General features: G+C 39.9%; 4 protein-coding genes across 5 annotated transcripts in view; 1 reads left to right on the top strand and 3 right to left on the bottom strand.

Moving 5' to 3' along the window:
• Positions 1-4,608: 4,608 nt before the first annotated feature.
• LOC146313461 (cytochrome c oxidase subunit 6B1-like) lies at positions 4,609-9,038 on the bottom strand. Its single transcript, XM_084738699.1, has 4 exons — positions 8,959-9,038; positions 7,527-7,649; positions 5,008-5,108; positions 4,609-4,777 (listed from the first exon to the last, which is right to left on the bottom strand). The coding sequence occupies exons 2-4, from the start codon at positions 7,630-7,632 to the stop codon at positions 4,724-4,726; spliced, it is 261 nt and encodes an 86-aa protein (XP_084594825.1). The 5' UTR covers positions 7,633-7,649; positions 8,959-9,038; the 3' UTR covers positions 4,609-4,723.
• Positions 9,039-9,895: 857 nt separating this feature from the next.
• On the bottom strand, positions 9,896-16,964 carry LOC146313462 (C-type lectin domain family 4 member C-like). Its single transcript, XM_084739349.1, has 6 exons — positions 16,748-16,964; positions 15,616-15,705; positions 14,247-14,411; positions 12,037-12,188; positions 11,358-11,479; positions 9,896-10,089 (listed from the first exon to the last, which is right to left on the bottom strand). Exons 1-6 carry the CDS (start codon positions 16,821-16,823, stop codon positions 9,939-9,941), a joined length of 756 nt encoding a protein of 251 aa, XP_084595475.1. The 5' UTR covers positions 16,824-16,964; the 3' UTR covers positions 9,896-9,938.
• Positions 16,965-20,729: 3,765 nt separating this feature from the next.
• LOC146313463 (uncharacterized) lies at positions 20,730-47,095 on the bottom strand. The gene is made up of 6 exons (XM_084739791.1): positions 47,052-47,095; positions 32,216-33,441; positions 26,545-27,394; positions 25,464-25,714; positions 22,606-22,785; positions 20,730-21,554 (listed from the first exon to the last, which is right to left on the bottom strand). Exons 2-6 carry the CDS (start codon positions 32,957-32,959, stop codon positions 21,345-21,347), a joined length of 2,235 nt encoding a protein of 744 aa, XP_084595917.1. The 5' UTR covers positions 32,960-33,441; positions 47,052-47,095; the 3' UTR covers positions 20,730-21,344.
• Positions 47,096-61,217: 14,122 nt separating this feature from the next.
• LOC146313464 (voltage-dependent calcium channel gamma-6 subunit-like) overlaps positions 61,218-72,089 on the top strand; it is an 18,162-nt gene continuing 7,290 nt past the window's right edge. The window contains exons 1-4 of one of the 2 annotated variants that reach the window (XM_084739858.1): positions 61,218-61,343; positions 66,937-67,686; positions 71,571-71,681; positions 71,938-72,046. In XM_084739858.1, the coding sequence (XP_084595984.1) occupies positions 67,477-67,686; positions 71,571-71,681; positions 71,938-72,046 (430 nt within the window). In that variant the 5' untranslated portion in view covers positions 61,218-61,343; positions 66,937-67,476. Of the gene's footprint in view, positions 61,344-61,567; positions 61,855-66,936; positions 67,687-71,570; positions 71,682-71,937; positions 72,047-72,089 lie in introns of those variants that run through there. The other variant, XM_084739859.1, reaches the window with a different exon arrangement.

Here is a 72,089-nt window from a genome sequence, read left to right on the forward strand (position 1 = left end):
GTCTCTCTCACACAGACTGAACACACATCTGCAGAGCTGCTGGGTGACTCACAGACTTATTATAGCATACATACAGAATCACATCGCCCACACAGACTTTATATAGAAACACATGCATGGATTATTCACAAATCACAACTCTCCTCTGAACTCCAGAGTTGTAAAAACACACTGAAGTAGCAACAATCACTCAGCTGTTTGTAATACATTTCCTTTTTCAACTTTGTAAATCAGTTTGTTCCTAATTACTTCATATGATTGTTTTCTGCTTCTGTTTTAATTTGTGCATTGAGCAGTTTTAATATATGGGACAATATATTGATTGAGCTCATGTTTGCCATGGGGTCCTAAGGGACCCTCTGTCAGTCATTCTGAAAGGGACAGAAACAGATTTCCTTGAATGCTCTGTCTAGTTTCATTTTACATAACATGCAAATTAACATTTTTCCTCTGATGGTTGTTTCTTACAGTAGTTTACTGTAGGTGGTTGTCCTTATATGTTGAATCTTTTTGGTAGGACGAAGGTAAAAAAAAAATTCAAACATGAACAAAACCAATACTTTAGTGACCAATATTATCCGCCTAATATTGGCCTACAAAGGTCGATATCGGTATCGGTGTATATGTTGTGTCCAATATGTGCCGATATGAAAACAGAGCGTTTTCAGTTGTTAGGTTTATAGGCAGCATGCATATCATAAATTCATGTTGAAAACAGAATATATTCTGCTCTATTTGTGTATTTTTAAATTTATAGCTACTCATAATTTCTGAACTACCAATAAACCACATACAAACCAAATCTGACAAATTGACTGCACTATTAATGTATACTGACTGTGCAAAATCAACATTTCAGTTATATTATCATTTCAACTGTGCAATATTTACACTTCCTGTGTACAAACTGTAAATTTAACAGTTGAGTTTGTTTATTGTTTATACTGTGTTTCTGATTATATTACATATATTCTCTTGTTTATATTGCTTATTTACTTGCTGCCCACTTTGCTGATGCAACACTGCAAATCTTTCCTTAGTAATATAGGAGCAATAAAGGATTATTTTATCTTAAAGTTTACAGTTTTTGTCCCCTGATGTCATTTTGGACAATAAAGTTTATTGTCCCTCCATTATTTAACCTGTCTTTGTCACAAGGGTTCTATAACCACATTTTAGGGATCATTGCAAAATGTTATATGTAGATTCTGTATAAAGAATTGATTTGTGATTTAATTCGTGCCCTTGTCACAACAGAAACTGTGAATAAAGACAATCACTTGCCTGTCCTTCCATCTTCTGAAATCAAGCTGGATTATGATCACCGGGTAATTTTTTACTCCAACTGCTGGATGCGGCGAAGAGGAGATCTTCAGGTGGTGGCTAAAAGCTTCGCAGACCCCGCCCGCCGGCGCTGACAGCTGCAGGAAAAGAAGCACACCTCGTTAGGCGCTGTCCGTGGTACCAGCCGGCTGTGCCAGGAAGGACACGACCGCTTTCCTCTCATTCCCATCAGGGAACCAGTCACTAATAATCGATACCATGCAGTTTAAAGAGCACATTTAAAGTTATAGAGTACAGAAAATAAACAGAGATGATTTTTTTGTCGGTTAACCTTTTTCTGTGTCTGAAATGTCGGTCAAACTGGAGCGAGCTGCAGATTTTCACACCCCGACTGGTCCCCCCTAAAACCCCCAAATCCCGTGTAAAAGCAGCACAGACAGGACACTGACCCCCCCTCACCTGTCGTGACTCCGGGCCGGACAAAGAGACCCTCTGTGGGCTGCAGCAGTCGGTCCTCCCTCCTTTCCTCTTCCAGTTCGTCTCAAACACGAGCTGCGAGGAGAAGCGCACGTAAAAGCACGCACTTGTTTTTATTATTTATTTAATTTATTTTTTTTCTCCACCGTCTCCATCAGCCTATGAAAAACTGGGATGCTGGGATGCCGTGACGTCGCTCCGCCCCGCCGCGCGTACGTGCAGAAATGCGTGACTCCTGTGCATCATCACCGCATCCCGTCAGCCGAGGCGGCGCCCAGCTCCTATTATGGCTGCAGCCGTTATTCGGTTAGTTGGTCAGAGCGGTGACGAAAAAGAAGAGGCGCGTGCGCAGAGGGGTTGTTCCCGAGGGTCGTGAGGGGATGTGAGACCACCCCCCCCCCCACGCCCTTCCTCCCTGCAACCCATCCTCTCCCTCTGGTGTCCTCCTCGCCTTCCCATGATGCCTCTCGCTGGCGACCTTGACAGTAGCGGCTGGGTGACTGATGCTGCAGATGCGGATGCTGATGCAACGCGCTCCGTTACTGAGGCAACGGGTCACGCGCTGCAGCTCAGATTATGCTCTAGTTGTAAAAGTGACTTTTCAGACTTTTTTTTTCCTGTATTTACAGACAAAGACAGTTTGTGGACAGACACCACTCGAGGAAACTGTCCATTTAATGTGAAATAAAGCCTCATGTACGAGGTATCATATAATGCTCACACTGCAGTTCATTCAGTCTTATGATCAGCTTGTGACTCAGACAATAACAAAAGTCAGCTGACTGTGTAGCATAGTTTGCGTAAAATGATTACGTAATAACTTTATCACAGTTCAGTTCTGCCAGAATGAGTCCAGTAAAACTCAGTTTCATCTAAAGCACCTGATCAGAGATGTTTCCCAGCAGCATCACAGACATTTTTTTTTTTATCATAATGGCTGCTATTTTTCATTAGTTTTTATTTTCATTTTGTTTGTTTTCAGTTCAGTTTAGTCTCTGGAGTGGGTTTGCTAATTTCAGTTTAGTCTTTATTGTTTTGTTTTTTTTTGTTTTTATTCATTTTAAGTAGTTTCTTTTATAATATAGGAGGTATTTGTTAGGAAGAATTAAGAAATTCAGAATAGGTATTACAACACAAACACAACCTTTTTGTTGTGAAGGGAACTGAGTCACAGTTATGTAGACATCTCACTCGGTATAAATATATGCCTCGTCATGCTTGTTGAGTTGATAAATACGACCAAATTAGCAAAAACTACACATATTAGTTTTGTAAAGACATGATCACACATCATTTCAGTTAGTTTTCCTTTTTTCTTAAGTCTAGTTTTTATTTCTATTTCTGCTGACTGAAATGCTTCTTCATACCTTTTAGTTTTTAGTTTATATCTGAAATATAAAACATTTTTTACTAGTACTAGCTACTTTTTAGTAGTTTCACTATTTCTTTTGTATTATAAGATGGTAGATATTTGTCAGGATCAAGACTGAAGAAGTTCACAGTAAGTATTACAATAGAAACACAACACTTGAAATCAGCTGACTCACAGTGATGTGGACATAAACACATGCATCAGTGCCTCCTCATGCTTGTGTTGAAAACCACATAGACTAAGTGCACGATAATGTTTCAACTGGTTTGTTTCTTAAGTCCAATAAAATTTTTATTTCAGTTAACTAAAATGTGTTTTCATGCCGTCATTTTAATTTAGTTTACTTAACTATATTAACCTTGGTTCCAAAGTCAAGAATAAATGTTCAGTTCCCGAAGTTCTTTGTAAAAACAGAAAAAAAATTAACATCTTAAATTTCATGAAAACTGATGAAAACCAATCTGCTGATGGGAATCATGTGACTTGATCAAAAGCTCCAGAACAGACACTACATGAAATCTTTGGAGTTTGTTTTTCCAGCTTCAACTTTCTACGTCCTCTTTCAAGGTCAAGTTTTTTCTTACTTAACATTTTTTCTCTTTATTTATGTAATATTGCTGATTCTATTTCTCCTCATTTTGAATAGTGTTCCTTCTGGGGGAGAAATATGGGAGGTCCTTGTTATCCGTGACTTTTATTTGATGTAAAGTTGGTGTATCTTTAAGGAGGGCGGGGTTTCCCAGTCATTCTTAACACTCAGTCTGTTCTGTTGGTCTTAGAACAGAATGAAATAAGAATAAATCCTTCAAACAAGATAAATACACAGTATTTTTCACATTTTTTAGTGGGATTTCTTAGAGAAAAAGTCAATTGATCCATGGTATACATTTAGTTTTGATAAAAATCTGTCCTGCCAGTTCCCACCTTTAATCTTTTATTTCTCTCATATGCTTGCTAACTTGCATCTTGTATTTTTGGTATATAAGCAAAAGCAAAATGTGTCAAAACTCCACCCTCAGTTTCTCCTCGCCTCCAAAAAAGCTGAATCAAGAAACAAAAAAGAAAAAAGTTGTTTCTTATTACACGTCAGCCCTGGTTTTACCCTGAAACTTTTTTTTACGACCCGATCTCACAAATCTCCATCAGGATGTTTTGCAGCTTGTGAGACTGTCAATTTAAATAAAGTGATCTTGGCATCCTAATAATTACAGACATCAAATTAATATTTAACATCCGACCACTTAACTGCACTGGAAACTCAGGGCCTTAATAAGTGGTACAATGCTTTCACTTTTCAAAATAAAAGCTCCTGTAGATCTATCTCATATTAGTAACAGATTTTATGCACAAGTTAAAGGATCTAATCTTCTTATTTTCTGATCATATCCAAGACTGACGTCCAGGGTAGTTAGTTATCCACATTAGTGTGAGTAGTGAATCTTTATCAAGTATAATTCAGGACAAATACAAACGACTTCACAGGAACATTATATAATTTATGTATGTGCTTCTGTACAGAAAGTGCAGATGCTTCACATTAAAACGCTAGGATGAAGACAGGTGTAGAGAGGTGGAGAGGAAGGTTTTAGCTCAGATCTTTCCGGGGAAAGATCCCGACTCCAGCTGATCGTTCCATTTCTGAACCTGCAGGAGAGACAAAGAGAAACTCTGAGAATTAGAATTAATACCTGACACAATGTGATCTACACAGACGGATGATAAAATGTGCTCAGGTACAGTTAAGATTCTGGGATAGAGAGACATTTGTGTAGTTGTGGTTGATCACTGCAGTATTTAAATGATGGACAAGCAAGTCTGGTGTCAAGTGGATCTCTATGGGTTCCTGATATGTCTGTGTCTTTAGTGTAACTGACCCAGCTGATGGGGCAGAGGCTCTTGTAGACCCTCTGGTACCAGATGCAGGGAGACGTGTCCTGGTCTTTGGCGGACAGAGCTTTGTTACATCTGTGGAAATCTGCAGAGCGCACGGAAAAACGAGACATCAGAGCAGGAAACAAACAGCTGGCAGTGAGCCCCGACATGGCTGCTAATCAGACTGAGCAAGTAGTCTGCAGCAGCCTGAAGATGAAACACTTTCTAAAATTGAAATATGATCACTATGATAATTACATTTCATGCAATTATTGCAAACATGACTTTGCAGTCTTGTTCATTTGGAATTCAACTGAGCCTCCATGTCTATGACTGTTACATATTAGTGTCCATAAAAGTATGTCAATATTTTTCCAGCTTCTATAATGTGAAGATTTGATGCATTTCTTTGTCATTTATGACAGCAAATGAAGAGTTTTTTTGCACTGCTGTTTTGAACAAAAGCAACAATTTGAGGACGTAACGTTTGGTTCTGGGAAGTTGTGATGAACATTTTCCACAACTTTTTTTTTTCATTTTATAGACTAAACAATTAATTGTGAAAATAAACGTCAGATAAATACAGCGTCAAAATAATCATTAGTTGTAGCCGTAGTAAAGAGTAGTTTAACAAAAACAATTTTTTAAAATTCAAAGCTCCTACTGAGGTTTTTTGAATGAAGCTTCAAATGTCTGTCATCATATTTTATGACACCATCGCCTTTAAAAAATAAAAAAACTAAACAAAATCCTCAAATTATATAAATTTGAGCTGTTTTGTAGTGACTGGGACTCGTTCTACCGCTGTTATTTTATTTCTTACAGTTTCTTCTGAAGCTGTTGGTGATCAATCTGTTTCATTAGTTTGATTGTTTCAAACACTTTTAAATCTCTGTGATGTTTTTCTGTGAAGCATCAGACTGCAGCACCGTGCCCGAGACACATTTCCCCTCAGGACCAATTAAGTTTACTCTACTCGACCCTGAAGTGACTCATCAGATTAAATAAGTAAAGGTCTTGTGTCCACTTAGCGTTTTGGTCTGGCAGAAAAGTGCTGGCAGGGCACTGGGGAGCGCTGGGCACAGTGCAAGTGGGTTTTGTTTCTATGACAACAATATCTTGTGGGTGGAAATATCACTTTTCTTTTTTTTAATTCCCTGCCTCTCTGCTCTCCTGTCTGCTCTGTTTGTGTGACAAAATGTGACATCTTAGTTTATTTTCTTTTTTGTTTTTCTGACTGCTAAATATCTATCTGCAAAGGGTTTAAACAGAACGAACAGCCATGCAAAATACAAAACAAAAAAACTCTCTGCAATCAAATGTTAATTTAGCATCTGATTGTCCATGTTATGAATGAAACTTCAAACTACTCTGTATGTTGCTGCTTTTACTTTGGAAATCAGCAGGGAAGCAGAAGTGATCAATACTGGTGATTTACTTTTAAAAAAAGTGTTTATCCACACGAACAGTACAGCCAATTGTCATGTTTGAAATGAAGCCACTAACAGATCTTAAAAACTGAGCTGTGAAAAAACTGTTCTGACTAAAATAAACAATAACAACTTGGAGGAAGGATGAGACTGAAATATGATTCCAACACCTCCTCAGTTGTTGCTTCTACGCTAACAGACAGGGCCCCGTTTCCCAGAGCCTCCTTTAAGGTTCCCAGAGTTGGGACAACCTTAAGGGAGACCTTAAAATACAACTCACGACACACGTAGTGCTACGAAGGCTCTGGGAAACGGGGCCCGGTGCAGTTAGTCTTCAGCAAATTAAACATCATACTGACCTTTCATATAGCAGGAAATGTGCAATTTATTCACTTTTACTCTTTGAGTTAAAGTTGAAATAATGAAGAGTTACTACAGCAGCAGTTCTTGAACAAATTTGAAATTCTTTTTAGATGTTCAGCAGAGTTTGTGCCTATTATTAAGTTTAAAAGCCTCACCTTATTACTTTTTAAACTGACATATAAAAATATTTAATCAAATACATGCGACCAAGATAAAATATCTGGGTCTGACCATAGTTTCAGCCCTTCTCATTTCTTTAGAAAACAATAAGTCCAGCAGGACAACACTGGCACATTAAAGTCTTTGTGAGATCAGATGATGAAGGAATCAAGATGGAAAAAGAAGCAAGCGAGTGAGAGTGTAAGCTGAAGGTTCGGTTTGACCTTACAGCTGCAGTTAAAGCTCAGCTCTTCCATTCACGTGAAGCCAGACGGTATGATTACGTGAAGGAAAAGGTTAAGACATGCAGTTAGAAGCTTTAGAGCAAAGCAAAGAGACTCGGAGGCAGACATGACCTGCGTCCATCTTTACCTGCTTTGGTTTAAAAGTTCAGTCTGGATTCAGCGGACGAACTGCCCTGTATTGGTCTGACACAAGGAAACACGCAGACATGTTCTACATCAGTGGCATGATAAGGTATAAAGACACCGGGAATCACATCACTCTGTAACAGCCCTGACAGGGTCTAAATATTAAGTGAACTGTGTGAAGCAGGGTGTCTCGTTTACCCAGGTAGTTCTGGAAACAGTTGCGGGTCTGGTTGGTGTTGGGGAAGCGGGCGTCAAACGGAGCCGTCCTGTAGTTCTTGATCTTTTCTTCCATCTGGTCAGACATCTTCGGCTGCTGGAGGCCTGCAGAGGACCAACAGCATGTGAGCAAACTGAACCAGTCAATCTAAACTACACTTAAACAAAGAAAAAAAATTACATGCAATTATTTTGACTGATATTGCAATTGCAGTTTAAGATGAAATGATCATTTTTACATCATAACTCTCATTTTTATCAGGAAACATTAAAATGATTATATAGTTTGGTTTAATGCTCAGATCAGTACTAAACAAAGATGTTTTCTTAGGTCTGTAGACTATGATGTTTAGGCCAGGACATTTCTGCAACACAATAATATTTTACTTTTAACAAATACTGTAATTTCTGCAACATGAAAAATGCAGTGGGCTATATTAAGATTTTGATAAACTTTGGATTCATTGTTCAGCCCTAATGTCAAAACAGAATACTGATATTATAATTTTCAATTATTTTAAATAATATACAATACAAAATATATAAGAAATATATACATATAACTTAAAAAAACATACAACAAAAAACAAAACAAACAAACACAAAAACATATAAACAGAAATAACATGCCTGACCGGGGACTTAAATATGAAAGACCTAGAAAATTGTTCGTGGAAAATAAATAGTTTAAATAGGTAATGATTAGCTAAAGTCCAATCATAAAATAAATGCAGGCTATAAATGAATAAATCTGAAAACACCTTTAGTGCAGTGGATCCCTATTTGAGAACCACTGTACTAGTCACATTTAAAAGACTATGAATCTGCATTACAAAAGAGGTCAATTTTATCCCCAAAACACAATGTGCAGGACAGAGGACAGCAGTGAGCATCAACCGATAAACACGATTATTTTTTCGGTTTAGGCCCGATTTGATACGTGTGTTGAAAGCCGAATTTACCAGATGTCTTTACTGACTAGTAAGAGACCTTCGAATCTTCTATAAGACATATATATTGATCAGTAACACAGAATAAGTTTAAAATCACCGACTTTCCCAGAGGAGTTCGGCAAATCACAGCTGCATCAAGCAGGTTTGGCTAACGTTAGCTCTAAGAGTCAATAAACATTCAGTATCAACGGCTACTCAGCTGCTTGTGAAGAAAAAAAAAATCAAAGCTGGTTCAAATAAACCTTTGATTAAAGATATTTCAAATTATAAAACAGTTCGTTGACGTTGAAATAGGTTAAACTGATGTTAAGCCGGGTCACTGAAGGTCTGCTAATTGTAGGTGGACGGTTTGCTAAAGATAAAAATATAAAATGACAAAAACGACAAATAACTACGCAATTATTAACCGAACATTAATGAAGCAGAAATCACTGTATTCTTCAGAGGAAAAAAATGTTTACCTTTCACAGAAAAATCCCGCTATAATCTCCTCCCTCGGTCTTTAAGCCTGAGAGGATGTTCACTCGCAGAGCATGTCGGGAAAGAGAGAGGACACTTCAGGAGGCGTTTGAAAAGGCAGCACCGCCCCCTGCTGGACACACCGAGGAGGTACAACAACAGCTGAAGAGGATGAGGTATGTAACTAATAAATATATAAGTATATAATACAATGCTTAAATAAATGAATGAATAATTAATGACATGGGATAATTTTATGCTAACTGAAACCATAAATAGAAAAATCCACAAATTAAATGAAACATATTTCTGTAGCCTATTTACACATTTATATATGTATTTGTTTGTATGTTTATTTATTTACTTACTCATTCATTCATTCATTCTGATTTTATTCATGTTCATGCATTAGAATAAAGAAACTAAAAATAAAAAATATTATAAATCACCTCATCTGCTTAGATATTGAGTATTAAAGTTTATTCTTGAGATTGGAAATGGTAAAAGACTTCACAAAAAGGTAATGGACCAAACATGGACATTTTGTGTGCTTAGTATCATTACTTTTTGTGTTATCAAGACAAATAAATTCCAATTTGAAGACTTTTTGAAACTCAGTTTTGCAGTTTAGCTGTATCTAATAATATAATAGTGTCCTTTTTAAATGCAGAATGGTAAATATTTAGTATCTGAGTCGTAGAAAGCCAAATTTCCTGAAGGACTAGTTAAATATTGATGATCTCTGTTAAAGTTTGAATAAGAAACAGTGAAGCTGGATTCCTGCAACAACAAAAGTAGAATAAATAAAAATGTGGACAAACACCAAAATATTTTAGACAGTTAAATATATTTTATTATTTTTATTATCATCATTATAAGAGCTTATACATGTAAATCAACAGTTGCATGCTTTCCTTTCCTTTCCTTTCCTCTCCTCTCCTCTCCTCTCCTCTCCTCTCCTCTCCTCTCCTCTCCTCTCCTCTCACTGTAGGGAGGCCTGTCTCCTCTCACAGATGCTCCTCAGCTGGTTGGAACATCTGGAGGTGAACCAGCTCGCCCTGTAGTCGTCTCCTGGCGTGAGTCGACCACACAGCTCCTTTCTGTCTTCATTATCAGGCTCACGCTGCCAGAACCTGCAGAGATGCAGTGGGGAAAAAAGAGAAAAAAAAGAAAAACAGTCTTTAATCTGTTACCATGGCAACCACGACTACTCCTCCATATGAAAATACATCACCAAATTAAAACATCCTCCTACTGTCTTTCAATCCCCTCCCATTAAGGCAAATGGAAACACAGAATATCCAAAAAGGAGATCGAACATAGTCGAACTCTAAATGTTCAATAATATGATCTATGATAAAAAAAAATCTTACCTGCCTTTTACATTTCACTTTATTAATAACAGTTAGTATTACTGTTTTTCTTGTGGAATTTGTATGATTTTGTTTTTATTTGTGAAAATAATATTATTATAATATTTTGCATATTTCCTAGACATAGATTATTAATTTAAAAAAGAAACAGCATGATGACGATGATGGGTGATGATTATTTATTATTCTGATAATTAAATTATATCCAATAATTATTATACTAAAATAATATCTGCCTTGACAGATTATGTCCGAGCATTTAATCTGAATTCTGAGGCAAAATGATCTAGAAAAGCCAAAGTATATTTTTATATGTGTGAAGCAGTAGAAAAATAAAAGAACACACTAATGCTAGATTTGGTTCAGTCGGAGTTTGGGAATATTAAATCATCCACCTTTGATCACTATATCATCAGGTAATTATTGGTTATTGGTATCAGCTGAGAAGAAAAGTCCACATCATGCTTCTCTAGTTTTCATGCATTTACACACTTATTAACATGAACACAATCACTACTAATGATGATTTTCCAGAAAAGAAAAAAACTTTAATATTTCATTCTGTAGATTTTAAACAAACACTGGACAAAAATCCTATAAAATCGTTTAATACAGCACACTTCTTTTAACAGATTATACACGTTTCTTATTCTGAGATATTTTCCTTGCTACCCTTTATTGTGTATTTTATTGTGTTATTTACTTATTTTTAGATTTAAATCCTCAGGAAAGTTTGTCTGAACCTGAACAGACTCAGTAGATTTAACTTGGTAACCTCTGTTTGAATATTGAGTATATTCTTTCTATAGAATACAAGTATTTCAATCACCTATAGGATCATCTCACTCATCTCAGGTTTCCATACTTGTGTGTCCTCACCGGTGAACCTGCAACATGTGACCAAATTCTCACGCTGCAGGAATAGAGCTCAGTGTTTTGTCACTCATCACCTCAGAAGCTCAGTTTGTCCCTGATCAACCCTCCTCCTCCTCATCATCATCATCATCATCCTCCCTGTCATTACTCACTCTGGCCCCTTCTCCACCAGGGAGCCGTCGCTCCACCTCCAGCCCCTGTCGCCGCCGCTCCTCAGGCCGAGCCAGTACGAGTCTCCCTGGCTCAGACTCTGGGCCTCTTTCCACAGAAACACCTGAGAAAACATGTCAGGAAAGTTTCAATGCCTCCCTCTCTTCTCCAGAAATCATTTGACCTGTGATCTTAGGACATAATTTAAGGACACACCGTGTGCTTGAACGGACGCTGTGCACTGGAACTGTTACACGTACAGTAAAACAGTGAAAGACAAAACCTCAGATGACCTCAAGCAGTGACCGCTCCTGCAGACGTCTCAATATATATCTTAAATCTATTCTTAACCTCTCTCTGATGGTGTGTGTGTGTGTGTGTGTGTGTGTTTGTGCACTTTGAAATGTGTGATCTTACAGCTGATATTTCAGGGAAAGCATCTCAAATGTTTACAACTGGACAGATGCAGAATATATCATTAATGAAGTTCCATATTTGACACATAAATGCTGAGAAAAGAAGGCAGAGATTTCGGTTTCCACTGATGTTCTGTGCATCATAATGTAATTTAAACAGTTATAATAACCCGATGTTCAAAATATATAAAGAAAATGAATCGGAATGTCATTAATTAGCACATAACAGTAGAAAATGACAGGATCGAAGTGAGTCTGGGTTCACCTGCTCCTCCTCTGTCCTGACGATGGCCACAGCGCCCCCCAGTGCCATGCAGCGGTACTGGCTGCTGATCCAGTCGGCCCTGTCCTGACTGAACAGGAAACATTTCTCCCCCTGAGGCGTCCACCCGGCTGGACATGGACTGCACACTCTCTCTGTGTGGACAAAAAAAAACAGAAGATGGATGAAATCACTTAACCTCAGTGTTTTAATCTGCTTCAATCTCCAAATGACCTTTTCACAAGCTGTGAAAACTTCCTTATCCAACTATTTCATGACCTTTTATGCATGAATTACACAATGATAAAGTACTTTATTGTAAAAACTATCGTAATACATCAAAATAATCATTTTTGTTTTGCACAAGTTACTTAATAAGTGTGTTTAACTAAAATAAACTACTGTGCATTATGCATAATTAGAATAATCATGCAAAAAGGTGTTTAATGTACACATACAAGTTCAAATTCAATTGTATTTAAAGGAGCAGGGAGTAAAATTTAATGGCATCTAGTCGTGACATTGTAGATTACAACCAAATGAATACCGCTTGCCTCACCCTCCCCTTCCAAACATGTAGGACACAGGTGTCAAACTCAACTTCAGGCCAGTTCTCATTGTAAATCTAAGACTATATAAATGTATCTACTTATTAAAATATTGCATATTTGCCTCTGCATTTGATTCTTCTTATAGTTTTTAATAATAACATAAAACCTTTATTATATAAAGTAAATACATGGTCCAATGCTATGAATGCTTGATGTCCACTGTGGTGGGAAAAGCAGAAAAAAACTCCTGTTATTTGAATAAAAAAAAAATGCACAGCTGAGGCAGTCACACTTGTTTGTGGTTTGTGTACTTGTGCAAATCACTATGCAAATCAGAGCTGCTCGGTCAAACGGTTTTTGCAAATAATTCCTCGTGTTTAGTCTGCAAATGCATGCAGGGTTATACAGAATGACAGAACGTCAAATCAAATACCTAGGATTTTCAGTCTCCTGTGGTCATCCTTGTACTTTTATGGATTTCTTTCTTTCTTTCTTTCGTTCTGTCTCACCCCAAAAGTCATTTCTCATCTTATCACTTTGCTTTTTGTGTGTCATTTCACACCATTCAGTCTGTGCAGGCTCATATTGTGCAGAGACGGCATGTAATATTTACACCCAAATGTAACAGAGAAAAAAAATATCAGGTGATGTACTATAAAGAGCAAGAAATGTCACATATGGATGAGGTTGGGCTGGATGGTTCAAACAAAGACAGAACTTTGACCCAGGAGGCCACAGTTTGTGTCACGGGTGAAACCAATTATAGTCAACTTGACTTATTTTAACTTGAGAAGATCAGTACCCTAAGTGATCAGCTGTAACTGTAGTTCGAAGGACCACATAAGACCACCTCAGACTTACTGTCATTTAGTTTAAGATGTTTTTTAGCCATCTAATATTTCACGTCCTGGAGACAGGGGGGACCTTGTTGTGCTATTACTGTTATGACCAGGTTCTAATGGGAGGTCCCTACCTGTCATCTGTGTAGCAGTAGTAGGAGATATTGTATTTTTGGAAATATGGAACCTAACTAAAGCAAATATAAGGTGAATAACATGGGACCTAAAGTCTCAACCCCCAAAACATCCCTTTGAAGAAATGAGGACTGGACAAAATATCTTTACTTTCCAAAAATATCCCCATTTCCAAGGTCTAAAGCTCGGGTCCAAAGGGCAGATATTTCATGCCATGGTTGGTGGGGACAATGAACATCTCCCAAACATCTGTCCTTCTGTGTTGTCCTCCTGTTCTTCTGTTGCCTGTTGTCGCAAAGTTTTAGAAGCTCACTCTCCTGGCACACAGCACGAGGAGAAATCAAGAGATGCTGTGCTGCTGCCAGAGGAGCACTGACTAAGATTACAGCATACATGGGATTAAATGACAAAATAGTAGATTTGAGTATATTTGTCACTGTTCCTCTCACTCTCTTGTATATGCTGGCAGTAAAAAAGACTATGGATGGGCCATGGACCAAACCACTACGAAGCATAAAGAAGGAGGTGTTTGCAATCTTTCAAAACTTAAACAACTAAAACACTTGTTTTATAGGACAATTCAGTAATCTCTGGATATTGGTTGGAACATGTCCCTACTGTCCCTATCCAATTCTACGCCCCTGCTGGGTTCTGCTCAAACCTGACCCTGGGAACACAGAGCGCTTACCGCCAGTGGTGGTGTTGCTGATCCTGCAGTACTGGTTGAGAGCTGGATACTGGGAGAACAGGAGCTGATATGATTGGTTGAGCTTCTCCAGTCTGTCCATCAGGTCTCTCACTTTGGTTTTCTGCAGGGTCGACTGTGACCGGAACAACAAGGTGATCTGAACCACTGTGATATCAAACACACACACAGAGACACACCAGAAAGACGGAAAATTACATACACAATGTCCCATCACCCGTTTCCATGGATACAGGATAATAAAGGATGTGTCGGGAGAAAACAAAGCAGACTGACAGAGGTAAAAAAAAAAAAAACTGAAAAGATGAGGCCATTCAGTGGAAACATAAAGAGTTAATCCTCTCTGTAAACCCTCAAATGAAGACAGTCTGTCTAAAATAAGACGTGAAAAGACTGATGTCTCCATTCCTGATAAAGTGACAGCTGCTGGCAGGACAGCAAAGAATATTCTGGATTTTTTAGGCCACAATGGAGACGTTATCAGTTCATGGCTACTATAAAATCTCATCACCTCATTTTCAAGATTCTTTTTTGTCACAAACCACATGAAAAACCAAAAGTAACAAGGATGTGATCCTACTAAGCCTAATATCTTCCTCCTCTGTGCCATAGAGCTCCACTGTTGTCCAAAAACCTATAAAATGAGTCAGCCAGACATGTTTGAGCCACCAGAGGATGGAGACAGGATGGTATTTTTTTCCCTTCCGTGTCAGGTTGTTGGAAGTGAAGTGAGCTGAAGTGAACTGCTGGGCTGATTTGGACTGAGAGAGTCACTGAAGCTACGTTCATAACTGACCGTTAGGGAGGGTGAGAGGAGGAGGAGGTGTTGGGGAACCATGGCTCCGGCACGTCACTGAGCCACATTTCAAGTCCGACTAAAAGATCCTGAACACAGAAAACACTAAAAAACAGCTCAAAGGTCCAACCCCACAACTCAGTACGACATAGTTCTCAGTGTTTTAACATGTTTTCAGCAGCTATCTAAACTTCATCAGCTATGTAAACTGCCCCTCTGCCCCAAATGTGGATTACTTCACCGCTAAAAATAGTCCCCTGAAAATGCATCATGTTCTCCTTTTTGAGTTACTAAAACTACAAGCTACTGTGATCAACTGTTTTAAGAAATTACTGAGCCTTTAAAAGAATTAAACTACATTTTTAGGAATGCTGAAGTGTTGTAAGCCGGATGATGGTTGCTATAGTAACATATGCATTTTAAAGTATGGCTCATTCAGTTTAACTGTCATGAAACGGACCATCGTCTATTATAGCTGTCTCAAAAATGGACATAAAATAACCAGTTTCCATTGACGGGTCGGTCTTAAAAGTCAAAGCATCATGAAATACTCACAGCAGAAACTCAGGAGCAGAGTGATGATGATGAGCAGGAAGCAGAGCAGAGAGAAGTAGTGAGCCACCTGTCTGTAGTGACTGAACCAACCTGAGAAACAAAACACAAAGACTAAAGAAAAACAACTCTTCAGCTTTACATGGACTGTTATTCCAGCAGCCCGCTGGAGATATAAAGGACTCATTCTGTAATGAAAACACAATGATTCTTATTTCAGGTGATTACACACTAATGAAAGCACACTCATGAATATTATATGCTATTCTGCCAATAGATCAGTCTCACACACCAGGCCTTTAAGTAACTCAGGACACTCCCACACATATAAATCTCCTGTGACCCACCTGTGGACCCTGTCCCAGTCTTTGGGAATGACTGGTATATAGTGTTCCTACTTTTATATTTCCTTTATTTAAATTTTTGGTATTTCCTCTGGCTTATATTTTTCTGTTTCATTTTTTATATTTTTTATTGATGCTTCTTTATATTTTCAACTTCAAACCAGGGGTGTCCAAACTTAGTTGCCTGGAAGGCCTAAAGTGAAACTTGTTGGTGGGCCATGAGCCAAAAAACATGTATTGTTAGGAAGCTAAATGGTACTATGATACAAGCTGCCTTAATTGACTGACTCCTGCACAAAGTTTAGTTTAAAGAAAGTTTTAAAAAGTCTGAACAGTAATTTATATATTTTTTAAAAAAAGTATTACGGTTTTGCTAGAAACATCTGGCGGGCTAACTTTGGTCCACAGGCCCCACTTTGGGCAGCCCTGCTTTAAACTGTTCGCTGCATCCTCAAAGCAGAAAGAGAGCAGCTCATTAATATCATCATCAGTCATTGTAATAATGAGTTAAACTCAACAATATTCTTCTAAAACCCACTTGACTCAGTCCACACGGATAACTGATTTTAAAGTGAATTGGTGAAACATCAAATTAGGCAAGCACTCCAAAAATCCACTTAATGCACTTGATCTCTGTGTAAAGGGGAAAAGCTTTTCATTTGCTGTGAGGCTAATACTTTTACAAAGAAAAAACAGCTCAGGTGTATATTAAAATTCTTAACGTTTTTAAGTTTAAATGCATATATGTGGCTGTAGCATTAAACATTTTGCAAAAAGGAAAAAGAAAATACTTTTGTCTGTGGAGGTTTCCAGTTTTTCTTCCTTCAGCAGAGCCGATCCATTCTTCGCTGCATTGTTCCCTCCCATGGTTTCATCAGGTTCAACAGTCCTGAAGGTTTTGTTTCAGTTAAAGCTGCATTAACGCATCACGTCTCTGTGTTAGCTCTTTCTCATATGTTGTTTTAACACCTCAGGCACAAAAGAGGAGCTCAGTGTCGTCCTGGTTAGTGTTTAATGTGGAATAATCTCACAGTCACTCCTCTCCTGTCATATGCAAAGCAGAACTCAGTGTGATAACCAAACAAGCTGAAGAGCTGTGCAGCTGATGTAAACTTTTAGCCACCGTGAGAGTCTCCATCATCATCCATCCTTCATTTCTAGAACATTTTATTGACAGATATACTGTATGAATTCATTGCATTACAGAGAGATTCACGCCTCTGCACACCTGGCACTCACACCTGAGCTGGTCTTTATTTGCTATTTTAATCATGGCCGGATCAGGGACAGTAATAGCTGCTGGGTCCCCAGCATGGGACGGATGACCGCTTCCCGGAATTCGTAATCCGGCGCATACTATATTTGACATGCGGCTTGCTTCGCTACTTTTGTCCAGGATGATAAAAGTGTCCGTAGCTTTGGCATGATCTGCTGTTTTTATAATTTTTGATAACATTTCTGGTATTTATACTGTGTATCTGTGCACAAAGTCGTCACAGGCAACGTTTCTGCATTTTGCATGATGTGTAATACGGCATTTCATGGTGAGTTCGGTATTAATGTATGAGATAACACAGTTGATTATCCTCTTTAGTCTTACATATTCAAACAGTTTGAGGCGGCGAATCCTCTCAGCCTACTCTTTGTTTAACACCGTCCTGCCAAGAATAACATCAGCATCATTTCAGGAACTGTCCCCGGATGACATGTTTACGTTCATGTGACAAAGCCCTCTACTGGCCATAGCAAATATAACGAGAGGAAGGAAGGAGGAACTCAGGTGACATGAGGGCTTTTCACACTGCATATTCTTAGTCCAGGGTTATCTTTAGCCAAGGAGGGTTAACCCTGGGATAACTTTGCCCCCTTTTCACACACACACACACACACACACACACACACACACACACACACACACACACACACACACGCACACACACACACACACACACACATACATTGTTAGCACAGGGTTAAGCTGAGCCCAGGGCTATATGAGTCACACTGCACTCCTACCAGCTCTGGGTCTGTTGCTGATGAGAACATTTTAAAACATAAAACATTTTCTGTGACTGTTCCTTTAATCTTCTAGCAGCGTTTCACACTGGCACTTTTTAGCCCTGGGTTTAGCTCATTTTCAGGGGATAACCCTGCAAACTCAGGGCTAACCCTGCTCCAGAACAGCCCAAAGCAAAAGTTGGAGTTAGTCCACTTTGGGATTGTGTCGGTGTGAAAGCTTTCTTAGCATCAGCTAAGAAACAGCTATCTTAGCCTAAAGAGCTACATACAGTGTGAACAGTCTGTGTAGGGAATGTGAGGGGGCATAGGTCAACAAAATACTCAACGTTAACACTTCTTTAAAGCGTGACCACTATCGTTCCCTGTCCTTAAAATTCCCCTCCAGGCACATTTTAAAGCATTAGCATTTTGTTTAACATGGTTTCCCCAAATAAAAAGTGAAACAAACAAACAAAAACACTGAAACCATATCTAATCTTTCTCCCTCATTGGGAAATCCTGGATCTGGTCTGCGACCAGCCCACCACCACTGAGCTTGTTCGCGGTAGACCAATGAAAGAGCAGTGCACATCAAGATAGTTAGCATTAGCATTAGAGGAAGCGTCAGAGAGATTCAGCCATACATGTTTGAGCCTCTGTCAGACCCAGACTCAAATGGTGAGTCTGTTGTGCACCAACTAGCAGGTGTATTAGAATGGTAAGTGCAGTTAGCATCTTTTATTTGTTTATGTTGTTTGTTAGCTTGTTAGCTTGTATCTGGCAGTGGCTGACACAGCTAATGCTAACATTTTCTCTCTGTACTGGTCCACTCTGCACTGGAGGTTTCAGGTTTGTTTGGCTGCATTTACATATGAGAAAACAATTGGCTTTCAAAATTGCTATGTAGCAAATGTAGCTGCCCAGGGGACAGTCAAATCTCTGATTTTAGCTTTTCACATGCACAGCTGTCTACCCCTTCTGTCGAGGAGTGTGAAAAACCTCTATAGTGACACATTTTGCACTGATACAAGTCGGTATAGTCAAGATCAGACATTTTAGGGGATATAAACATAAGAAAAACATATTTTTGACTGGAGGGGACCTTTAACAACATCATTTCAACCCAAACCGCAGTGTTTCCCTAAACATAACCAAGTCTTTTTTGTGCTCAGACCTAACCCAACACAAGCCATACAACAGATTTCATTTTCAGCAGTGATTTAAAACAGTTCTGGAAGGTACAAACCTGCTGCTAAGGATGTGCATACTATACATTTCAATGTGCAAAATGTTTTAAAAGATAAGTTTGTAGTCTTGTTTGAATTCATAAAATATTTTAAATAGTTTTATTCAAAATCCTGACATATTTACAAATATTTGACAGCGTTTATAGTGCATTTTCTTCCTCTTTCAAGTTTTACAATTCAGTTTTGGCTTACACATGAGGGCAGGACTGTTGACTGAACACAATGTGATACTTTAAATAGTTACAGCCAAAGACACAAGGATAAACATAACCAAAAAAAAAAAACACTAATGAACATTAGAATGTACACCAAAGGCGAGAATAAGCAAGTCGTTATGCATTAAGTTGTATCTCATATTTTTTTTTTTACATGTTTTATGTAACATTCAGCCTAAAAACTACACAGTTTGGTAGTAGGAGGAGGTGTATAAACTGAAGTCTATGTAACAAAGACAGAAAAACATATGAAAGACATGTCATATACATTTGGCCCTCTATCGTAAGAAGAAAACAAGGAGCATGGTTTCAAAGTGCTGCTCGTCTTGGCATTACAGTTGGCCAAACACTTTGCAGGTATTTACAGCTGTAGTGCGACACTGTCAGGATGATGTGGTCCTGATGCTAAGAGATGCTATCACCATGGCAACAACAGACACCCGTTTTTACTGTCAATGCAGAAAGTCCCAAAGCAGGATGTGATGTGTGAGTTTAACTCAGAGGGGAGAGGGTTATAATAAACAATAATAATAAACAATTTACTCCCAAAGATGTGCTTTACAAACAAACACAGGGAGGGCTGAGAAAGTGCTATGTACTTATTAAATTATTTACAATAAGAGAAATGCCATAATAAATCTTTTTAATAATTAAAAACAGACTGATCTGATATCATTTACATGTACAAAAACCTCTTTTGTTATAAAAACATGAAGGTGCATCTACAAACAGTTAGCATGTGATCAACAATGTCTCTTTTCACCTCTTTATCTTCTCTGAGCCTGTGCAAGTGTGTGTGTGTGTGTGTGTGTGTGTGTGTGTGTGTGTGTGTGTGTGTGACTCTGCCATGTGGTTTGAGCTGGTCGGAAATAGGCAGGATCAGATCAGTTGTCCGCAGGTAAATCCTGCTGTAAGCCACCGGTTGCCGTGGAGACATCAGCATTACGGCGGCTGACATGCTGATGGACGGTTAACGCTGTACTGATGCAGTTAGGTGGCTCGTGGCCATAACGTGTCATGTCTGACATTGAGCCGCGGTGCTCTTATGCAACAGCCGTTTGACTTCTGAGCACAGAAACAGATCCACTTGAAGAAAGAGACTTAAAACATCATACTCAGTCCTGCATTGATAAAATGCAATTTTACAGTTGTCAGGTTACACATTTTTTTGTTTTGTTTCTACAAAATTCCTGTTGTAAATTTTTCAATATGAAATACTAGTATAAAACAGTCAAAACCTCTCTCTGCGGTTTAGGTCCTGCAGCAGCATTGCTCCTTTGTCATCCACAAAACAACAAGCAGATTGTCAGATTGTCAGAACTTTATCAACAAGTATGAATCATCACGATTCAGGTCTCCATGTGGCTTTACTTGTAAGCGATCCTGTGCCCTTTAGCCACTCTTTCACCTCCTGTAATGTTTTGTTGCTCACATACCAAACAAAATAAGCTAGTGCAGGCGAGCTAATGGCAACAAGCAACCTTTGGACCTGTTCTGATGGAGTGAAATCCTATTATGTGTGGTGGATCTCTCAGAGCAGCCGTAGTCATGACCACACAGCCGGTAAATCCAAAGCCCTGCACTCCTTGGAGCCTTCAAAGTCGTCCTGCTGACAGCGTCAGAGCGAAGAAGTGAGGGTGTAGGTGGAGAAGGCAGAAAGATCGAATGGGAATGGCAAAAATATATAGAAAAAGCAAAATAAGTCCTTGCTCGGGCTGTTGCCCATGGCTGAGCTTGTGTTATTAAACTTCTGCAGACCGATGTGATGAAAAACCAGAGCAAAAAATGAAATAAATCATTTCCCCATCTTTGATCCATGAAAAAAAGCATTTTACCACTCTCCAACCATTCTTGACTTGGGTATGTAATCCAAAATGTGGGGCTCATGATGCTACAGGTCTGGGTGTGAGGGTCTCCGGTGTCCGTCCTTAGTGGCAGGGGTCAAAGTTCTGCTCGGTGAGCCCTCCGTGGAGCTCCACTGTCTCCTGCGACCAGGACATGACGTCACCAATGAGGTGGCCTCCGCAGGTCGCCTGCCCGTAGATCTCGTTGGGTGTCAGGACTCTAGACCAGAACTGGAGGTCAGATAACTCTCCCATGAAGGACTGAGTGACGTCGAAGCGGCCTCCCATCGTGTCCTGTGAAGACCAATGAGGGACATGTCAACACTGAAAATGTTGGATGTGACCTGTGAGCTTTCCAAGGTCATAAAACAAAGATTTGTAACTGTGTCCAGCCGACGGAAAACACTGATGCAATGTTTTTAGAATTCAAATTCAGTGGTCACACTTTAGAATAAAAGATCACAGTTCCTGTTCTAGTAGTAAAAAGACAAACACTGACTGTCAACTTTGATCTCTTGCATGAAAGTCAGATATACTAAATGCCGGCCAACCTTCTCGACCCCTTACTTTCAGCTACACAGAGGACACACTACTTTGTAGACTGGCACTAAATGCTGAAACTGGGTGTAAATGGGTGCAGAACAATCCAATATCGATGGAGTTCCTGACCCTGTTTTAATATATTGCATCTTAAAAGAGATGCATGGCTGTTTCATTAGAATAACTAGGATGCTTTTGCTAATTTATGCTGTGAACTTGAGGCAGGAGATCCCCTACCTAATCTCGACTTCTTCCATCGATTCCTGGAGCAGTTGTGTTACTTCGAGCTGACAGTTTGTAACTGACTTGACCAGCTGATGTCACAATGAGCCGACTGGCTGTTGAAAGAAGTGACGTGCCTTGCGTTCTAAAACCAGCCACTGGCAATTTATTTAGCTGAGTCACAGGCGAAGTCATCAGCCAGCTTGAGTTGAACGGAGATGGACCAGTTAACACCGCTGCAACTTTTCCCTGTGACATTTAAAAACTGTTCTGTCTTGTGACCATTCTTCAGTTTGAGTTCGGCTTTAGGGATACTGGGCTGATGTAACTGTACAAGAAAGATCTTTGTACTATTTAGACTATCACATATTTCTGGCCCAGAAATATTACATGGAGAATCATGTAATTTTTTTTTTTTGGTGGGAAGAGTCTCTTTATGTCCAGGCACAAATCTGCATCAGGAGACATGCTCATTCCATGAAATTTCGTGACCCCTAACTGCCATCTCTCACAGCTTCAGGAAAATGTCCAAACAAGAGGAACAGTACTGGATCTCTGTCAGGAAGCATGCTGTCTGTCTTACCTGCTCCTGGCCCAGGATGAAGGTCCCTCCTGGCTTGATGGGGTGCCAGGATGACAGGTTTTGTCCTGAGCCCTTCTTCACCCCATCCTGGTAGGCCTCCCAGACACCATCGCGCGTTGACCATGTGACACACACATGATGCCACTTCCCATCTGTCATGGTTATGGGCAGTGTAACCGCCTAAAACACACAGGTTGACAGACAGGTAGCACTTATTATGATTTATTTCTGAAAGTGCAAAAAGTTTCTGTGACGCTTTCACAAAGTTTAACTTTAAAGAAATGCTACAAAGTTTCAAAGTGGTGGATATTTCTCTGTCAACTTTACATTTTTAAAAACTCTTTACTTTTGTAATTTAAAAAAAAACTATATTATAATTTGTCACAAAGCTTAATATGCAGTGATTAAGTGAAAGAAAAAGCAAAAGCAGCGCAGGTTATACTTTCCAAACATCATTATGACATTGTGGAAACAAGTCTCAGTGTCAAACCTCTACTGGATGCTTTAGCTTCAGACAGCTTTACATGCAAGTGCTCACTAATGTAGGGAAAGTGGATTAGTTCAGTATGAGAATCTCCACTCTGCTCCTCCTCAAAAACTCGAGAAGGTTAATTAAAGACTGAGATTAATCTGCATTCTAAAGATCATTTCAACTGTGTCACTGATCAGTTTGATGACTGCCAAGAATGTGACGAGAAGAAAGCAAACATGACAGTTCCTCCCTCCTGGTAATGTCACTCCTGCAGACAATTAGGCCAATCAATTAGGATAATTAGATTAATTGCTTTGTTGATTTGTCTGCCGAGCTCATTGCTCACAGTACTGGGGCAAGGAAGGGAAAAAGACAAACATCTGTCTTCCGTTTAGGGTATCAGACTTTCAGAGAATGAAAGATTAGCAGGCTAATAGAATCATTGAATAATTTGTATGTCAAGAGTCTGTGTACAAGTTACCGTCTCGTTAAAGCATAAAGTGCCATTCAAACTGAGAGGTCCACAATTATCAGAAAATAAAATTAATGACACAAAAGGCTCAACGTCAGGAGGTTCTCAACCTTATGTGGGAGAAATGGCAAAAAGAAAACAGCTTATGATGCATATTCACAGATAAGCAACATGAGTGGGCAATTTAATTTTTAACAGGGAGGATGAACCCCATTTGTTTAATTTACGCATGGCTAATAAACAGACAAGAGGAATGGTATCCTCCATTCACCCGCTGAGTCTGAGCCATGACCTCCTTTAAAGGTCTGAGATTTACATGATTCCATGAATAGAAATGCTACATCTGAAATTTTTAAAATATTTAGTGTTAGTGTAAATTTACAACACTAATATAAGTGATTTATCACTTATACCTTTATACCCCACAATAGCTGTATTTACAGTCTATTGCATCTAAAGAAAGATACAGAACAGGGGTTCTCAAAGTGTAGCCTTCAGTCACTGATGGCCTTCAGAAAGATTTTGTGCAGCCCCTGAACATGACATGAAATGCGTGCATCATATTTTCATTATTTCACTACTTTAACTTTCAAGAGACAACATTTGATAAACTACTCGGCTACTGCGTCAAAACGGGACCCCATAAACATCCGTCATGTTAGGAATGACAACTTGTAGATGGCTAATGGTTGCATATCAGCTAGTGGCACCTCTTGAGTGTTGGAGGAATTGCAAAAAATCACAGCGGAAAAACCTTATAAATTCAGTGCTTCAGGAATTTAATATTAAAGACCATGATCAATAACAGATCAATCACATAGATTGTGATCATAGCAGGAATTGTCATGGCCAAAAATGCTACAACCTGTAGCCAAAATGGGTTTGATACCCTGACGGCACTGCCACAGCTGATTTCACTGTTTTCTCCTCTGCTTCTTTCTTCTCAAAATGTCCTTTTTTTTTTAGATATTTGTTGAGATTCTGTCTGGGCAACATCAAGTGAAACTCTGCAGACATAACCAGGTGGCTCTGGTCCCAACACGATGAAGGTCCAGGCCTTTTGACGATGCACTGTACACCTACTAAAGTTATGCTCAGACTTATAGGAGAAAATGTAAGCCGACCAAATCACAGTTGTAACATGGTGTTACTATATTCACCTCAGCCTCCACAGAGAGTTTCATCTTTGAGGAGGTGCAGGCCAGCTATGACGTAACCAGTGCCTACATGCATAGGCTCTCTAGCTATGCCATTGCATTTGCTCTTTTATATAGTAGTACCGACATAAATGGAAGCAGCTTTATGAGCAGATTTAGATATCCTGGCTGTCAGTACCCATTCTGTCAGAATGGCGCTTGCAATATGGATGTAAAAGGTGATTGGTTTGTCTTGCCCTTAAGTGTGTTAATTTCCTCCCCTGTCCTGCGTGCCACCACCAACTGACGAGTTCATCTGTTTAACCAGTGACTGAGACGGCGACATGACTCTGTAAATATTGTGCTCCTGACTCTGACCTCTGTCCTCCTTGTAGCTTTGACCTCCGTGGTGAGGTGATGCCGTCCTGTCAGTCTGAGTCACACCTCAATGTGTGATAGTCTCGGATGTGTGAGAACTGCAGAGTTACCTGAGGCCACTGGTCTCCTACAGCTCAGAGAAGCAGCGTTTTGACTGGAAAATCCCTCTATAAGAACTTCATAGAGAGTCCTAAGTCTTTAATCCTTTAATATACAGTCGTACCAGTGTTTTCTGCAGCAGAATCCACAGGGACCACCACACAAAGAGGAGCTATGTGTCAACTTAACATTGTCATTTGTAAAAACTTCAATAGAGTTTTAGTGCCTAAATCTGGGATTCTCAATGTTTTTTTGCCCCTTCCTTGACTCTTTAAGTAACTTTTTTATTGTATTGCTTTACCTTGTCGTTGATGAGCAGCTCCATGGGGTTGCTGCCCCACTCGATGAGCACCAGCTCATTGGCTTGTCCAGGTACGGCGTAGGAGAAGGGCGTGCCGAGGCCAGGACCCGATCCCGGCTTCAGCCACAGGCAGATTGTTAGGGCAAAGAGCTCGTTGACCACCGACCGCTTCATCCTGCCGTACATGTAGTTGGTCCTCATGGGGAAGTCGAGCAGGAAAGCGGTGGGACTCTTCAGCTTCTTGTGGTTTCCTGGTGAGACGGAGAGATACAGATTCACTTTGTGAAGCAGGCTTACATAAGGTGATATTCACGACCTCTGATGTGGAAATTTTCTGAAAGCTCTGAGATGACAAGCTCTGTGTTTATGTTTGCTAACGTTTTCAGAAATGGCGGGCTGGGTGGATGGTAAGTTAATATATTGTAATTTAATTTCTATAGAGTGTTTCTTTGTAATTCTATATATGTCTGAGGAAAATGTTGATATTCTTAAGTGCCTCATCTTTTCATTGTGCCTTTGCAAACCCGGCATTATGGGCTGCCCACGCCAAGGACTATAACTATAACAAATATAGTTCTTTATTACATGGCTTTGTTAAATACTCCCTTCTGATTGGTAAGTTACAGCAGTCTAAGGTCTGTTATTTATGTATAACAGACCATTGTTATGAAGAACAGACTATTGCTATGGACACAGTTCTGATCATAAACTGCTGAGGAACAAGAAAATCATTGTTAAATCACTAAAATCATTTTAAAATTATGAAAATTTAAAATAGTATGTTTTGTAAAGTTATTGATATGTTTTGGCACATAACCATGTAACAAGCAGGATAATGTTCAGTGAGCAGGTCGTTATTATGAAATAAACCCCTTCAGATTGATTCAAGACCATGAATAATTTCCTGAACTTTAGGTTATCTGGTATCATTTGGATATGACATTTTTACAATGGTCGGTCAAAATAAACCACATTCGACAGTATAATGTCATGTTAACACAAAGCTAAACAAACTTTAAGTTTGATAATGTCAAGTAGCCACGAGAAAGACAAAACAAACAATGTGTGTGTGTGTGTGTACCATGGTCACTGTTGCCGTGGTGCAGTTGGCTGAGCACTGTTTCCAGCTTGCTGTGCCCTGTGCCTTTGCTGCTGAAGGGCAGCCGCCGTGGCTGATGATCGTTACCGTGGTGGTTGTCATGGTGGTCGTTGCCGTGGTGATTATCATGGTGATCATCGTGGTGGTCATCGTGGTGGTCATCGTGGTGGTCATCATGGTGTACAGGTCCGTGGTGATAGCTGTGGTGATCATCATGGTAACCATAGTGATCATCATGGTGGTCATAGTGGTGGTCATTGTGGTGGTCATCGTGGTGGTCATTGTGGTGGTCATTGCCGTGGTCATCGTGGTGGTCATCGTGGTGGTCATTGTGGTGGTCATCATGATGGTCATCGTGGTGGCCATCATGGTGGTCATCATGGTGGATGCTGCGATGGCCACCATAATGACCATGATGCCGGCTGTGGTGCCAGTCGTAGTGGTGGTCGTGATGGCGATTGTGGTGGTTGCCGCGATGGTTGTACCTGTAGCTACCATGGTGGCTGTTATGATGACTGTCGTGATGGTTGTCATGGTGGCCAGTACCATGGTGGTCATCATGGTGGTTGTCATGGTGGCCGTTGCCATGGTGGTCATCGTGATGGTCATCATGGTGGCCATTGCCATGGTGGTCATCGTGATGGTCATTGTAGTGGCTGCTGCCATGGTGGTCATCATGGTGGTCATCATGGTGATCACCATGGTGGTCGTTATGGTGACCGTAATCATGGTGATCCCTGTAGTAGCTGTGCAGCTGCTCCTCTAGAGAAGTGATCTTGCGTTGGAGGAGTTCTCTCAGGGAACTGGAGTACGAGCTGGAGGAGTTCCTGGCCTGCAGAAACATAAAGACATCAGTCAGAACGTTGGACAGTGAACAACAAAGGACCCCAACTTTAAACTGTACGATTTGAATATTATAAAATAAACCAAACAATAACTTTAGTCATCTCTATTTTCACTGGCCACACAATGAAACGACTGAAATGCAGCTTTTTGAGATATACTTTTTGGAAAATTATGGTTTATCTAATGCCAGTGGCAGACATACTCATGTATTTGTTTACCAGATGGATCTTCAATAGAGGGTTTGTGGCCTCTTGGAAGTCCTCAGAATTACTACGGGGGTCCCCCAAATTCTTGTTCGATTTTTCTTAAGTTACAATAAATACATATTAACATGAAGCTAACATTATAAGCAAACATAAATTGGCCTATTTAAAAAACAACATTTAATTTACACAAGATTGTCAAAAGGCTACACATGAATCCTTGTGCCATCAGGTGAGCTAGCTAACCTACTACATCACTATTAACAACGTAGCATTGAAACAAAAATCATCAGCCAAGATAGAACTAGAACTAACATGAAAAACCCATTAATGACATGTATAAGGAAAAATCTAATAAAAAGACATTGGATTTGAAAGAGAGTAGACAGACCATTGGACACTTGGACCACAACAAATTAGACAGATTAAATATAGATATTCCTTCAAGAAGTCACTTAAGCTAAAATTGATGAATCACATGTAAAGTTTGTTAAGACAGTTCTGGAACATTTTTGTTCATTTTATTTTTTTTTAATTGGTGCAGTGAGTTTGTGACATTTTTTTCCCCTTTTTTTATTGTCTTAATTTTGTGTTGATACTGAATTCTATTGTCTCATTGCACTTTGTGGGAGTGAAAAAGTAAAGAATAAAGAAATAAAGATCCTTTTCTGTGCACAGAATTTCATCAGGTTATTTTACAAGACAAAAACAGACACCGTTTTAGTTTTATTATATGTATTATTGTAGTATATTTATTATATTATATTATAGTTTCATTTTATTCTTATATATTTTATTTTTTCATCAGTTTTTCTCTGTATGAGGTTATTTATTGTTTCATGTTCATACTGTAGGCCTATTCTACCATGATGTGATAATATATGATACTCGTTCAATTCAATGTGTGTATTGTGACCTGATTGGTCCACGCAGGTTAATCAACCTATTTAAAATGGACCTTTGTCTTGTAAAATAACCTGATAAAAGTCTTTGTATTGAAATGTTATTAAATATCTTTGACTGCAGATAAAGAAGACAATGTGCAGACAATGTGCAGGAGTTTTTTGTTCTGGATTGGTGGCCTTTTCCTATGTACCTGTCATTCTACAGATGTGCAAAGGTTCTGCTCTTTGCCATTTCAGCATCCTAAAAGTGATGTGACATCTGAGCAAACTTGATGTTCAGTTGAAGATGTGAGACAGACCTCCGGCATGAGTGGACCATTAGATGGGATTGTTTTGTTAACTGGTGCTTTTTTAAAGTCCAGAATGAACTTTCAGACTTCAAACTGTCAGATTTTCCAAGCTCTGAGCATGAAGAAAATTACTAAACTGAAAAATCACCAAAGAGTCAGCAGTTTCCAGTAAATTCAGTGATATGCCATGAATAAGAATTATGATATGACATTTAAAGTTGCAGGTGAACAGTTTCCGCCCCTCCCCTCAAGCCCTCTATCCTACTCTCCCTCGCTCATCCTCGCCTTCCTCACCAGCAAATCCGGCTTTGTTCCCTGCCAGCGCACGCCACGATTAATAGCCTCGTCAGGGAGGATGAAGCTAATTGAAGGTGAGGCTGGCTAGCGCCCCTCGGCGCTTGGCCAGAGGCTGGTGGCGTAGACATCCTGTTAGAGGAGGGAGTGACGGAAGGTAAATCCTGGCTTCTGTTTTGTCTCACACCTTCGAGTGAGATTGAAGGGGATTTCTGGCAACACTTTCCCTGCGCATGGCCTGAGACCACCTGCGCTGATAATGAGGCTTTCACAGGCCGGCGGGCAGCAGGGTTTTAGTCTCGCAATGTGACACCATACAGCATCATTAAGTGCTGTAACACAAGTGAGACAGCAGAGCCCACATGTATGGCATGTTTTAGGTGCCAGAACACAATCTATTCCACATTACCACATACGCTGCGATATCTTAAATTAGAAAAGAGCAAAACTCTGGGAGGGACAGAAGAAAAGCAAAAGCTCCCAGTGAGCGCTGGTGCCAGGGTTCCTGCAGCTTTTAAGAGTCAAATTCAAGCACTTTTCAAGTTTGCAACTGAAAAATTCATTTATACCACACAGCAATCAATGTATATTGTCACCTTGTTTACTTCAGCAGCTGTTCATATTAACTTTAATTGCATGTTTTGATCATGATTATTTATTATTTATTATTTTTTTAGGGGGTATATTCAAATTCAAGCGTATTCTTTTCTTCTTAAGTTTCTTCTTTTTTAGGTTCACACCAAAATAAATTTAAGTTAAAAAGTCCACAAGGAATGCTTCTCAAATGCCTGAATCCATGGTTCCTAACTTTTTTGGCTTGTGATACAAAGTTGACTTAGGCCTACTTGGCAGGTTTCCCCCATGGAAAGAGAGTCTTAATCTCTATGCGATTAAACAGGATGAATAAACACTAAATTAACAAGAGAAATGACAACACTTGTTAACTGATGATCTGGAGTTGTTTCTCAGGGAGGCTGGTACCCTCCCTCTTCTTCCTTTACGCCCCTGTCCTCCTCTAAGCTTCACTTGTCTCTCTCCATCATGTGACAAACACATGGACACAGGGGTTGTTTAATGTCAGGGGTGATGGCTAATCAACTTAGAGCAGCTTCCTGTTTGAGATCAGGCTTGGCAACTGATATCCAGGAGGGCGATCGAGAGCCGGAACGGCTCAGAGACGACTGACAAACAGCTGTGATATTAGCTTTGTAAGTGGTGTGTGTCTGATAATGACTGGTGGGTGCTTCTTAATGCATGTGTGTGTGTGAGTATCCCCTCAAGTTTTTGAATCTTACTTAAAATTGTCTGTGTTTATCCCAGAACTCTGGATATGCCACTATCAGTAACACCACCTCAAATTTAAAATATGTATTGATTATTAAATATGTTCTTTTAATGTAGTGAAAACATACAGTATACAATGGGCTACCATGTCTTCATGACACACATCCTTCTTACAGCATTTTGGCAGCAGACATCGCTGGCAGCTGATTCGCCGGCTGAGCTCGTGACCTCTGATGACGCAAGATGTGACCCCAATTAAGTCAAACCTTTGATAGGCTTCCGCCTCCCTGCAGACTGTTCAGCCTTTCTTTGCACATTACTAGGCATTTTAAAATGTTTGCATAGTGCAGAAGGCATAAGTCCTCCTGCAGGAGCTCTTACAGAATATTTACCCTTTTAACCTGAAACATCAGAGCTTTAATTACAGCCATATGAATATAGATAGGAGACAGTGCTGTGCCCTGCAGTGTTTTAGAATAGTAAAGAGATGAAACTCTTGGATTTAGTTCCTATAAAATGTAAAAGCTTCTGTAGGAGTCTGTTTGGATTGCTTAACTTGAGAAAGACCAGAACCTTGTGAACTTATGTATGCATGTAATAAAAGGCTTTGAATAGATTACATCATAAGTTAAATCAGCTAACAATAAGCATTACCTTGCTTTGGACCTTTGATGACTGATGTACTCTTGCTTAAAAAACTTACTACATACTTCAACTCTCTCTGGTCTCTTACTTTTTTTTAGTAGGTGTCGTAATTTATAGCCCAAATGCCAAAAAGTTGGGTAGTTGTGTAAATCATGAATAAAAAAACAGAATGCAGTAATCTGCGAATTAATTTCGACTTGTATTCAATTGAATACAGTACAAAGACAAGACACATAATGTTCAAACTGATAAGCTTATTTTTTCTCATGAATTTGATGTCTGAAACATGTTCCCAAAAATTTGGGACAGGGACAAAAAAAGACCCCGAACATTACACAGGTAAACAGGTAAACTGGTAACAGGTGACAGTATCATGATTTGGTATGAATGGGGCATCCCTGAAAGGCTGAGTTGTCTCACAGCATGGATGGGGTGAGGTTCACTACTTTGTGAAAAACTGTGTGTGCAAATAGTCCAACAATGTAAGAACAACATTTCTGGACACAAAACTGCAGAAATTTTGGGATTTCACCATCTACAATCCATAATCGCTTTCTCTGCATCTACAAAAAAGTTAAGACTCCAGATTGTTTTCACTAATCACAGACGTTGTCATCTTCAGGTTAAAGAGGAAAAGGACAGCGGCTGTGATGGTATGGGGGTGTGTTAGTTCCCATGGCATCATGGGTAACTGTTACATCTGTGAAAACCCCATTAATGCTTAAAGGTATGTACAGGTTTTAGAGCAACATATGCTGCCATCCAGACGTCTTTTTCAGAGACGTCCCTGCTTATTTCAGTGAGACGACACATTCTGCATGTTACAACAGTGTGGTTTCGTAGTAAATGAGTTCAGGAACTAGACTGACCTGCCTGCAGTCCGGACCTGTCTACGACTGAAAATGTGTATTTAACTGAATACAGAATTTTTGCAAATCATCTTATTTACGTTTTACACTTCATCCCAACTCTTTTGGAACTGGAGTTGTATTTTGGCTCTAATGTTGCCTATACTAGCATCACTTATTATTCTATTTTGATTCACATAGCTCGCACATTTTATATCCAATAGTACAGTTTGTTTGCATTTAAAATTACAGTGCTGCACTTTTTTAGTGGTTTATTCCTGCTGAAGGAGGCCATAAATTCCCTTTTCTGAGTGTGCACTGCAGATTTTTGCACTCACCTGCAGGTTCTCCAGCCTCTCTTTCAGTGTCTGCAGCGTTTTGCCCGTCTGTTCAGGGGAGAAGGAGCTGTGTTTTCCATACGATGAGCCCTTCCTGTGGTGGTTGTCTGACCTGTGGCTGCCATGTGAGTAGTGGTGATCGTTGCTGTGATACGCCGAAGGCCCATGGTGTGATGACGATGATGACGCATGGTGGCCGTTGTGCTGCCCGTGGTGGTCATCATGGTGGTTGTCGTGATGGGTATCGTGATGGTTGTCATGGTGATTGTCGTGGTGGTTGTCATGGTGACCGATGCTATGGTGACCACCGAAGCCCTCGCACAAGGTAAGCTTGGCGGTCAGCTCTCTGATGGTCTCCCGCTGGTCCAGGATGGTCTCCTTTTGCCTCACAAGGCTCTCGCGCAGGTGCAAGATGGTGGCTTTGGCCTCATCGGACATCATGCCTCGCCGGTTACCAGCATTGTGCCCATTACTGCTGCTTTGTCCGTGGGGCACGCTGGGTGGAGAAAAGCAGCTGGGGTCTGCATCTGGGGGGATGGGAGTGCAGACAAATTTGGGGCTAATGCCATAATCATGTTCTATTCCAGGCAAACTGCCTGCTGCTGCTGCACATGAGAGAAAGTAATAAAAAATGAGAGAACGTAGGGGGAAGAGGGGGAGGATGAACCCCAGAGAGGCTCCAACCCATTGCTGGTGCCTTGCAGACAAAGGCATGAGGCTCAGAGGACTGACGTCTCTGGCCATATTTGGCCTGAGTCAAAGTTATTCCCTGACAAATGACAGTCCTCCCGGGCCTTAGTTTTGTTGTGACGAACACCATGAATGGAGTTCATATGTGCTGGATTGAAAGGTCTTCAGGCAAAACATGTCAATAATGAAACTGCAGATGAAATCTCTTTCCAGACAGCATAAATCCCTTTCAGAGAAAGTGCACAAACCTCAAGGCAGTGTTCCAAAAGCACACAAAGGCTGCTGCCAGCCTCTTTAGCTGTTTGCCTTCAGGACGACCCTGCGGTATCACGCAAGATATCTCGGCTCCCTGGCAAGTTATCAACCTGTCAAAGCTGGGCTGATGTATCCTGATAGGTCCTTCTGCTGTCTCAGGGGAAGAGGTGCTGGGCCACTGCCAGCCAGGTGATCCCTCTTGGCCCTGAGGACCTTCTGTGTTCGACAGCCAAAAGTAATCCCTTTAACTTCGGCTTCTGAGATCACACAGTGCTCATGACCTACAGGACAGAGAGAGAAAAAAAGATAAAAACCAAGATACACAAAACAAATTAAAAAAGGGGCTACAATGGAAAATAAATGACTAACTGGAACAATGATTGATTGTGTTTCAAAGTGATGGAGTACATTGATGTTAGTGGATGTAACTTGTGGTTTGAAGCATGAATAAATTACATTGCAATCAAATAGAAGAACAAAACAAAGCTAGAGAAACATCAGATAAATCGTTGTAAAGATGTGGCTACCTTGCACTGAAGGAAAGTGGACAGAATTAGATTTAAAGAAAGGGAATCTGGGTCACGATGGAATTAAGAGGATATAAACACTTACACGTATAAATAGATGTATGCCTATAGTCGTGTACATGGATACAAATATGTTTACACAGATAACAGGAGGATAGTGCGTAAGTGACGGGTGATCTACATCATAAACAATTCATCTCCAATTATCAAATCGCGCCTTCAGTCCGTCAGCATTTCCTGTCTGCACTGAACCGTCAGACCGCAGTGACGCCAGCAGGCAGGTAAACAGCAGGGAGGCCGGCGGGGGGTCGTCAAGACTGCAGCAGGCCACAGTGTAATAAGATTACAGCCAATTAATCTGCCCCCTAAACCACAGCCCAGCAATTCACATAATGAAAGCTGGTTTTCATTTGAAACACGGGCGGGCCTGCGGAGTCCAGTCACTCACACCAGGGCCTCATGAATCAGTGTCAGCGCTCGCCCGCCCTCGGACAGCATGTTTATTGGCTATTTACAGAAAGTACCGTGAGGGGAGACGGAGTCAGAGTGTGGAGGAAGGATCCCAGCAAGTATTTTGATTTTGTTCCTGTCAGACAGCCTTTTCTGACAGTTATAGAAGCCCAACATCGTTCTCTCCAAACCAACCAAACTCCACAGAGAAAATCAGTAATGTCACTTTGCAAATCAGAGGAATTGCTGGTCTACCACAGCCTCCATGTTAGTTTTTTTTATGGCTATAATTTATAGAAAAGCTGAGGATATGACAGTAAAGGGGGGAGAGAGAGTAGGGGAATGGTGCGCAGCAAAGGGCCACAGGTGGGAGTCAAACCCTCGGACTCTGCAGAGGACTCAGAACGCTCTACCAACTGAGCTACCAGGCGACCTCCATGTTAGTTTTTTGTGTTATTTTGTGACTTTGGTGAATAGAAATTCTCCTTTTGAAAAACAAAAGCCACCAACAAACAGAACAATCCAGCAGTAGACCAGCAACTCCTGTCTTCTGCAAAATAAAATGATGGCGACAAACTGCTTACCTACATGACATCATACTCACTGCCTGCCATCTACCCAGCACAGTGAAAATCAGGAAAGAGAACACTTCTGCAAAGTGCCAGACGCCATCAAAGGTGAGAATTTGCCCACTCAAGTCCGGGTCAAGTCAAGCAGACCCCTGTCTGACTTTCTGTGCCAAAATTCTTTGGTTTTGCTGTTGCATCAGCAGTCTGGGTTTGATGATTTCAGACTAACTTTCAGGTAAAGAGGCTGGATGTGGACGTCCTGCCATGATCGTGAGGTTGCGAGGCTGAGTGTGTTGTGTGATAAAACTGCACAGTCCAAGGCACACCTCACATCACGCATCATGCTGTTTAATCAGCATCTCTATATGCCACACCTGTCGGGTGGATGGCTTATCTTGGCAAGGGAGAAGTGTTCACTGACACGGATGTTTTTGTTGAGTGTAGTTTTCCTCACCAGCTGTATTTAGTCAAAAATGTTTCCCAACATATTTCCATTCTAATTTGTGAAGGTTTCCTGACAATGTACAATATAAACTAATATAAATGTGTCGGTGGGAAGAGTAGATACACAACCTTCATATTTCAGCCAAGGAAATCAACTTTTTTGTTCACCAGTTTTATACAATTTACTGGAGGAAATTTTAGATCGGGGTGGGCAACACTACAGCTAGACAACATTTCTTTCTCATTTAAGTGAGCAGATCTAATCTATTTGAATGTTTTTCTGTTGAAGAGAAGAGAACAAATTTCGTATTTTGAGTGAAACTGCTAGAAACCTCAAAACCCTTCCATCTGTGTCACAGTGTGTCTTCGGCATGTTGGGTCAGCCAGAGAGCAAGATGCAACGCCAAGAAGTTTCAGAACACACAGGATGCTCTTCCCTCTAAGCTTCTTATCTCTACAGCCTATCACCAGTTCAAGCAGCCACAGCACACAGCCTCAGGTAAAGCACGGTGTCTGACAACATTGTTTGCAAACAGTTTCAAACTTCGCTTCGTAGTTGAAGTGATGGTTTGACATTAGTTTCTTGCCGAGCATTAAATCAGAAGATTGATACCACCTCTGATGTTTGTATGTTAACTGCTAGCTTAGCTTAGCATAAAGACAGGAAACAAGGGAAAACAGCTAGTTTAGCTCTGAACAAAGGTAACATAATCTGCCTACAAGCACCTGCATGTTTTCCTAATCTAAATGCTATATCTTGTCTTGACGTTGATGGTTAAATGTTTTGGGTCTTCCTGTGTTACCAGCAGATATCTGGATAACAGACAACAGGTGTCCGGACCAAGACTTTCACTTCTGCACACCTCCAATTAGCAAGTTAGGAGCTGGAGGCTGATCTCTACAAACAGATATCTGATTATGAATGCAGATTCATTTAGAAAAAGCTAATAAAAAGCTAAATCTAGGTTCCAAGATTGCATTTGTGTACCATGTACTTTTAGCTGCATGGAAAAAACGAAAAAGTTGAGAAAACTCAAAATTTAAATGCAACAGACTGCAATGATTTTTGAGTTTTGAGCCAAACTTTTTAGAAGAAGTTAACTATTTTTTTTCATTTAGGCATGACAACTTGTTACTTCCTGTTTGAGATTTATCTTTACAGATAGCACACCTCACAATTGTGAGGAAGGAGCTTTAATATAAGACAACCACTACAACAAATGTAATCAATCAATGCACTAAATGGAGGAGTGTATATAAAGCACCCCGCTGCTAATGGTAGATTCTGACATTTTCTACTTTTGGCTGATGATCAGATCATTAACATTTTCAAAATGTAGCTGACATTTACATCATCATGGGATGCTAAAAGTTTAAGTCTGTGTCAGACACTGCCAGGTGCATCAGTGCTGATTTCTTAACCATTTGTGAATAATAAATATATGTTTTTGTGTTTTTCAAAGTCAGTGCACTGAGTGCAGTTTAATGAGGTGCTCAGAGGTGTGCAAGCAGCCAACAGATGAGGGCCTTAATCTGACAGTGAGCCCCACTGTCTGATACTTAAAGACAACATTAGAGGAGATTTAGGAGACATGATACTTCACTGAGGCACGAGGCTTCACGCATGAGCCCACAGAGCATCACTTCATGTGCAGCATGAACGAGGCCAACCATCCTGAGCGTTTCCTTTTTTTTGAGACAAAAGACAACTGTAAATAAACCTTAAAAGATTTACCCTCCCAGCCATATATTGTCCTCTACGCACCATTGCTATCTGGCTATTGTTAGACATTATGGCGCTAAAATATTGCCATAACTTTAATAACTTTTGGTGCTAAATATTCAGTATGTTATTCATTGTTTTATCTGTGTGGCAAAATACATTCTGAGTGGATATACAGAGATAATGAACTGCTTACATATTAATAAAATGCATATAATGTTAATAAAATGTATTCATGTGTGAAAAAAATACACAACGGCCCTACATCAGGTTGAGTTATACACTTCTGCTCATGCTTCCCTCAGCGCAGGGCAGAACGGACCACAGGAACACGTCTTCCTGCCTCTTCTCCTCCCCTCAAGGGTGACAGACTAATAGGATTGGTTGGATTTAATGCTGTTTAACGAGGGATTGGCTGCAGGGTCCCGGTTCTGCCAGAGGAACTTGCCCTCCCACCCACAAAGTCAAAGCCATTGTTGTCACATGTGTCGCTGCAGAAGAAGAACGTGTACGTGACGTGAAGCAGTTGATCATTATGAGGCAATCAACAGCAAATATGAACATTATTTTCATTAGAAGTTTGCAGGTTTTCCTTCAGGTTATATTATGTTAAATAATCTGTATAAATGTAATGCTACAATAATTATTTTACAGTGTTAAAGATTAAATATTTCACTGAGAAACATTTGGAGATGAAAAGCGTTGACTGGCCTCACAAAGTTCATATCTGTCATACTGTTAATTGACTCTTAGTTTAAATGAACACATTGTTTTCATGCAAAAGCTCTAAACTTCACAACTGATGTACGCGTGAGTTTGTGTATGTCTGCCCATGTAAACGTGTATACATCGTGTCTGCACATGTGCTGGTCGAGCCAATCCCAGCCTCAGGCGCAGGTCAATTATCCAGATTCACTGGATATATGTCCCACCATGTGGCTCGCAGCTTAAAGACACTCCACCTCCTCTTCCTGTGCGGGACCTGAGTTGACCTCTCTGCCTCACGCAACACATCACATGAGTCAACCTTAACTCCCTCCCTCCCTGTCAGGTGCTCCGGCTGGACGGTGTAGACGACGTGGAGGTGAGTCATGTCTGTCTGAACGTGACTCGCCACAACACAGAGCAGCCAACTGACACTTTGAGGTCTGATGGAGCGGGACGGTAGGTGCTGTGACGTCTTGTGTCAGAGCTGAAAGTCTTAACCCTTCTTTAAACACATTTAGGTGACAGCCTGGGGGAGCATCCCAACACCTGAATCTCCCAGATGATTAACCAGCACAGAAACTGATGTGACTTATTTGTTTTATGACCGGCACGTCTGTTTACTTCCTGTCTACTCTACAGGAATATTACATTTGCCTCCAACCTTAGTGATTTTTCACCCTGAAGTTATTTACTTCACCAGATTTGTATATATTGTTAATAATAGTGTTGAGATACTTGTTAGCGACATTAGCTAGTTACTCAGTGTAGAACCAGTGGTAGCCTGATTTTCACAGGTTAGCTATTGATTTTTAAATATTATGTATAAGGCTAACTGTGAAAAGTGAAGTAACAAACTTAAGAATGAAAAAGCGCTGTAAGGTGATCCCAAAGGTTGGAGGTGAAGGTGATGCTACTGTAGAGTTGACAGGAATTAAACAGATGTGCCATTTGTAAAAGCAGCTGTACATCACACTACATTGTGCAGGTAGAGAACTGTGTTTAAAAAAATCACTGCTTTTATTGAGGGAAGATCAGCAAAGAGTGCGTACATCAAAACCTTTATGAGATAACTTTGAGAGCACTGCAGCAAAAAGCGTCCAATCAGAGGGCTTAAAATTCTGTTGCCTTGCCTCCAGTGAGAGGGTGACATTCTGCAGAACATGTTGAATACATTTTTAATTATTAGATTAAATTTTGGAACGACTGAGCGACTAAAATGTCTGTGTTTTGTTCCCCACTGCATCAGTTAGAGATATGGAGTGGAAAATATTTGGACACAGCAGCTCCTGCCATATTTCCTCAACATTAAAAATGTTGACTTTTTACTTAGAAAAACACAATTTTTCTCTTCTTACAAGCAAACTATAACAATGCCCTATTCCTGTAGTAGCCAAAACACAACGACTGAGACAAAGGGGATATTCTACACTAACACTTTGAAAGAAAAGAGTTTTACCTACAGAAACTGAACCTTTACAAAGAAAAAAAAATCCAAAGGAAAAGTTTAAGAGTGAACTCTCAGCACCACTCTAACTTTTTTTCCTGACCTGTACATTTATTTAAACTTATTCAACCAATGAAACCTTCACTGGGATTAGTAATCTCTTGTTCTATAATATGCACATCTGCATAGGCAGTAATAACAAAGAATAACGACATGAGACTGACAACAACAGGCTTTGGTCACTTCTGCATATCAGGTTTATACAAAGAGATACAGAAGATAATTATAACAAAAAATAACAGCTTTATAGTACTGATGCTTAATGAATGCATAAAACATTTTTTTTTTGTTGTGTTATGCAAAATCAAATGCATTTATTTATGGGCAAGTTTAAGGCTTGTAAAAACACATTTTGTCCCTGTCTTTATTGTCCTCTCAGCAGTCTTTATATCTGTCAGACCATCCTGATTAAAAGCTACCATCTGGCTCGCTGCATTATAAACAAGCTATTTGAGTGCCGAAGCCTTTGTTAAATCTGACAAACTCTGAGTCATGTTCTGCACAGTAATATCTACACTTAATTAACACTTTCATGAATAAGTGGGTTCAGTCTCTTGCAAGGAGTTGTAGCTGCAAGAACTTTGCAGTTGTAACAACCTTTCATTTTGAGGACTTTTATTTCTCAGGAAATTTGATTGATTTAGGGAGGATTTTCAATCTAAAGGTGTTTTCCTTGCAAAGTCTTCATCTATAGTTACCAAGAACTTTAATTGTGCTGCCTTTTGATTTTGTTTGCTTATGAGGACTATTCATATTTTGTTAGGACTTTTAGCTGTGAAGAGTTTTAGTTAAAACGACCTTCAATTAAGTACTTTTGTGTTCTCTTGCATTACGTTTATGTTACCTTGCAATACTTTTGCATCACCTTGCAGTACTTTTCTTCTGCTGCTCCCAGCACAAAGCCCCATAATGGATCAGCTGACTGAATTTTACTTGATATTACTGGACAGGTAGTCCCTATGCTGACATAGCACTACTGCTCTATTAATAGACATGGTTATAGTGCAGGTAAATTTTCTTAAGTCACGGGGTCTCTGGAAGAAAACAGGAGGTGTCAGTAATCAGCAGATTGCTGATATTAAAAATATCTTGCCGTGACCCTTTGGGGGCTCCGTATTTAAAAGGTTGTTTTGTCACGAGAAATTCTAACTGGGGAGACTTTTGCTTACGACTTTGAGTTGTGTTAGTCACATAGTTTAAGTTGTGAGGAAATTCAATTGAAAGGCATTAAAGTTTTGCTTACAGCAACTTTCAGTTGTGATTCAAACTTTCTTTTCTGAGTACTTTTAGTTTTTGAGGATGTTTCACTGTGAGGATCTGTTAATTATACATTTAAATGCATACTATATTGAAAATATCTTATCATTGTTCAGGCCTTTGTCCATATGGAAAAAAGAGACATTCATTGAAAATGTCTCCACTTGTCTCCTGTAATCCATAATTATGACCTGGCCAGTGCAGTCAATCAAAGTTATGAGGGTGATGAAATATGACCGAATTTAAAACGTCCATATGCACCAATTCAGTCTGCTGATTTATGTCTTGGTGTCAAAGTTTCTGTTTCACATGGACGTCCTCTACTTTTCTGCCGTATAACAAAAAATTAATAATATTCTTACAAAAGACCCCACACTATGATCCAGGATAATGTCACAGCTTTTGTCATTGTCATCCTATTGATGTTATCCTCCCAAAATACATAGTACTATTTATATAGTGTAGTCACTGACAAAATATGAAAAGTAGGTTAATATAGTTGTGTTTACACAAGGTCAGAGTGCCTGTCACACAGAAGAAAAGCTGACTTGCTCACCACTGCAGCGACTGTTGCTTCTCTCTGATGGCAACCTTCAACTGTCTCACTCAGCTGAGAAAACTCTGGCTCCCAGCGCTCTTACATCACAGACAGAAGAGCGTCCAACAGACGGGTCTTTGTCTTCACACCAGAAGCATGTAACTTAGTTGCGTTCAGCCTCTGAAGCTTGAAACAAAGTTAGCCGACAGGCTGTAGTGAGGAAGCAGAGCTAAGAAAACAACACTGTTGACAACAATAAGACCTGCACAAGTGAAAGGAATAAACTGATAATGTTCTGATAAAAAAAGGTCTAACAAGAGAATAAGACTTTGAGATGCAACACTGCAATGAACAGCAGCAACAGTTTCAGAAGGATTTTAAACCGTGGTGTTATTGGGCTCAGTGATTGATGACTGTCAGCCATCAGCCACAAAGACAAACCACGATCTTTTCCTAAACCTAAGGAAGTAGTTTTGCTGCCTCAACCAACCCAAACTGCAACTGAAAACTTAAATTAATAAGTTTTTTAAAAAATGGCGGATTAAAGGATCTCAAAAGGAAAGCAGGCCCTCTATTGTCCCTGTTTGTTTGTGTTGCGTGGACAATCGGCTAAAAATCCTGCCAACGAAACTGAGAAAATTAACTGGTACCAGAAGCGCACTGAGTCGACTTGAGCTGCAGTGAAAACACGGCACATTACTCCATGTTACTCCACCAAAATGTTCCAAGTGATTGTTTCTTTCACAGTGTTCGCACACCTAAGCAAATACATTGTATAAATGTTAAGTTGGAGTTATACTGATTTATTGACCTGCAAATAATACTGTACCATACCTCTGCTATCTCTAATAAGAGCTTATAACTGACAAACACCATCAAGGACGACAACAGCAGCTTCTTAGAAACAAACACAGACTGTTAAAGTGCCCCCTCACACACCAGTACTGTGCATAAAATAAAAAAACAAATATCTATCTGCCTTTCTGTCACTGCTAAATAGGCACCAGCTCGATTAAAATCCACTGAAAAGGGCTAAAGATGAGCCACTGGTTCCCTTTTTGAACCCGATCCCGCCTCACATTCATACAGAAACATATAATTACAGTTTAGAGCTGCCCGGGTCGACAGCCTTCTGCTGTGGAGCCGCTAAGTGCCACACGCGCTGAGTGGCTTCACTGCACCTTTGTGCTTTTTTTTTTAATTTAGTACATTTTGATGCCAGCGATTTAGTCTTTTGTAATTTTCACAAAAGTGTAGCACTTAAAACTGCATCTATTACCCTGAACAGATTGTCTCCAAAAGAAAAAAAAATGGTGAGAAATGGTCTGACATAATAAATGCTCAAATTTCACCTATTTATCTTTTTTATGTTAACATAGTAGCATAAGATAAAGACCTTCCAGAAGTTAAATGAAACAAGCACATCCTATATGCACAGAGTGATACAAAGCCAAAGTAATCTCTTTAAACAGATACTATATCTGCATATGAATGCAGATTCTGTAAGCAAGAGATACGATTTTGGTATAGGAAGCGTTCTGGTTTCCGTTTGTAGTCCGAGGACTAATAACTGATCATGTTTGAGGGGCTTCAGTTTCATGCAGGTACACATGTGGAGAGCAAAAGTGAGCAACATCTCAGATCTTGTCTGACAACAATTTTTGTTAGCTTTTAAAAAAATGATCTGCATACATGTGGATATATTGAATAGCCTTCAACTCCATTCTCACGTCTCAAGTTGCCGGTTAAACTGTGAACAATGACTGGTGTACGGAAGAGGAAGTGTTGGCCCCGATATACGCTCCAAAACATTGGCTAGCCGTTGCCCCCAGAGGCTTAACTCTTGTCAGATGATAGCCAATTGGTTCCGAGGTTGAAGGATACACTGGCTACCTTAACCTGTATGTGACGTCTACTAGGAGTATTCCAGGCAACTAATTTTCCTGACGATTAACCTGAAATTTTATTTTAGATGAGTCGACTGGTCTGAAAGAAAGAAAACACTCAGAAAACAGTTTACTAATTGATAATGTTCAAGATTATCCCAAAAACACAGCATGTATTAAGAGGCATTTCAAGCTGTTAATCACATTCATCTTTAAGCAAATGCAGCTGAATTGTGTGGCACTTTGCGCCCTGCTTTATGAACCCTGGACATTTTCATACAAAACGTGACAACTCACTAAATACGTTCACAGCGACAGAGCTGACGTTAGCTGCCAGACTGAGGCAGAGTGTGGCTAACGTTAGCACTGCTAGCACCAGCAGCCTGCTCTGCTTGCACACGTCTATGCTGAATGTCGCTTCAGTCAAGTCGTTATATGCCAGTTTGTTCTGACACAGCCTGATTTTCATTTTTTAGATCAAAATACTGCTAAACTCTGACATTAAAACTGTAGTGAGGGGTGACATGTTGCTGGTATGATTTTAATGTGACTATCAACAGATCATCATCAGTTCAGAACCGTGTGCATCACAGGTGAAAAATAGGTGAGACACTGAATCTCTAGATGAAGCGTTGCTGCAACCATGCAGGAGCCACGCTGCTCAGGCGGGCTGTGTGGCTGCTCTGACCTGTTCAGCCGTGCACCAAAATGAAAATCAGGAGGTTACGTGACGTACATTCGCTGCTTAGGTGAGCAGTGCATAAGTAACTCTACCTGTAACCCTAACCTCAACCAAGTGATTTATTCTGCGTACATTACATACAGATTTTGAGTTTAAAGGGACAGTTCACCCCCAAATTGCTACTTATCCATCTCGATAGTTTTGGGGTGAGTTGCAGAGTTTTGGAGAAATCAGCTATAGAGATGTCTTCCTTCTCTCAAATGTATTGGGACTAAATGGCACTCACCTTCCAACGCAAAAAAATGCCCAAAAAAGACATTTGAAAAATTCAACACCGGTGTCTCTTTTCAGAAATCATGACCTCGTTATTCAAGATAATTCACAGCCCTTGTTGTGAGCACTTTCTTATAAGAACTACTTTTTTTCCACTGCAGAAAGACAGTAGGTTTGACATGAAATTGAACACAACAAGGTCTGTGGATTATGTTGAGTAACCAGGTCATGATTTCAGTAAACAGACACTGCTTTTGAGTTTTTAAAATGTATTTTTTGGAGCGTTGAACACAACAAGACATTCAGTTCCATATCTCCAGAACTTGGCAACTCACACGAAAACCAACTAGATGGATAAATAGATCTAAAAAATAGAAACTATGTATTTTTGACTTTGGGGTGAACTGTCCCTTTAAGCTCATTTCACTAAATTTTATCACTATATCAATATTATTTATGCTCTATAAAAATGTACATTTTAACATAAACTACTAAGATTTCTACAGTTTAAATTTTACTTTGTCACAAAGTTAAGTACAAAGACAAAGTAGCGTTTCTGTATCTTAACATGTTCACAAAGCTGCCTCCAGCAGAACGTTCAAGGTTGTGAGAACAAGATTTATTCTTTCCCACGACAATATTAAGAGGGGAACTTGGGTGAAGTTGCTCCTAGGTGAACTCTGACCCCAGCTACTGGTTTGGGTGAGTCGCGGGTCATCGCCCTGCCCTCACCCAGAGTTCAAAACCCATGCTGAGTTGACGCAGGGATGGCCTCATCGGAGACCTCCCCTGCCCGGGGTCCCGCTCACCAAAGCCGGCCGGGAATACTTGCGATGCCTTGGAAAGCTCTCAGGCTCAAGTGCAAAGAGTGAAAGCACTAACAAACTAATGTGACAATACGCTGGCTTACAGACAGAGCTCACTGGAGGTGTTGGGCTGCACTGCAGGGAGCTCAGGTTTCTCTCTAAAGGTCGGGACCGTCCAGTGCAACAACAAGACTTTAATCAGATGTTATCAAAGCAGCAAACAAATGGTTAAATGTCAAGGGCATCAACAGCAAGAGAGACTTTTTGATTCAAGCCAATAACAAGGGACCTGTTGTAATGTTCTTTGGTTTGTATCGTTCTGTGAAGCGCTCTGTAACTTTACCGTAATAAGCCCTTCATGTGGAGTCAACTGTTCTCTCCTCTGTGCTATTTTATTCTGATTTTGTTTCGTCTGTGAAGCACTCGTGTGTTGCAGGGAAGCGTGATGACAAAGGCAAATAACAAATAAGAGTTCAGCTGTACAAGCTGATGCATATCAGGACAACAACAGATATTAAAATCTGAAGAACCAGACAGAAAATACTTAAAAGTAGCACTGAATGATGAACGTTATGTGATAATTTCTAGTCTGTAAAGGTGGACTATCTTTCTATCACCCAAGGATTTCAGTTATTCCTAAATCTTTAAAATAATACCAGCACTTGTCTTAATTCCTGGCTGTCAGTGACTTGGTGAGGGCCAGCGTCACGCTTGTCAAGAGGTGGATTTCTGATCCTAGTGGTGATGGATCTCTTCTCATTTTGTTTGGCTCCCGTAAGCTGTCTCTGGCCTCGCTGCGACTAATGAAGAGGAGTCAAACCAAGGTCTAAGTGCTGCACGTGGCCTGTAGCCCATCGGCACCGCACCGACCTCGGCCAGCCAAAGTCTCAGTGGGATGCACGGGAAGGGAACTGGAAAAGATACAAAGGCCACAACAACAGAAGACTCCCCTCTGCTGTGCGTCTGTTTGACGCATACTGCTGTAAAATAACCAAGCTGGTAGTGAAATTCAATTGACACAACAATTTATGAACTTAACCACAACAGTCTCTTTGCTTAACATGGACAATATCAACTATGACACAAATTTGACATGCGTGTCTTTGCGTATAGAATTTAAATATGATATAAGAGGATGTAAACATGTGAACTCAGCAGTTCAAACTCATAAGGCGATTGCATGAAGACCAAAGACAAGATGTCAAACACGTCAAGATCTTAGCCGCACGTGAACTAAAGCTCATCAAAACTGCACTGAATATTAGACGAGGCTGAAAGCGTGGCACATGCAGAGACGGGGGCGGGGACATGGTGGGGAGGGTGTGCAAGACAAAGGAAAACAAAGACGGCAAACTGCATTTGCAACAGATTTTCCAAGTAGATTTAGCTAGAAAAACTTTGGACCTGTTTGGGTGCTCCAACCAGCACATGAACGTGCAATAATTTCACATGAATAATAGCCTAATATTTCAAGATTTCAGTTCAAGTCTACACACATAAATCAACAGAAACAAGTCAGCTAATTTCAGAACAACTTAACAACTTTGCAAGGTTCTTAAAAGCAGTAAACCTGCTGCTCATTAAAGACTGATACGACATGTTAGTGCTGGTCGATATGGACATAAATCAAGTGTCATGATATTTTTTAACCAAATACATCAATATTGCAACAATATTGTGAGAATAACTATTAGTGCTTTTACAAAATTTTAACAGAATTAGATATTTGATAAATAATCATGAGGTAAGTTCAGAAAATTACATCACTTTACTGTAATGCAGCCTTTAAAACCAGGAGAAGGCAACACTTATGCCACATCGCACTGTAACGATATCCGAAATCTATCTGAAGTCTCATGTCACAGTATCACGATAATATTGATATATTACCAAACCCTGACAAGGAGCAGTTACTGAAATAACAGGCATTTTAATTGTATCATCACTTTTACAAAGAACTACAGAACTACAAATGCAAATAGGCACAACTAAATTCTGATTTCTGACATTTGGCTGAATCTATTTTCTCAAAAATATCTTAAGGTCCAGAGTTTAGCCATCATGTTCATTGATTTTATTAGTAGGTCTTTATTTCAGAGCAGGTTTAGATATTTTTTCTGTAGAAACTAGATCGCTGTGTTGCGTGTGCAGCTTATGATCGACTGTCAGCTCCGACGCTTTTAGAAAATCCTTAAAAGTGCCTTATATAACCAAATGAATCACACCTTCTATTTACAATATCAAAAAATTATGAGCAGGTGTCTCTAAAAACTGCAGATGAGTTGCACAAATCTAATATGAACATCTACTTCAGTCTGCGGGAGCTTTATTTACATCATCAGCGTCACTGTAAACAAACTACCTGAGATGTTCGAGCTCCAACTTTGTGTTCCAGCAAGACCTGATCGATCAGCTCACACAAGAGAATTTTAATTTTAAAAAACTCTTGGTACGACGTCCAAAATCACTGAGATTTAATCAAATAACAAATTAGTTTGCGAGGAAGAAACAAAAGTTTTCTTACCTGCCTGCAAGTTTGACGTCCCCAAGCTCGTTAGTCCATTCAGCGCACTGATCAGCTTGAGGAGGATTGGCTTCAGGTGGATAATTTTAACTCCCTCTCTCTCTTGCTCTCTCTCTCTCTCTCTCTCTCTCTCTCTCTCTCTTACACACACACAAACACACACACACCTCTACTGTATGTTTAATCAGACTGGCTGATACTCATTTTCTGAGTGACTTTTGTGAGCAACAAATTAGTTGTGTAAAAATGGAAATAAAAATGGAATGAATGATTTGCGAATCTTTCAATTTCTTTTGTAAATGTACACACATTTTGAATTTGATGGCTGTAACATGTTCCAAAAAAATTGGGACGGGGGCAAGAAAAGACTGGGAAAGTTCTGGAAGACTCAAAAAAACCCCACCTGTTTGGAACATTCAACATGTTAACAGGTTTATTGGTATTAACAGGTGACAGTATCATGATCGGATATTAAAAGGGAATCCTTGAAAGGCTCGCTTGTCCGCGAGCAGGGATGGGGCGAAGTTCACCACTTTGTGAAAGACTGAAAATAATCCAACAGTTTAAGAACAACGTTTCTCAACATACGGTTTCAAGGAATTTAAGGATTTTGCCATCTACAATCAATAATATCCCAAAAAGATTCAGAGAATCTGGAGAGATCTCTGCACGTAAGGGGCAAGGCCGAAAACCAAGCTTGAATGCCTGTGACCTTTGACCCCTGCATTAAAAACCTACATAATTCTATAAATAATACGGCCTTGGAGACACTTTGGAAAACTGTCGTCAGTAAACAGTTTGTCGCTTTATCTACTAATGGAAGTTAAGACATATAAACAGTAGTGATCTCAGTTCCCAGATGCTTACCTGATCTAAAATACTGTTTAAGCTTTCTCCAGTTTGTATTTTTGTAGTCTGTAAACACATTTCAGTGTCTTAAAGCACTCGCTGTGAAATCCCAGAGCTGGGTCAAACTCTATTTGAACTCATGCCAATCACGTTGGCATTTGACGTCCCTTTAATTGAAGATTAGGCTGAGCCTTTAGCTTTGACCCGGCCCACAACCACACCCACATATTTACAATTTTAAGGGATTCGCGGGGGGGCGGATGTGCCCTCCTTCGTGGCAGAAGACTCAGACAGGAAAAGTCCCACATACCTGATTGGCCAGCGGACAGACCTACTAATGATGCATCACAAAGCTGAGGATGTGATTTAAGATGATGCAAAACAGTTGGTGTTTCTATCAGTTCTTCAGAAATCAGCTGTTACTGTGCGAGAATATTCATGACACCTACTACAAGGAGTTTACTGTACGAGAGAGATGGTGCGAATTAGGGAAGTAAAGGTGTTCAGCAAGAACGAAACAATAAATCAGAGAGATTAAATGTTTTCACAGCAGTAGTTGCACGTTTGCCTTTGTAAAACTCTTTCTGCAGCTGTCAGCAGAGGACAGAGACAGAGTTCCAACCTCCGACCCGTACGCTGCCCTGAATGCAGCAAAACAGAACATAATAAAATGCAGGCAGAGGGCCAGGTCTCTGCAGATACAGGCCCCGCCACATACTTTTGAAATGGGTTATAAGTCATTGTTTAGAGGGGTTATGTTCATATGAGTGGTGCGTTTTTCTTTGCAGGAAAATGTTGCATATTGTCTTTCTTCTTCAGAGGTCAGTCTCTGCACAGCTCTGATCCAACATAACAGTTTATTCTCCAAAGATTTGTGGAATAAATAATCTCTGGTTTACAGGCTTTGACAAAGAAGCTGATACAGTGCTAATGTGTTAATATGTTGTATCCTGCAGCTACGTTGTGCACCTCAGCATGCAGCAGAGATTTCTTACAATCCTCTTGTAACAGCGTGTACAGAACAGGCCTTTCAGTTGTGGGTTTTTCATGTAGGTGGAGAGTGGTAGTGATAGTAAGAACAAAAGTGTTAAAGTTAAGTGAGTTTCAGTCGACAACAAAAAAAAAGTGAGAAGTACCCAAAAACAGACCGTGTGTCTGCATTACATTGTGGTCTATTTTCTGCAACCGCTTGTGGGTGTAGAAAAAGCTTTTTTTTGCGGTTCCTCCTTCCCAATGGATTTCACCCTGTATGTGTCTATATTGGTTGTAGAAGGAGCCATTGTTCCTTCTTTGTTTTTGAGACTCTCTCAGATATTTATTGTGGATTTAGAACACTAGAAAACTAAACCTGAAAGTAAACTTTATAGTAACTACTGGAAACATCTCCACGCATCATAATTAACATCAGAACTGACTGAAATATACACAGGAAGTGACCAGTAGCTAAAAGATATGAAGGTAAGGTGCTTTCTTTCTAATTTTAACTCCTGTTTGAAAAGATTTTGAATAATTAAAAATCTTTATCTGTCTTTGGACATGGAATTAAGGAGCCTTTAAACAGGAATTGTTTTTTTTTTTTTTATGACAGTTGCAGAGTGCAGTTCCCTTTTAGATTTTTCCATGTATGATTCTTGAACTGACAAATGTCCACAGGCCTGTTTAGTCATCATGATATATTTCCATGAGTCAGGTCAAGTTGACGCAGAGGTTGTCAGCAGTAAATTTTTACAGCTTACACGCAGGTCTGGACCTTAAGCATGTTTCATAAACCTGTTTGAGGCTGACCTCCTAACCTCACAGCAGGCTAAATCCAGGTCTTTGACCATGAACTGACCCCTGTTATTCTGGTTATTGCCTCACAGTGACTGTCACAGTCAGCCACCTCACTCTGATTATTGTGACCTTCAGATTAGGTCATCATGGTAAAACCCTACCACTATGGTTTGTTCCACATATAGAAACATGCTAAAAATACACCTGAGTCTAGTTAAAAAAGAACTGGATTGTTGCTGTTATGTGTTTACTGTTGCTGAAAGCCACTCAGGTTTTGACAGTTATTCAACAGAAATTAAACATTTGATGCTGCTGAAATAGTCTTAGCTCTAATGATGAATAATTCCAGTCAGTGTTTTTGTAGGCTTTTAATTATAAAACATGTTTGAGCCTCAGAGACAGAGGACGGTGATGGGATGGTATTTTTTTTCTTCTGTGACGGGTTGTTGGAACTGAAGTGAGCTGAAGTGAACCGCTGGGCTGATTTGGACTGAGAGAGTCGCTGAAGGCATGTTCGTTCCTTTACAGGAACCTAAACGCTAATGACTCTTGACTTCGTTTGGACTTTTTTTTTTTTTTTTAAGTGAGGTTGCATGACGTACTTATTTATAGTCGGTGCATTACCTTCAGTAGATATTGGTAAGCGCACTCCAAGTTAGTAATCTCATATTTTGGCACTATATTTTCTCAAATGTAGTCCTTTTGAATATTTCTATGCATGGAAGCATCTGCTTCTGTCGCACTTTGCATCACTCTGCAAATCAGCTGTTTGCTTCAGAGTTATAGCAGTTTACTGAAGAGACGACGAATAAAAGAAACTAAAAATGAGTGATTATGACAGCGATGCACAAATGCCACTCACGAGAATACCTTTATGAACCGGGACTTTAGGATCTGTCAGTGTTGACTTGGTCTGCTACTGAGCTGAAAAAGTATGTGTGATATACAAGGGGGACAAAACAGTTGAATTTAATGAGATTATTCCTGAAAACCAACACTTAGAAACATTCAAACAGCACATATAACTTAATTTGACCACCTGTTGGAAGTAAAACAGTTAAAGTAAGACTGTGTTATGTGTTGTTAAAATCAGACTTACAGTCGGTACATCAGGATGGTTAGACCTTTAGTTATTTGTTATGCCACACATTGATCCTGGCAATCATTACTTTTCCCAGAACATGACAAAAAGTTGTTCATCTGCAGGGTGTAAAATAGTTTTTGAAGGTGTTAGTACTCTTCTAACGCTCTTAGACCTAAAGGTTGTTAATCCTAACCACAGCCAAACCTGCTGCAAATTACCATCTTAGCAGGCTTTAAATGCTTCAAACCTTTTAAGTCGGGGTCTAGAAAGCTTCTCAGAAGAGATAATGCACTTAACGGGAAAAGGCAAAATTGTGTAGTTTCTTTATATAACCTTCTCAAAGGATTTGATCGGGGTGAAGGGGCCCCTGGCTCTCTCGTCGTCGCTGCGGCTTGTTCCTGAGGGACTGCTGCAGGAAATGAACCTGAGACTTGGGGAATCACAGTCAATCAAAATAAGAGCGGCTGTTGTTAACTTTGCATGAATCACAGTTTAATTTTGGAAATATGAATTATGATGTGAAGCATGTTTTTGAAAACTGATGGAAACACTTATCCACAACTCGTATATAGCTTGATATTATAAGACACTGAGGACATTGATGTGAGTCTTAACAACTGTTAATCAATATTCGGCAAGCAGCAGGCAGAATGACTCTAAACTGCTGATGGACACGGAGCCCTGACAGATTAATACCTCATAAAGTTTCTGATGTGTCAGTAAAAACATTAGCTGACACATCCAGCTGACACAGTGCGACATTATCATCTGTGTTTGTGTCCCATATTCATTCTTCTTTCTGCTTTGTTCTGGCTGGAAATGATGACAACAAGTTCTCATCCAGACCTGTCAACCACTGATGCTGTTTTTCAAATTCCTGCCAGAAAAGACTAATTAACACAAGATTAACTATGCTGAATAGTTACGGTCTGGGTTCGGTTTAGGCACCAAGTTCGGTAGACTTATGGACAAGAAAAACTTTACTCATTAACTTAATGTAAATATACATTTTTAGTTTCCTTCATCAAGTTAATTAAACCTAAAATTTCTAGCATGTGTTTTATTGTTTTTTGACTTGAAATTAGTTGAAATGAGTTAAAAGAAAATACTGTACAGAGTTCAATATACTCATTAAATTAAAAAAGAAGAAAAAAAACATGATCAGCATATTAGCAGACTTCCCAGCATGCATTGTTTGAGAGTTACAACCGTCCTATTTTAAGAAAACATTTAGCTCAAATGAACATTAAGGCAGTGGTTCCCAAACTAATTTTTTTTTTTCCAGAAGCTGAAAGTTTGGGTCCCATAAAAGTACAAAGTATTTGACTCAAAAACTACTCAGAGTATTAGTTACTTCTAACCATCGATGTCACCGTCACCTCTCCGAACTAGAGTTACAATTTTTGGGCGTTTTCCTGAACCGATAATTGAAAACTCTAACAATTGATTAATCATCTATAATCTATAAGACACAAAACACATTTTTTTCTCTTTTTTTCTGCAATTAATCAATTTTCTGGCAGTAAACTGAATATCTTTGAGTTGAGAAACACTGATCAATATTTTCTGACATTTTATGGACCAAACAACTAATCGATTGGTGGAAAACTTCTTGCCAGATTGATCACTGGTTGAAAAATACGGATGTCCATGCGCTCCACCTGTTTTCACACCTGGACCTTTTTTCAATTGACAAGCTCGTGACATATATGTCCTGGTTTTCATTGATCTGTTTGTGATCAGATCACCTGATTGGACACTAAAATGCAGATGAACTGGATTGGATATTGGAAAGGGTTATTTTTTTGTCTTGAATTATTACAAAATGAACGAAACTTGTCTTTTAAATTAAAACAATTTACTTTTTCAATGTAACCATGGTTCAAAACTGCTGCTGCAGAAACCCGTTTAATGGAGCTTTGACTTTGAAATGAATTAACCCTTATTTTATAAACTGTCTCCAGGGGAAAACATAATGAAATCATAAACCATCACATACATTTCCTAGTTTTTCATCATCACTGTCTCCTGGTTTTATACCCATATGCAAATGAGATGACTCTCGTGGATGATAGATTCTCCACGACGGGACTTCAGCGCTAATAACTCGACTGGTTTTCCAGCAGGCGTCAGGTACGTCGGGTCCCTGCTTGGCGAAACGATTCTATTTTTACAGCCCGGCTCCCTTTTTCTAGTGCTGCTGAATGATAGCTGTCAGGAAATTATTTTATTCCCAAATGTATTCATGCCAGAATGAAACAAAGCTCTTCATGTGCTAAAAGCATTTCAGACAGTGTAAGACTGACAGATACATAATAGTTTTCAGAGTGAGATAAGCACATTTTTAACACATGCACACAGGAATGAAACTATGAATAAATTTGAATATTTCTGTTCAAACTGTGGATTAGAAAACTTTGTCATCAGATAAAACATTTGATTGGCAGCTCAGGAGCCGCAGTGTCATTACAAATAGCCTTACATAACCTCTAAAAAGTTCAGCCTTTTGTTAAGTGAGAGAGAGGATATGTGATGAGGGTTTTTGAATATACAAGTGTCAGAATTAAGCTATTTGATGACAAAGTTGCAAAAAAGAGAAGATTAAAATAAGTAGAGCTTTGTTGCTTTTGAAAAACAGTTGTTACCATAATGACGGCTTGCACCTAGTTGCTGTTGTTAAATGCATTTTGTTTCAGCCTCGCAAAACAGCCTTGACATTTCAAGTTAAGAAGAGCTTTGTTGTGTGACTGCGGTTTTATGATATTCAAGCCTACACTTAAGGGTGAGATATCTGCACAAAAGCCAGGAAAAAGTTTTCCTCTGAGAAACTTGTTTCGTCTGAAATTGACATCATCCAGACTTTGACCAACGATGTGATTCAGGTCGAGGCAAAAGCATGAAAGCAGCATCACCTGTCAACTGACTCAGTCCACGTCTTATTTTGTTATATTAACTTTTAATTGTCACTGTTTATAAGTGATGATTCACGATATTTGATGAATCTTGAAAAAATCTGTTGTATCAGAAATGCTGACTCCTCACTCCTCTTAAACACCGGGGACAAGTCGGCAGTTCATCTCAGGGCTGAATTTAGAGTTACCAATTGACCTACTATGCTGCATGTCTTTGGACTGTGGTAGGAGTACCTGGAGAGAACCCAGGCTGACACGAGGAGAACGTGCAGACTCCTCAGCCCCCCTGCCGGCTGGCGGATTCAAACTCAGAACCTTCTTGCTGTGAGGTGACACATAACAGCTAATGACTGCACCACCATATTTTTTGTTTCATTACTGTCTAATCTGCCTCTTTCACGTAGTCCACCACCACGTTTCTACAGTAGCCCGGAATGGACAAACCAAACACTTGTTTTAGAGCCTTTTTTGCAAGTTTCACGGCCACCATAGGTTCTCCTACACGCCTGGAAGAGGGGGTTTGCAATCTGCAAGGTCGCCGCTAGAAGCCACCAAAATCCTAAACACTGGTCCTTCAACCAGCCAGTTTAACTGCTAGGCTAAAAACAAGGCTGATGGCTCTTACAGGCCACACTGTGGCCAAGGTTTTGTTTCATTTTTAATCCTGACCCGATATGTTATGATTCACTAAAGTTAGGCATGATATGACTTAAATAATTCTCTGTTTTGTTAGTTTTGCCACCATCTCTGCTAGGTGTCTACATCATCACCATGGTGGAGTGCTCAAGGTCCACTACGAAACAAATCGGAGGTGCTGACTTCACTACAAAAGCGACTGTAACTCACTTCATTCTGAGCCGATGTTCATGAAATTCGGTTTGTTATAAACCTAAAAAAAATTTAATATGATAGTGGTTACTTGTTGGAATTAAATTTAGTTACTGGGGGCGATCTAATCAGCTCTGATAGCAACAACTTCCACTGTGAGAGGCAGGTTCTGACCTCTGAATAAGCAAGATCAAGTGTAAGTTAAATAAAAGTTTGTAGTTTCTCTATATATTGGATTATTGTAAAGCTGCCTGGTTGCTTGTAATATTCTAAATAAATAATAAAATGTTCTGAATGAATAACGAAGTTAGGACTCATCGTCCAGTTTAATGTTTCCTCATTACATTTATTTAGATGTGTAAACGTAGACTAAACCTATGCACACTTTACTACACAAAAAACTTTATTTAAAATTTTGCAGATCTCTCTTGGTTCCATCTGGCGGTTGTGGTGACATGGCAGCAAACACCTGTTGCCTGGCAGAGATCTGCGCTCTTCTAGTCTGGTTTGTTTACTGGGCCACTAAAGTATTACACATGAGCAAAAAGATGACTCTTGCCTCCTCCTGTCATTTACCGTTATTTGTGGACTTTGGTTGCCACGGTGACCCGAGCCTGCAGTGACTCTTAAGACTTATCCACAGTAAGTAGATTCAAGAGGCTTTTAGTTCCTAAAGTTTTTGAAATAATTTGATGTACCATACTTTAAAAACATTATCTCTACTGTGTGTTTAGAGAGTCTTCAGTTCAGACAAAAAAAAAAAAAAAGAATGACACAGACAACACGATGTTCCCTTTGTCTGAGTTCTGTTATACCATAATTACCGCAAAACAGCGTCAAGATTCTGGAACATTTTTTTTACACAGGGTTATTTGGAGTGTGCCCTGCAGGTCGTGGCTGACGCAGACGGATGGTTACGTCTGATTGTCTTTTATGTAGCAACAACTTACAATGGTGGAGGGAGCGAGCAGATGAATAACAGGGTCACAGAGAAAATCAATGTGCATCCGTCTACATCTGTACATTATGAGTCACAGCTTGAGAGAAGAGGTGAGCTTAATTAGACACACCAGCAGGCTGCCATTATCTCTATTTATTTCTTCAAAACCCCTAATTTCTGCTTTGGAAACTTTTTTATATCTTTCCTTTTTTCTCAAATTCTGTTGTTTGATAGCAATGTCCTTTTCTTTCCCTTAACTCAATCAAAAGGCACAAAAAAAGGCAGCAGTGGCCAACTTCAGCCAGCAAGAGTGCTGCTCTCGATAAACACATAACTCGTAAACGCGCCTCATTCAAACTCGACAGGAAACGTGCGAAACTCACCTAAACCGTCTTTGTTAGTCTGTCCGCTTTCCCCAAACCACCAGCTTGTTTTGGTTGAAATAAATCTTTAATTCACCGCGTGAAAAGAGTGTAGACAGCAATTCAATGATCAGAAGCAAGCAAATAAAGAAAATGTTCCTGTTTTCTGTGTCTTTGATGGATTGATTTAGTTTTGCCTCAGTTTTATTTCCCTTATTGCATTTAACTAACAGCATAATACAGTATTTCTTGATTTTTTTTCCCATGTTCCAAGTTTTCCATGTTCCTGTAAAGATCTCTGAATTAGCCCTTTGTTAAAAAAGGGTTAAACAAATAAACACTGTGCTGTCTTGACAAAGAGGATAGAGGTTTTGGCAAAAATGAACCTGAACCATGCAGCCCTATTGATCTGGCTGTCCATCTTTTACAGTTTGCACCTGAAAAGCTCTGCTGTAGATTCTCAGCCCGTAAACATGAACCTGGACTGAAGTGTGCTTCATCCCCCACAGGTCATCCACCCTAATGAATCCTCTTGCCCCTTTGTGTTGTTGTAATCTCATCAGACCTCACTGCAACACACAAGTTCAGGGTTGAGTGTCCTGACTCTGAAGGATCAGAGCAGCTCAGCATCACAACCCTCCACGCCTCCCTCCCTGCGTGCCTCCCAGCCAGGTAGCGCCATCTAATGGTGAGGGTTTATCACTGCATGGCACAGGCAGATCTAGGACAGCAGTTTTCCTTAAAAGATTCATGATTGCATTTCTGTAGCACCAACATTTACTGGAAAATAATATTATGCTGATTGAAGAGTCAGCACACCAGAAGGTCACTGGTTCATATCCGGTGATCAGCTGGGTGGACTGGGAGTAAAAGTGAATAAATAATTCTCTTTTCCCTGAACACTTGATGTCTGAATGTCCTTGAGTAAACCACCGACCTTCTGTTGCTTCTGTCGCCCAATGGCAGAACAAAGCGTGATGTGAAGGCACCTTTTACTGCTCAAATAAAAAGGTAGAATAAAGTTAAGGCATGCTCCACTTTTTGGTGGTTTTTAAACAGTTGGTGCAGTGAAGTAGCATTAATACATCACAATGGCACAAAAGAAAGCAAAAGATTTCTCATTGTTAGGTCACAAAACCACATTTCTTCATCATGTATAGACACTGTTTTTGTTTAAGGCAATAAAAGAGGCTTAAATAATCGTGCACAACACAAATTTCTTTTAATAAATTACGCTATCCATGCATCTACCTTTGGGAGAAAACCAGCTTTCTTGCTTTAGGACCAAATAGAATATATACGTTTGAGATGCAGACCATTTCATGTGTGAGAATGTGTTTGGATCTACAGGTGTCGTTCAGGATCTCAGGTGAGAATATGGGAAAAAAAAGATTCAGGTAGGACTGTTTATCTTTATCTCAACCAAAGGAGGTACACAAACAGGCATGTGAAGTTATCCTGGTGAGAAATAAAAGTGCAAAATGCAAAAGTCCAAAGTCTGGCTTTTTTTTCTGGATGTGCTGTTCTCTAAAATTAAAGCACAACCGTAATGGCTAATTAGTAATTAGGAATCTAGTATAGACAACAAGGCAACCCTGAGCTAGAGCTAATTTGACACATAACAGTGAGCGTACAGAGCTGAAGACTACTAATAAGGGTGTAAAAAGATAGCAAACTGAATAAATATTCAAACTGCATAACATATGAGTTAGTCTCATTAACTAATTAACACATTCAGTGTACAAATGTATAAACAGCAGAAAATTAGCAACTGAAATGTTCTGAAAACAGAAGCTAGCATGATGCAACAACACAACTCTCATAGATTACTGCAATCTGGCAGCTAACGAATTCTGTATAACACACTCATGGCTAAATATGAACACAACAGTGTGTTTTTATGAATGGACACTAAAAGAAATGTCCATCAGACGTCACCATTGTCCAAAGCAAGTGAGGTCCTGCTGTCATCTTTCTGTCTCAGTCACTCCGTCTCCACCGCAAGCAATGTGATCTTAGATGTGTTTGTCACTGATTAATCTCAGGCAACAGAAACTCTTTCATTTTAATCTATGCTCTTGTCTGCACCACCTCCAAACGTCTTGTGTCCCAGCTGCGTCTGACGGGTGTTAATCTGACCTCAACTTAACCAAGTAAAAAGGCGTTGAAAATGAATTTTTATCCAAATTTTGTAACCTTGAGATTGCAAACTGAAGCAGAATGAGCTGCTCTCTGGCCCTGGAGCACCCTGGAGACCCTCCCTTCAGGAAGACATGGGAACCTCTTGAACGTCTTCTGCAGTGTTTACCTTCACTGTACGTTTACTGCCACTAGACAACTTCAATACTACAATTAAATACCTCTGCAAACACCTGCCTTCTTTTCACTCTGTTACTGTCGTGCTTATGCTTTATGTGTTTATGGAAAAATAGATCATGAACATTCACACATATCGGAAGAAAACAGCACACTGTACAGAAAGTTTGGCTCCTCATTTGCTGCTCACGTTGTGTAATACGCAGACAAAACAGATCTTAGTTAGAGAGACGCTTCAGTGTGTTACTAATGCCGCCCCCACGCAAGTCTGATGCTTACGTGACATTTGCAGTCAAGACAAGGGGTCACTCTGCAGGTAAACATAGTGGGAATGCTGCGTTCACATGCAGAGCATGATCAGACATAAGAAATATGATGGTAAAAAATGTGCAGAGACATGACGCCTCTTACACTATCTTTGATCATTTCAGTGAAACCTTTTTGTATTCACCAGCCACAGTTTTAAACGTGTTAACTGGTGTTAAACCAACATTCCCCAGTAGCTTCAGGGCTAAAAACCCACCAATACAATCAGTTGATAAGTCTGAACCGCTCTACATCAGCCTCCATCGTCCACCTCAGCATGCCGTGCATTTTAATTTGTCTGCTCTGGCTCAGCGGTGAGGTAACTGTCTGAGCCTGTCTTGTCTCCTTGTCCATCATTCTTTGGCTCTTCTCTCTCGTGTCTGTTCTTCTCTTCTTTTATTTAATCTTTCACTCCCTTCCATGCAGTCCTCCATCTCTGTCTTTGTCTGTCTGACCTTCCTGCTTGCACACACACACACACACACACACACACACACACACACACACACACATACACACACACACACACACACACACACCATTTATCACAATGCCAGGCACATCTGACTGCAGTATTCTCTCTCTCTCTCACTCTGAGGCAGCAGAAGGGACCAACCGCTGACCCTCTGATCAGACGGATGGAAAAATTATCGAGCAAATACTTTTATCATTGTGCAAAGCCAGCGAGTTAGAATATATGTACACATATTAAATTATTCCTTACTTTTTTCTGTCCTCTCCAAGTAAAATGGAAAATTGTAGCGCCTGCAGCAAACAAATCACAAAATAAAATAAAATCAGCCTGTCAGTGTAGTGATGAAGGTGTGACTCGAGTCATATGACATGGACTCAAGTCAGACTCGACCCAAAAATCAAGTTAAACTGTAACACAAATAATTTTTGACTTCACTTGGACTTGAGCCTTATACAAATATTAGATTAATATTAAATATTAAAAAGTATGTTATTCAAAAATGTTTTACAAATCCGTTCATTTCCTGAACCAACTAACATCAACACTGTTCATTCTCAGAAAGTTGACCCTCAATTCCACAGATCAGCTTTGTTTGAACCAACCCAGCAGCATCCAATCAAGTTGCAGGAGAGAACCATGCAAAACGTTATTGAGCTCCAGTTGGAAAAAATGACACCAAAGATCTTTCTATTTACGTACAAATCTAAGAAGTAAGTATGCAAATTGTGCAGGGTGAAAATAACATTTGAAGACGCAAAAAACTTCAAACTTTCATTGATATTTGAAGCTGCACAAAGAGCGATAAGTCAAGGCTAATTTTAACATCATTCGAGAGCTGATGTTAACAGGTAAGTAGCTCTGTAAATAAATGGGGCTGGAAACCATCATTACGATTTTTTCTGTAGTCAATACTGAAATTTTAGGAAAAACAGAGTAGCAAAAAACCAGGATGAAACTACAATTTTGTGCTGAAAAACTAACAGAAAAAGTCACAATATGGCTATGCCAATATTAAAACTATTAAAATCTTATTCAGGGAAATGTTTCCCCTCTTCTTTTTGTTGTTACGACAGTTGACATCCATTTTAAAGACACGTTACCACAGTACCAAAACCTCTGGGGCCCATTGTTACAAAATTTACAAATTGCACAATGTTTAGCAATGTTTAGCCTTTACACCTCCTCTGGCGAACTTTATGTGGTTTCTAGTGCCCCACACTGTTGGAGCACTGTTCACAAACTACCTCTGTGATTGGCTGGCAGGAGCCCTGGACCTGCCTCTTTTTTACTGGTGTGACATCACACTGAGGCGACGCTCAAAATGACTTAATAAAGTCATGCAGTTTGACACAACAAAAAGTTGGTGAAAGGGAGTATCATCTCTCTCAAAATCCACCATAAGAGTATATAAAACTTCATAAAGTACACAATTAACATTTTAAAATAAATTTTTATACTGTTGCATCCTTTTTTAAACACCTAAAGACGTCTTTTAGTACAAACTGTGACTAAACTGTTGCTCTGCATGTGACAGTAGGCAGTGGTGTGGGAGCTTTTCACCGCCTGGTTGGATTCGATGTCACTGCTCCAACATCGGACCACGTGAGCCGGCCGGCAACGTTACTTGTTTTCGAGGTGTTGAATCTACAATTCCCTCTTCAATCAGCGGGATTGTGGCGGTGGCCGCAGACATGAGCCTCACAGCCAGGGTCGAGCTGACACAAGCCCCCCGCCGCAGCCCTTTCCCCCCGGGTCGGCTTTAATGTCATTAACAGGTGGGGGGCAAAAATAGACAAGAGGGAGGCATAACATCCACACACACACACACACACACACACACACACACACACACACACACACACACACACACACACACACACACACAGTCAAGGAGTAGGGGTTGTGTGTGTATGTGTGTGTGAGACACATTTACACACAAGTACGTTTTAAAGCTGAGAGACTCGTCCAGCACAACTGTCCACGTTAGCATAAACAAACAGATTCACTTACAGAAGCTACAGTGTGACTGCATACCTCGCAGACACACACACACACACACACACACACACACACACACACACACACACGCATTTGGCTCTGGGACCACATACACAGGGGCTTGCAAGCTAATACGCAGGCATGCACACTTGCACACGCACAAACACACACACACTCACAGATATATATTCCTGCAACCCTATATGTTCGCGTGCACACACACACACACACACACACACACACACACACACACGTAGACATTTAGCTGATGCTCTTTTTCACCTCCACACACAAACACTCTTAAAGCCCCCCGTCCTCCGTCAGACGTAACATCGACTTTGACCTCCACCCCCTTTTCCCCTCCCTCACCCGTCCCCCTCGGTCACTCCCTCTCCTGTCTTCTCCTCGCCCTCTGTCACTCCGAACAGAAGCACACACACAAAAACCAGGTCAGCAACTTGTTAATGTCATTGTTGTGATATTTGTGAGGTGGCGGCGTTAGCGTTGTGAAGCACGCAGCGTGCGGCACGTGTTAAAGAGTGAAAAAATAAAACTAATGTGTCTAATTTCAGCATGATATTTTTTTTTGGCTGCTGCGACTGTTTAATGGGGGTGGGCTGCTGCTGGTGAAGTGGTGGTGGTGGGGGGGGATAAAGCTCAACGGGCTTCTTCTTCTGTACAGAGTGTTTATGGAGTCGAGTTTGCTGTTTGCATGATACAACACGGGAACTTTCTCCTCAGCGGCGTTTCCATGCTGGCTTATTTTTGGAGACAGTAAGAAGAGAGCGAACTTGTTAGAGGGCGTTTGTCGCCGGCCGCTGTAATGAGTTTCTTCCTCGTGCTTCATTGCCACTTTTCCAGTGTGTCCAATTGGATGCCGTATAAGGAGAGCTGTATTCAGTCTTGAAGAAAAGCCTGAGGACGGCAGCGTTTACTCCTTCTGTTTAACACTCAAGACAGGTACCATGACACTTTAAAACAGCTGACTGTCTTCACCACTAACATCATACTTTAACTTGTTCTGTAATGACAGGTATGAATGTTGTTTTGTCTGCTGTTGTTAAGCCCATAATCGTTTGCCAAATTGCTAATTCCTTGACCTATTCACTTTGAAATTTAATTCAAGGTGTTAGATGTATATAATGCGAGTTCTAGCATTGGAAATTACAAAAACTGCATTTAAATGAAAGCATTTAAGGCCGTTCTCATTCCCAACTCATAAAAAAAAACGGACGTTTTGTCACCGTCCCTCGGTGAGTCATGCAGATGCACGTCAGCAGCTGAAAGAGATGGACAAGGAACTTTAACTTTTTAACATCTGTGGCTGTGTGTACATGGCTTTCAATGGTGCATGAAGAGTCCACATCTGGAGGAGGTCATTGGTATGAAATTTGTGTCCCATGTGAAAACCCTAAAGTTATTAAAAGTTACCGTTATTGCAAGTTTAAGGTGCATAATGTTATGTGCGTCTCGTGACTTGCACCAGGTGACTTTCTTCTTGTGAGTCGCTGAGGTTCATAACGTTACAAGTGTCACGTGACCTGTGTCATGTGACTTTTCTCTTGCGAGTTGCCTCAGTGATGTCACGTAATGTATGTAACAAAATTAAACCTACCTATGTAGTTTTGGTGCACAAACCTACTCAAACAGTGAGTGTTTCACAACATTAACCACATGTTAAAAAGGCTTTCTGGCAGCGTCTCAGACACTAAATGGTATGTTGTGCGCTTGTATGACAAAATGTTGGTGACTTGAAAATGTGAAAGGGTTGATAGTTTTTAATAAACCAAAAGTGACCAGTGAAATCAGTATTATTCTTACAAATTACTCTTGTTTGTTATCCCAGGAGTGATGTGCAGAAAGGTTGATGATGCTGATACCTGCATCTCATGCATGCGCCTGACAGGATGCCTGATGCCTCCTCACTCCTTCACTGCATGTCTCTCTGGATTAGACGGTTGGTTTAAAACCTCAATTTATACCCTTGTTTGTTCTCACCAGAGGTTGCATAATATTACATCTTTGTCACGTCCCTCTGTGGCTCATACAGACGGACACAGTACCGCTGCTGGAAAGCCTTTTATCACACAGTTAGCGTTGTGAAACAGCCGAAGGCTCCCTTCCTCAGGTGACCTTTGTCATCACGCTAACAACAGTCAGGTCAATAATAAACATGTGGTTAACTTGAATGGCTCGCAGTTTGGTTTGTTTTAGGAAAAGATCATGGTTTGGGTTAAAATAAGAATGTTACTATGATGTACACACACTTCAATCACTGCTTCTACTACTGGAAGTTATAGTAATGTCCTTTGAATCAGAAGATCAGTTTTGCAGTAATGTTTAATATTTGTGGAGAAATTATCATTTTGTCTGAAGGTTCAATACATTCAATAATTGAAATGCTGTCAGCTGTTTAATTTGGTAAATTGTTGATAATCTTTTGGTGAATCTAATCATTACAGTTTGTCTGATTATGTCACTCATTTGAATGATTTATTTCCTCATTTGCAACAGAAGTGTGATTTTCTTCCTTTATTTGAATATTTTCAAATAATAAGATCAGATAAACTTTAACATCACAGAGGGAAAATTTCAAGTGCTTCACACAGTTGCAATCAACTGAAATACAGCATATGGTAGTGGTTCACCAGGCACAATAACAATTACACACAATGAAAGTAAATAATACAGAAAATATTGCATAATATTGTGGGATAAAAGATATAAATACATAGACACAGTAAAAATAAATGTTTCCTGTTTCTCAAACAGCTTCTTCTAAACCTGATTTTTTCAATAATTGAACATAAAAAGTAAAAAGTTCAAAAATATCTAAATTATTTATGACAAATACATAAAATATACAGGCTGTGCTAGGTTTAAATGTCTGAAACATCCTGTTTTAATGATTGATAGTCAGTTTGCATAAATGTCATATTTGAGAAATACTTGCATCAGTACTTCTGCAGATTCTCTCTGAATGAGCAGTGTCATGTGTTTGAATATATACAAATAAAATGTGCAACATGAGGTGAGTTTATGTGAGTAAATGCATTTATATGTGAAAATCTATTGTTCTGTTTTGTTCCCTGCACTCAACGAGAAGAACTTTTGTGGAAAACAAGCCTAAACTTCCACTCTGTGGCTTGTTAGCAAGACAGACGGTGATGTGAAAGTAAAGTTATGTGTTCTCCCGAGGGGATGCGTTTCATTTTTTTGCTAACAAGAGGGAGGGCTGTATGTCACGTCTGTTGTCACCACTTCCTGGCGGAACGCGGCAGGACAGCTGCTTCATTCACCCCACAGACATAAAGGGTTTAAGATTCAATTCATCGGCAGCGTTTCTGCGTGACTCCTCCGTCACAGAGCCTCTCGGAATAGATAATTGGTTATGGCCTGAACACGGCGAGTGTTTTTGTGCTGCTGAGGTACCACAAAGCGTCTCAGAATAGATAGCAGGTTGTGATTTCAGTATGCCGAGTGTTTCTTCTACGTGTTTTCTGTCACGTAATGTCTCAAAATAGATAATTGACTGTGATTTCACTATGCTAAGTGCTTTTACTGTATATTGCTTTTCTTCCCCAATAAAACAGTAGAACAGACATCAGAGATAATTATACGTGACTGGAGGAAGCTCTCTCCAGCTCTCTGCTTTTCTTCTGTCAGAAGCTCCTATTAGTGAAGCCTCTGAGTGCTGGATGATATATAGTTAATTTCTCTGGTCTGTAAAAAGACTTGTTTTGTTACATTTTTAGATTTGACTTGTTTGTGTTCACACTACATAATTAAAAAGGTGCTTTATGGACCCTGCCAACCAGTTCTAGCTCCTAATGTGTCAAATACAGCAGCTCGGTTACATGCTTCAAACTATAATGCTGCAGGTACACCTCTAAAGCCGTTAGGCGCCCTGCAGTCGATGCCAGTTGATGAGGTATAAAGAGTGAGAACGTCCACTGATGGAGGAGGTCGGGGTGGATGGATGGGTCAAACAAAAAATTTTCACCAAGGCGACCCAACCTGTTTTCTTCTGAACTTGTCAAATACGTTGTTGATGTTTTGTCACGCAGCTCTGTGTCTCTTATAGGTGCACAAGGTACCCTTTAGTGTCTGTATGAGGTGAGTCTGACTCACTGGAGGCACACTGCAGGTACAAGTCCTGCCACTGGTCGCTTGCTTTGAGTAGCTTCCGCTATCTACATTTTCAAAGTCACCAGGAAACAAGAACAACCTTGTAGTTGCAACCTACAAGCTGAAAACTGCAACTTAGCGCCTGGGACGCTAATGGTACAAATGTAAACAAGCTAACAGCTGATGCCTTTTCTTTTGCAGTGATGTAGTCATTTTAATGCAAGAACTCACCTCCAAACGTGCAAATGTTCCACCAAAACAAGTTCCCCCTCAACGCTATTTTGCAGCATCCTGGACTTAGAGATGCAAACAAGGCAGGGTGTTTTTTTCTCCTATAGCAGAATGAGTATAAGTGGAGCCCGACCTTTCTGAAGTGCTGAGCGCTGTAGAGAGGTAATGTTGTGAAATGGTTAGAGTTTGGTTAGATCCGGACACAAAACTACATGGGTAGGTTTAGAATAAGAACATGTTTGACTTCAATAAAAGCAGCTCACAAGCCGCACGATGCAAGTCCCGAGATGCACGTGAATTTATGTGCCCTAAAACATTAATCAACCCCACCTCCTCCATGTGCGCACTACTTCCTTTTTATAGTTGGCTCAATGTGTCTCATACAGCTGTTTGTAGGCATTGTGCTTGTGTGTATGAGTTGCCGAGACGTGGTGACAAAATGTCAATATTGGACGAGTGAGGAATGAGTGGGCTGCAAGATCAGGGTTTGTGTCCCATGTGAAACCAACAGTCAATGCTGACTGCTTTGAACGTATGAAAATTACTTTGAATATGTAACATACGAAAACGTGCAACTAACATACTTATTATTATTACTTATACAATATTTTGGGATTTTTAAGCCTTTAATTTAAAGGACAGTTGAAAATATGACCCTCTACCACCTGAGCTACCAGGCCTAAAGCTATCCAAGTAGGTTTGTGCCTTTATTTTGAAAGTCTACCCAGATGTACCCAGCATATTAATTATTGCTATCTTGAGTGCAGAGGCTGATATTAGAGGGGTACCTGCAGCATCAACGTCTGAAGCATAGGGCCACTAACCAAGTTGCCATGTTTGAGGAGGACCAAACGCCCAAACTTTGGTCCAACCAAAAAAGATGGACTCAAAATGAGCCAGCATATGGTTTGTTTCTTGTGTGAAAACATTTTTGGATGGTTTGGACTTTCACACCCATCACAGGAAATTTCTGGCAGGCTATCATCAGAACTATAAAGACGACAAATAAAAAAAAAAACAACAAAACAAAATGAGAAGCAAAAATTCCATCCTCTTTTGATTCTGAATAAAAGAGAGAGGAATTTAATTGAAATGACAACGTGTAACGTCAAACACATCCCCGTCTACAAAACAATCCATTGCATGTATGAGGAGACGCAGCTCATGCAGGTGATGACAACAGGATATGTCATGTATAGTTCTTGTAAGGTTGTGTAAAGCAATGTGAACCAAAACCTGGATCAAATGCAACAAAAAGCGAGCTGTAATTTGGACTGTCAGGCGTGGGAAGGCCCCTTGATTTTAAACGATCTGGATTAATTACAGTTTTGCAAACTTGTCATTGTTTTCCATTAACGATTTTGGCAGCGAGGAGTCCCAGCAAAGCCCACTCGCCCCTGGAAGTAACGTGCATGTGATGCTTGTAATAGCACAGTGCTAATACAGCTTCAGTAGTGCATGCACTCTGTTTACCAGCGTTCACGCTCTGTGTCTTGGTTTATTTTTGTACCATGAAATGTACAACACGCAGACATCTCTCTGTCTACGTTTATGTTCTCTGTAAATGTTACGTGAATCTGTGCAAAAGACCAGAATCTCAATTTCAGGTGATAATATATGAAAATGCCTTCCATAGTTACTTCTACTTTCTCCTTTCTTTTCTCTTTTCACTCTCCTCTCCAGGAATCATCACATCATCCACTTGTAACTTCTACCTCTACAGACTCTCACTGACTTTTCTACACATATTTTTTTGTCTTTTTTTTCATGATGATTAATTTATCAGTGTTGCATCTGTCGTCAAAGCCGCCTTTTTTCTGTGGCTTTTTCTCAAGAAAAGACTGATTCCTGCTTTTTCCTGCTGAAGTTTTCAAAGACATTGTGTGTTTAGTTTCCATTACCAAGAAGACTTTTTGGCTTTAAACTTTTTCTTCTTTATCTTGTTACATTTTTCTTTTTTTTCACTTTATCTTTCTACCTCTGTCTTCCTCTACTTTCCCCTTCCTTTCTGTTAGACACACTTATATGACATTATTTTAGACTCCACTGTTTTCTTTACAGGCACGAACTGAGAATACACAACACCTTTCCTCTGTTTGTGTCCCGTCGTCAATTTTTGTAATATTTTTTTGTCATACCTATCGAGGAAACAGCTCAAAACAAGCTTGGCTGCCAAACTGAATCCCCCTTGGCTGCCTTAATTGTTTTCAGTTTTGTCACAACATGTGGTCTACCTTTTTGGTGACTGATGAGGAGGGCCGCACGGTGGGTCCGCCGGCGACCGGAATGGTGGCCGGGCCTGCACCTATAGCTGCACCCCAGGGTGCGGGCGGCCTGGCCAACCTGATGAGCGGACGCAGCACGTTTGGGGGGAACAAACGCCGCAGGACAACGTCATCAGGACACGCCATGAGCGAGGCCCAGGAAGGGAAGGTGACTGGTTTGATATTGTGTGGATGTGTGTTCTCCCTCAGGCTGTACGAACGTAATCTGGAGCTAATGGGACCGATCAATCATACAGCCGACTTTCCATCTGAAGTCAGACTGGTCCACGGGGCGAGAAAAGCTCCTCAGGAGCAGATGAAGGACTTCTAATGTTAGAAAACAAGTGTTAGCAAAAGATCAAATGCAGTTCTTTGACTTTAAGAAGATAAAATGTTAAGAAATAGAATAATCTTCAGGTGTTCAATAGGGCTAAAATCTATCCAAAGATAATTTAGTCAGCTGAGATGTCAGGCTCCTGAATCTAATTTCTATCTGACACATACAAACATGAACACAAATCATTCCACAGTGACTTAATCAATTCTCCATTCAGAAACTCCTAATACACTAATAAGTCGTAACAAGCTGTACTTTGCATTCACTCATTCTTGAGAATTGGGACAAACTTGGTTTTGATTTTTACTCTTTAATTATTCTGGAAAATATATTTTAAAAGATAAAATTCTTGGCTATTAAGCTTTGTAACAGGCCAGCCTCCTAATTGATTTTTTATTAAATATAGACGTGAACTACGTCAGATGGACAATCTGACGGTCTTATGGAGTTGACAGCAAGTTACATTTTAAAATTTTGTAGTGAGTAGGCACACATACACATTTCCAACCATAAGTCTGATTTAGCTTTGATTTGAGTTGACTTAAATTATTAAATGGAAAGTTTGAGCAGTTTTCCCACCTTTTTTGTTAGACCTGGAGGTGAGACAGCGGTCCTTAAGGTATAGCTGACCATGTTTATGCCTGATTAAATCATGTTTTGTAAAAATCTGACACAGTTGACAGAAATCTGGGACAAGTTTTCATAAAAACATAAATTTTAAAACAAAGTTGATTATAATAGCACATTTTTACACCTGTTATCAGTAGATATTTGTAGTTTAAGATTTTTAAGCCTTTTTTTTTTTTAAAGTTTAGGAATTTCAAAAAAGCAAACCAAATCATTATATAAATCATATCACATTTATATATCACATATATAATCACAGAGTGCTTTTTGGTAGGACATACTTTGTCTAAAGAATTGGTGCATTAAATTACAGAAAAACTATAAATAATATGCTGTTTATTAAACAGAAGTAAACAGACCCTTTATCAGGTAATTATTAGACTTAATTAGGAGGCAGTGAGGGACAGATTACAGCAGAACTGAACTGTAAACTAAAGTGGTATCATATATCTGCTACTTGAGATTAAGTGTAGCTTTTGTCTAATTCTATACAAATCATGGCTTGTTAGGTTTTATTAGTTTACTGTAAAAAAAACAAACTAATTCTTACTTAAAAAACAAGTCTCCCTAACAATCCTTTGAAGAAGTTAAGACCAGACAAAAAGTCCTCACTCATAAAAAACCACTCTCACCCACACACCTCAGCTGCTTCTCGGAGAGTTGATATTTCATCTGTTGAGGACGTTCAACACAACATGCAGAGGCTGTTCTGTCCCTCCGGTGTTGTTACTTCCTCACTTGCTCCCAGTTTATCTTAATTACTGAGCTCCCTTGTTCTCTTTGTTTATACGGCACATCACGGTCCATTTTCAATGTCCGTCCCCTGCGCGGCTGAACTCCCACACATGAAATCATGACACACAAAACGCACAGACACACACGGAAATATGAAACGTCTTCTTCTGCTTACAAAAAATCTGCTCCAAATTCAAATCATGACCTTTGTTTGTTATGTCTTAGTGTTTTGTCTTATTGTTTATACATTTTGTTGCACCAGTGTCTGTCTAATTTATCTCTTTTTACTAACACAAAAAACTAAATTCATATAAAATCTATGAAATGGCGCAGAAATCCTAATGGTCAGCCTTATAATGAAAATCTAAACAAAATACTATGTGCTTGTACATAGTATGGGCACTTCATAAACTTGTTCTTGCAACCTCTTTCAATTTCTGTGACTTGTTTTTAAAGTTTCAGATTTTAAGTAGCACACCATCATTTGTGTTTAAATGCAGAATTAGAGAAGCACTCAGGCATCTGTCGGTGTGTGATTTAACTCAGCGCAGCCGGTCATCTGTCAAACTGGCTAATTTCGTTCTCTTGTTACACATTGTAGTAGCCCATTAATAAGTGACACATGTTAATGTTAAACATGCCACAGGTCTACCTTTCATGAACGGGCAAAGTTTCACACGTACCAGCAGAATTTAAGAGGACGCACGTTAGCTACTAAAACTACTGACTGTATATGAAGACTATGAATATGTGGCAAGTGGAATCGCAAGCTGCACAAGCTCTATTACAACTATTTGACAGTGGAACAGCAGACTTCACCAGGCGCACATGCTACAGTTGAAAAGGTGGAGGGTAAAGTGAGTCAGGAAGGGAGGACGCTGTAACTGGACCCGCACCATACACTGAAAGAGGAGAGCTGTTGTACCAACTTAAAAAAATACATTTAATCGGTAACACACGAATGAATTAAGTTTTAAGGTTAGATTATATACGATTGATTTAAGTCAGATGTACTTAATATTCTGATTGCATTCAAATCAACAGTTGCATTTATGCAGCTTAAATGTAGTCAAGTCAACTGAAAAGTTTCCAGTTTTCCCAACTAGTACTATGAAATATTACCTTAACAACCTAATAACATGGTTTCAGGAATATCTTAAATATAAGTAATGAAATTGCTAATGTTAGCATGACTTAACGATAGCTGGTTTTGTTCGGTGAGTTTTTGAAAACTTAACACATTTTTTGAACCATTTCATCTTTCCAAGTCACCGAGAGAAAATTCAGTCTCAAAACGTGGACATCTTGGCGTGAGACATAAGTCTACAATACAAAGAGAAACTTAACTGCTGTGCTTTTACTGAAATAAGAAGAGCAGGTGAGGGGAACAGGATGTATGTTCAAGTTGTTACAGTCCACAAGAATAGGCTCCCATCACTTAAGCAGAAAGCTAAATGGTATTTAAAATATTACATTACTTCAACTACTACTGAAATATACTTTTTTACAGTGTAGCAGGGTGGAATAACACACAAATGTCTTAAGTGATTCTGCAGGAATGCCACTGTTGCTTTTATGTTCAGATGTCATGGAGAAAAAAATGTCAGCTGGAAAGAGAGTCAAAGTGTGTATATGTGGGAGGTGGGATGGATGAACAAACAGGAATCTCTGCCAGGAAACTGCTGCTGAGTGTCATCGAAAGTCAAAAGTCAACCCTGACTTATTTTAACTTATGTACACAGAAGTACAGTAAGTTATCTTACGTAATGAACTAAACTTGTGTCTAGCAAGTCAAATACTTACATCACATATGTAACACAAGTTAACTTATGTACATAAGGAGGCTGGGAGTCATGTCCAATGTGAAATAGTCAATATTTACTTTTATTTTGTTTAATATACATTAGTTACGTTATTGTTTATAAGTTACTCAAGTTAATTTCTGTATGTAAACATGGAGCTAACACTTATTTTAATCCAAACCATCTTTTCCTAAACCAAACCAAGCAATTTTAGTGCCTAAACTTAACCAAACTCCAATGTTTTCACAATGTTAACCACGATGGTCACCTGACTCCAAAGTGTAAAGCTGTGATATTTCTATTAAGATAGAAGTAATAAAATTTTAGTGACTCTTTATAGGTCCAGTGTGTAAGATTTACAGCCTTTCGAATTTTTTGGCCGCTGTAGGTTCTCCTACACGCTTGGAAGGTGAGGGTGTGGCGAGGTGTCTGCAAGCTCACCACTAGATGCCACTAAATCCTACAAACTGGTCCTTTAATTCACTATTGCAAAGTTTTTCAAATTATTCTTTTTTGACATTGAAATTGTTTTGAATTGTTTCCTGTCACCAGATCAAGTTGGCGTTCTTCGTGGCCATCGTGGGCGTAGTCCTGACAGTCCTCGGGGTGGGGACGGAGTTCTGGGTGGAGCTGGCGCCTCCCAAAAGTTTCTACAACAACCAGGTGAAATGATGGAATCGGCAACAAACCCGAACTTTTGCTCAAGACTTCAAACATATGGTGTTTTGACGGATACGCAGATGCTTTCAGGGTGTCTTGGATATTATTAAGCTGTCCAGGATGTTTTCTGCAGAATACAAAAAAAACATAAACTGTAATTTCCTGTTGGGTGTCTGAAGCTGAAGCCTGTGATGGATGGAGAAAGAATATTACTGCTGATGCTGTCTCTATAAAAACCTCTTTGATGTCGGTTTTGCAGACCTGTCTGACAGCTCACTACGGCCTGTGGAAGGGCTGCACCAAGACCCTGTGGGTGGCTGATATCGACCCGGAGAGAGAGAGCTGTGGACCTGCTGAACTGCCCGGAGGTGACTCACACATTTACTGACTGGTTGGCTTGGTGGACGGCTG

Source organism: Lutjanus erythropterus, chromosome 16 (assembly GCF_056507025.1).
Source record: "Lutjanus erythropterus isolate fLutEry1 chromosome 16, fLutEry1.hap2, whole genome shotgun sequence".
NCBI lineage: Eukaryota > Metazoa > Chordata > Actinopteri > Lutjaniformes > Lutjanidae > Lutjanus > Lutjanus erythropterus.

Excerpts from the sequence above, each read along its gene's own strand:
- LOC146313461 (XM_084738699.1), bottom strand. The coding sequence starts at position 7,632 with ATGTCTGACCAGATGGAAGAAAAGATCAAGAACTACAGGACGGCTCCG. Across the intron at positions 5,109-7,526 it reads CTGTTTCCAGAACTACCTGG|ATTTCCACAGATGTAACAAA; the intron begins GTAAACGAGACA and ends TGCGCTCTGCAG. Across the intron at positions 4,778-5,007 it reads GCCTCTGCCCCATCAGCTGG|GTTCAGAAATGGAACGATCA; the intron begins GTCAGTTACACT and ends TCTCTCCTGCAG.
- LOC146313463 (XM_084739791.1), bottom strand. The coding sequence starts at position 32,959 with ATGGCCAGAGACGTCAGTCCTCTGAGCCTCATGCCTTTGTCTGCAAGG. Across the intron at positions 27,395-32,215 it reads AGAGGCTGGAGAACCTGCAG|GCCAGGAACTCCTCCAGCTC; the intron begins GTGAGTGCAAAA and ends ATGTTTCTGCAG. Across the intron at positions 25,715-26,544 it reads CCACGGCAACAGTGACCATG|GAAACCACAAGAAGCTGAAG; the intron begins GTACACACACAC and ends CCGTCTCACCAG.
- LOC146313462 (XM_084739349.1), bottom strand. The coding sequence starts at position 16,823 with ATGGGAGGGAACAATGCAGCGAAGAATGGATCGGCTCTGCTGAAGGAA. Across the intron at positions 12,189-14,246 it reads CAGCAACACCACCACTGGCG|AGAGAGTGTGCAGTCCATGT; the intron begins GTAAGCGCTCTG and ends TTGTCCACACAG. Across the intron at positions 11,480-12,036 it reads TCAGGACAGAGGAGGAGCAG|GTGTTTCTGTGGAAAGAGGC; the intron begins GTGAACCCAGAC and ends ATGTTTTCTCAG.